The sequence below is a fragment of the Gigantopelta aegis genome, chromosome 10 (assembly GCF_016097555.1).
Source record: "Gigantopelta aegis isolate Gae_Host chromosome 10, Gae_host_genome, whole genome shotgun sequence".
NCBI classification, from domain to species: domain Eukaryota; kingdom Metazoa; phylum Mollusca; class Gastropoda; order Neomphalida; family Peltospiridae; genus Gigantopelta; species Gigantopelta aegis.
This window is the reverse complement of record NC_054708.1, coordinates 28514048-28582189: the sequence shown is the minus strand read 5'-3', so window position 1 is coordinate 28582189 and position 68142 is coordinate 28514048. Positions and strand designations below refer to the sequence as shown.

The window sequence follows — 68142 nt, the reverse complement described above, 5'->3', positions numbered from 1 at the left end:
ACTGTAGATAAATACTAAGATACTTAATATTGCATGATAAGGATTTTATAGATAAAGAATTTTTTTTTTTGAAAATGCGTGGGTTAATGCATCTATATCTCTCTTTCCACACAATGAACCAATTATTGGAAGTAAAGAATAATGGATTTTGACACGCCAACCCCCATCTCCCCCTCACCCCCAACCCCATAGAAAGGTCACACGCAACCGTCACTGCGTCATCCACTCTGTGGAATGAAATAAACAACAGGTTTCTGTGTATACAAATTAAAGATTGAAACCAAAGGCGTTTAGGAGACGGAGGGAATTCAAGCAACAACAGAGCGCTTTCACACCTGCAGGTGTTCGGACCACTTTGGTCTCCTGGAGACTATGTTGATGTTGAACTGTTGGCCTTAATGGGACGAAATTCTTTGGAATGAAAATAAAGCGAGCCATTAACGAGGCGATTCTTGGTGTTTAATTTGATGTTTCCCCAAATATCTCTCTTACAGCGATACTCTCGTTTATTGGTTTTTATCCGAAACGAAACATTGAAACTTGCGTCTCCCAACAGATGAAAGATATCCACGGTTAGAGAAGGGGGACATTTTTTTTTTCGATGGGAAACGCTTCCTGAAAGTGCACCGAAACTGATACGAGTTTGACAAGCATCGGTGTTTCAGAAGAAAAGAAAAGAGAAAAAAATCTTAAAGAGAACATGACGAGTACACAATGTATTGCAGATGGTCTCCTTTAGTAATAGAGGTGGAACATAGCCCAGTGGTAAAGCGTTCGCTTGATGAGCGGTCGGTTTGGGATCAATCCCCGTCAGTGGGCCCATTGGGCTGTTTCTCGCTCCAGCCAGTGCACCACGACTGGTATATCAAAGACCGTGGTATGTGTTATCCTGTCTGTGGGATGGTGCATATAAAAGATCCCTTTCTGCTAATCGAAAAGAGTAGCTCATGAAGTGGCAACAGCGGGTTCACGTTCTCTATATCTGTGAGGTCCTTAACCATATGTCCGACGCCATATAACCGTAATTAAAATGTGTTGAGTGCGTCGTTAATGACACATGTTAATTTCTTTTTAAATTTTAAACATTTGTCATCCATTTAGGCCTACGATAAAATGCTGTGCAGGGTTGAGGGTGAGGTCCGGGGAGGGAGTAGTGCCTTTTTCTTTTGTCTAGCTGTAAAATACTATATTACTGTGCCTTAATTATGTCTTTCTTATTGCCCTCAAGTTACTTTACGTTAGATACGGCCTTACAATGTAGCTTACTGTATTTAAAGGCATACTGTCACAGATTTAAGGACCTTATTTCTCGAAAAATTAATAATAAATCAAAATTACATTAATTTTTACAGACCAAACCTAGCTATTGCATCACTTTAACTACACCATGATGCAGTGAAATCTAAGTCAACTCTCTCAGCAATGGTAGTTTTTGAATTATGGACCATTGCCATAATTCAATTATTTTTTACAAAATATCATTAATAAGTGGAGTATGGTGGTTACGTAGATGGTTGAATAAAGTACATTTAGGGACAAATCAAATATATATATATATATATATATATATATTTAAGTAATACTTTATTAGGCCATGTAATAGGTCAGTGGTCCGTGACAATATGCCTTTAAATGGTGATATTGGTATGTTTAGGGGTAGGGTGAGGAATAAGTTAAAACAATTGTTTTGTATTAAAATACTTTGTTATTAGTAAAATACTACTACATTGTTCGACATAGCATATAGCAATATGTAACCATGGAGTAAAATAGAGAACTGTTTTATATTGTCTCTATGAAAAGGATATACATGTATATACATATTAAACAATTAGCATTTTAGAAGCTACATTATTACTACATATGTAATTATTACTATTTGTTTTATGTATAAGAAAAATGTGTAATAAATATACGATTTTCAGTTGATCATTGAAAATTAAAATAGTAATTTTATTTCTAATAATGGATATAAATATTAAATTTCTTAAAGTTTATTTACAATCTCCCTGTTGTCCCCCCAAAATAAACCTAAACAAAACAAAACAATCTTATAAATAATTATAAAATCTTATAACGAAGCAAGTGAACAAGTACGAAATAGTTATACGAAAATGTTATATATTTTACTATTAAATGAAACTTTATGTTTCATTTAGTAGTAAACCTGATTTTTAAAAATAATTTAACACAAGCAAAAAAAAAATTAAAAAAAATAACAACGGCGAAGTTAATCTTATTCTTAATAGTATGTTATTAACTTAGTATCGATTTATTTTGGATTTGTAAAAATATGCATGTTAAAATAACATATGTTAACGTATTTTTTTTTAAAGTAGTGTTATATAATATTACTCCTTTTCTCTCGACGATGTCAACATTTAGTTGACGAAACACTGAGATTTTAAACTTGTGGTTTTAAACAGAGACATTACTTTTATTTTATATTACTAAATAATACATATGTTTTGAATTGGATATAATAGATCTACACTGAAATATTAATATTAATAATAATAATAATAATAATAATAATAATAAAAAATAACCGTCATCATCATCATCATCATCATCATCATGTATCATCCTAGCATCTTTTAAATAGCTTTTATAAAAAGTATAATAAACACATTTACATACAGGTAAATAGTGTTGTGTTTTATAATTCTTATCAACATTATTTTTCCAATAAATCTGTTTACAATTCCTATTGATCTTCTTTTTATAAATGTCTTGCCCTTTTATTTCTTTTGTTTTTCTTTGTGTAATCATTTATTCATGAGCCTTCGTTAAAACATTCTATTATGACAAACCACTAGCGATGATTCGGTTTTGAGTCACTGTTGTTCTTCCACTGCACAACAAATTCCAACAGGTCATTATCATTGATTTTATATAAGTCAGGCTGCCCCGTCCTTTGGCCCATTGGGCTATTTCTCGCTCCAGCCAGTGCACCACGACTGGTAAATCAAAATCCGTGGTATGTATTATCTTGTATGTGGGATGGTGCATTTAAAAGATCCCTTGCTGCTAATCGAAAAGAGTAGCCCATGAAGTGGCGACAGCGGGTTTCCTCTCTTAATATATGTGTGGTCCTTAACCATATGTCTGAAGCCATATAACCGTAAATAAAATGTGTTGAGTGCGTCGTTAAATAAAACATGTCCTTCCTTCCTTATATAAGTCACCGACAATACACACAAAAAATATCTGTTAAACCCCCCCCAAAAAAACCCCAAAACAAAGCCCCCCCCCCAAAAAAAAAAAAAAAAAAAAACCCCAACAGAAATTATAATAACAGTTTTATAGTGAGCGACGAAGCAGAAAATATAGCTGTTAAAATTACTGATACAATATTTTCCGACTGTCCATTGAACCAGGGGATAAAATATTGATGCACACTCTCCGTAGTATAAACACTGCTCCATTCTAGCAGTTTACGAAAAACACTAGGCGGTGGTGGTGGCTTCGAAGAAAAAGCCAATTCCAGGAATTGACCCGTTCCAAGAGAACTGAATGAAAGTCGACAGAATTACTTTGAACGCCGTGGATGGTTGGCGGATGGCACGTTGTATCTTCCAGAGAGACAATCGTGACAGAACTGCCAATCGCACACGTGGTGTGGTTTCTTTAGAACAAAAACTAGCACCCAAGTCCCCGTTACTATGACAACAACACTCACCTGTTTTGTGACCGAGTCAATAAGCCGAACGAAAATATCTTGTTCTTGCCTGACCCCTGAAAACAAAAAGTTAATTATATTATACTAGAATTTTCAGTAATTCAATCATTATTGTTTTATGTTGTTGTTATTGTGGGGGTGTTTTGGTGTTTCTTAAAATATGATTATTACATATTGCTGTAATATTACAAATTTACATATTACTGTAATATTACATATCGCTGAACTATTACAATTTATTTTCATTTATTTTGCATATATCATGATCATTTAGGCCTACAGGCAAGATAATCACACGAATCACAAAAAATAATTATCAAAGAGAGAATACATTTGAGGTAATGATCTTAAAAGAAAGATTAAACAATGAATTGTTAATATAGAAGAAGAACACATATATTAAACTGAATGAAACATGAATAAATAATGTATTATATGTAGACCTGTAATTTAAAACATGAATGCGGTAATTCTGTCTTGTACACAGATATGATTTTGGATATGCTAATTTCATTATCTTTTTATTCTCATGGGTATACATGTATTATACCATATAACATACGTTGATATTATAGCCATCCCAAATACACGCCCAAAAACACGGATATAACAGTTGATTATGTATTTCATTAAGAAATATGGTCATTCAAATGTGACACATTCTAAATACTCGAATATGACACGGATGAATAATACATGTTTCATCGAACAAGCGTTGTTTAAAACTACGTTTACAGACAAGCATACTACGTTATGAATTAATTATGATATACAGTTCACCATTTCTTTTGTAGTTATTTTAGTTTCATATTACCTTCCTGCCTTTTTTCCCTCATTCATTCATTCGGTTGTCCATCCGTCCTTCGGCCCGTTCATTCGTTCTTTTGTTATTTACCTCATTGATTGATTGATTCATTTGTTCGTTCATTCATTCGCTTTGTCGTCAGTCCGCCCGTCTGTTTATTCGCTCGTTCATTAATTTATAAACTCATTTATTCATTCATTCATCCATCCATCCATCCATCCATCCATCCATCCATCCATCCATTCATTCATTCATTCATCCATCCATTCATTCATTTATAAAAACAAAATAAAAAAGCCTCCTGATTTTTCAAGCACATGCAGATATACATTATATTTTAAAAAACATTTATAACCGTCACTACAGTTTAACATGTTTATTATCATATATGATCGAGTTTGTCACAGGAAAATCGCAAAACATTCCTGTGCAAACATTCGTGTTTGTTTAGCGGTAATTTGCGCGTGTTCCGCACACAAACCAGTGGTTTGGAGACTTCGTCAGGAGAGATCGAAATACTGACAGCTTAAATAACGCTAGTTTTTACACAGGGGCGGTCTAGAGTTGTATATTATTTTTTTTACATTTATATATCATTTCTCTTTTTTTTTTTTTTTTTTTCTTTTTTTTTTAGCTTTGACTTCTGTTGTGGAATATGCATTATATGCCATGTGAATAAACACTTTACTGTAAAAACATTCATGGGAAATTTGACAAAGCAAACAAATAACTAAATCAGAAAACATAAGTTTGGAGGGATTTTCTCGGAACATCACTTTTGTTAAGAATATTAAATACTAGTAAATAAATGATCGAAGATTAGTATTAAGTTTAACTTTGATAAAAGGATTAAGAAAATTAAGATACGGTAAAATTAAGATTAAACACATTTGCGACTTGATAGTCCTCTCGGTTTTAAAAAATATATCGATAAGTGAAAGGGCAGTTAGCTACTAGTAATATACTAGTCATATAAGATATTTATATGAATATCAATTATCACATTAACATATTACTCTTGAAACACATATCAATATAAAATTCATATAATCTTTGATTGTTTTGTTTTTTTAATGAAGATTATAAATAACTACATTTCAGAATTATCATTTACCACAGTTTGACACCCAATAGTCGATTTATTTTTCGTGCTGGTTTGTCGTTAAACACCTACTAGTATTCTATTCTATTCTATTCTATTCTATTCTATTCTATTCAGAATTATATACTGGTAGTTCAAAGTAGATACTAGTAGTTTACGTTAAATAATTATATGTTACTGACAAACACATTTTACACTGTTTACCTGTATAAACAAAACTATCACAGGTGTAGTTGTATACTAGTAAACAACACGATCCCTAATACAATTCACACACAGAGATTTGAAAGACAGAGGTAAGAAAATCAATGAATATGAATAGATGTACGTACCAATGAAGACAAAATAAAACAAATGTATATAAAGGAGTGTACGTATTAAAATAGAAGAATAAAAAAACACCTAAAGAGTATTAATGGAAACAAAATAAAATCAATATCTATAAAGAAATTCACGTATTAAAAGAGAAGAATAAAAAAACACCTAAAGAGTATTAATGGAAACAAAATATATTCAATATCTATAAAGAAATTCACGTATTAAAAGAGAAGAATAAAAAAAAGTGTATCAAAGAATTAAGTTTTAATAGGAAAGAAAAATAATGTATATCAAACAATATTGGTATTAACAGAAAAGGGGTGGGGGGGGGGGGAGAGAGAAAACCAATGCATATGAAAGAATGACCCATAAGGTCATTTCTCGCTCCAACCAGTGCATCATGACTGGTATATCAAATGCCGTGGTATGTGCTATCTTGTCTATATGGTGCATTTAAAGATTCTTGCTACTAATGGGAAAAAATGTAGCGGGTTTCCTCTGTAACAATATATCAGAATGACCAAATGTTTGACATCCTAATAGCCGATGATAAATAAATCAATGTGCTCTAGTGGTGTCGTTAAACAAAAAAGTATTAAAAGAGAAGAATTACCCCCCCCCCCCCCCCACACACACACCTAAACGTGTATCAAAGAATGCAAATTTTATAGAAAAGAAAAATAATGCATATCAAACAATATTGGTATTAACAGATGAATACAAAAAAAGAAAGTAAAAAAAAAAAGAAAGAGAGAAAAACAATGCATAGAAAGAATGAATGTATTAATAAAACAGACTTACCATTTGCAAACAGAAGCTGAATCCTGTAATGTATTCCATTATTAGTTTTCTGTGAATCCGACTCCTGGGAGAAAAACAAACGCGATTAGACAAAAGCCATGTAAAGAAAGAAAAACAACAGGAGACGGGAGCTTTTCACTGGTCATGAATATTACATGAAAACGGTAAAGACAACACAAAAAGACCACGGGGAATGAAAGTGATCGTGTCCACAAGACCACCACAGGTATTTTACGTCTGTCCCAGACTTGGTGTCACTTTGCGTTTTAGTGTCACAGAGACAGTGTCACTTTGCGTTTTAGTGTCCCAGAGACAGTGTCACTTTGCGTTTTTAGTGTCCCAGAGACAGTGTCACTTTGCGTTTTAGTGTCCCAGAGACAGTGTCACTTTGCGTTTTTAGTGTCCCAGAGACAGTGTCACTTTGCGTTTTTAGTGTCCCAGAGACAGTGTCACTTTGCGTTTTAGTGTCCCAGAGACAGCACTTTACGTTTTTGCTGCCCCAGAGAATGGTGTGATTTTGCGTTTTTGCTGCCCCAGAGATGGTGTGATTTTGCGTTTTTGCTGCCCCAGAGATGGTGTGATTTTGCGTTTTTGCTGCCCCAGAGATGGTGTGATTTTGCGTTTTGAGCGTCCAGGGAGTTGAAAAACCCCCAAGAAGACAAAGCCAGCGATTCCCTTAAGTTACTCTATCGGATTACGTTAACACACATTGTAAATTAAAATCTTTCTTTTTCACAATCACCTTGTGCTATGTTAAGCTTTCGAGAATTAACTCTGGGAATATAATGTTACAGTGCCGTGTCACATGAAACTTAACAAGCCTAAGTTAGTCATTGTGTTTATTAAAACATTGTTACGATCAGGTAAACGTTGATATATATATATATATTTTTTTATATATAGTCTTTAACCATTTTGTCTGTTTTCGTTTTTATTTAATATTTTGTTAATACAAAACTCGAAGAATAATATGAACAATATTATATTGTTATTTAAAACCCCCCAACTGAAACTGGATTATTTAACCAGTATTAACTGGGTGAGATTCAAAATAGGTTTAACAATTAAACACACATAACTACATATTTTAATTTACACAAATTTCAGGACCGTACCTAGCTTACAAAAACTATGAGGGATATAAAAATAAAACAAAAGAAAATTGTGGCATAGCAATAAGGGTCTTTTTTTCCAATAGACAAAAAGCGATTTTTTTAAATCTAAAAAGGACTCTTATTCATGTTTCCAATTTCCACCCGCACCCCCCTTCCGCTAGGCACGGCCCTGGATTCCAACAATAAAATATACTCAGTGCTTACCGTATCTTTTTCTATAAAATCTATAAATGCAGTTCTCTCCACTTCCACGGGCTGTCCTTGCCTGTCATACAAAGCTAGCACGAAATGGAAGAAGTTGCTTTTCCTTAGGTTGCTGGGGGGCTGTTTTTCGAAGTGAGCTCTCCCGAGTCCAACACTGTAAAAGAAATGCACAAAAATATTATATCATTAGCATGCTCCGACTGCCATAGCACCGGACAGGGAATTGAGAGAGGTTTCAAACATCACGAAATCCAAATTAGAGACAACAGATCTAGCCGCGGTTAGGGACAGCATTAAAAGGATTCCACCAGCGAGAGCTGATTAAACAAGTACCGTTAGGCATGCGATACATTTTCGGGAATCATCGTCGATGCGTGTGTGCGTGTGTCCCCCGAGGGAGGCGGCGACAAGACTCCAGGGAGGGAGAGGAGAGGAAGGAGAGGGAGAGAAGGGGCGGTGTGTGTATATAGATATATTTGTAAATACTGACCTTCCCCCAACACCTTGTTCCACGACTGTCGGCTGCATCCAGTTTCGTACGGGGGTTAGTTGTGTGGTCAGTCCTTCGTCTTTCATGAGGAATTCCGGATTGCGGATCGTCACACCCTCCTGATAGCCGAACATGAACGATTACCTACGAATGTCATTCGTGTCTTGATATCTTCTCAACCAAGCAAAAAAAAAATTTACAAATTATATTTCTTCAAAATTACAATTTTTTTTTTTTTAACAAAAAAAATCAACTCGATTATGATGGTTGATTTTTTTTTTTTTAGATGAGATATATCCCCAGCAGATATGAAAAGCTCTTATAAGATAGATGACACGCACATCGATGATCGAGAGAGACACACAAAAAATTGCCACACAGATAAAAATGTAATACTGGCTAATCAGCTCCTCAGAGAAAATGTATCTATTGCCGTACATACACTATCCTCTTCCGTGTATCACTAAAACTCCAGCATTGACCACCTAGTACGCTAGTGTCCTTCGAGTGCCACACCAATTCTGGCTAAAACTCTCCCGAGGACGCCTTTTGTTGCTTTCTTCAGCTCCTTGTAACATTGTCATCCCGTGAGAGCCGCGGAATCCCGAGGGACGTAACAGTGGCAAGCGACGGGGCCGATTAACCAATCGCGTGAGGCGATTCCATGATGAGAAGGGAATTACCGCCCCTAAGCCTTGTGGGAGTGGACACACTGCAGTTTTGGGCCAATCAGATAACACCAAAGGTCATAGTTAATTTCATAGTAGCTGCGGTGTTTTCTCTTTCCGTGGCGACGGTACAGGCAAAGAGGCTGTAATTGAAAGCGAAATATACCTAACCTCGCTGTATCCTATTGCTATTTGACGCCACCAACAAGAACGGAGCCGCGATTCGCCCCGCCAGTGCCAACAAAGAGCATCAGCAACCTATTTCAGCGGTTTGTTTACGTTTTGTTCGCGACCACGTGGTCGCTAGAAATTGACAGGCCTCCAGTTTCTCGATCGCTGAACTACGCTGCTATTCTTCTCGGTAGTGGAAATCACTTGAAGACTCGCTTTATGCAGAAAAAGTCATGGTTTAAAACAGCTACATAAAACCGAGTGTCATATTTATATAGCGGCAGATTAAAAAATTTTTAAAAAAATAATTAAACAACTGATATTTATTTTCTTCAGGTATATGCGTTCACATTTTGTCAATGCGTAACATTGGGAAATGTGATATATTCTGTTTCATTCATTCTTTCTTCTTTTTTTTTTTACTTTTTCTTTTTGTTGTTTCTTTTTGTTTTGTTTTTCTTGTTGTTTTTTAATTAATTTTTTTTAAATATCTACTTTGATAACCCGTCATTCCGTGAAACACATTCTTAATGGATTTGGCATGAAGAATTAATAAGAATTTCCATGAAATATGCTAATAATCTACGCAGTAATATAATTCCCGAATGAAAATTCCGATCAGGAAAGTTATTCCGATCAGCATATGCCCAATATTTACGTTCGCGATATTTTACAAATTCAAAGTGCAATATCTCTGACCAAGACATGCGAATTAATTTCTGGAGAGCAAACGAAGATCGCATTAATGAAGCCCGAATGTTTGCCAGTCGACGCACCGACAACACAAAAGATAACTCGCTGCATTTCTGGTCTCATCAAGGCAGATGGTACGTGGCCAATGGCCTTTGTTGCTAGTTTTACACCTCTGTTTGCAAATAGCTGGGCCTCGATTGTTGTGTCCCATTCACAACTGTCACAGGCACGCGCCTTTCGTTATTTATTACTCTAAACAACAACTATTACACGGCCTCAATAGGCTCTAAAGTTGTGTGCATGAATTCTAGGCGACAAATCTAATTGTTCAAGAGTAGTCACTCTTTGTTCTCACTACGTGTTCACCGCCGTGTCCGCAGTCGCCGATTGACTCCGGTTCGGTTTACATTTAACGGACAAGTTTGTCTATCTATCATTCTTTTTCCTTTTTCTTGTCTCTGCATCTCCCCCATCTCTCTCTCTCTCTCCTCTCTCTCTCTCTCGCTCTCTCTCTCTCGCCTCTCTCTCTCTCTCTCTCTCTCTCTCTCTCTCTCTCTCTCTCTCTCTCTCTCTCTCTCTCTCTCTCTCTCTCTCTCTCTCTCTCTCTCTCTCTCTCTCTCTCAGCCTTTCTCCCCCCTCTCTCTCTCTCAGCCTCTTTGCCTTCCCTCTTTCTGTCACTCAGCCACTCTTACTATCTCTGTCTGTCTGTATGTCTCACTCTTTGCCTTCCCTTGATCTGTCACTCAGCCACTCTTACTATGTCTGTCTGTCTGTCTGTCTGTCTGTCTGTCTGTCTGTCTCTCTTTCTAATTTTATTTCTTTATTTTCCTTCCGGTTCATTTTACATTTAACTGACAAGTTTCTATCATATATCTTTGACTGTCTATCCGTTTGTCTGTCTATCTCTGTCTCTGTCTGTCTGTCTGTTTCTCTCTCTCTCTCTCTCTCTCTCCAATCTCTCTCTCTCTCTCTCTCTCTCTCTCTCTCTCTCTCTCTCTCTCTCTCTCTCTCTCTGTGTGTGTGTGTGTGTGTGTCTCGCTTGCTCGTTATATCCCTTCGCCCTATATCTTTCTCGCTCATTATCTCCCCCTCTCTATCCTTCCTCCCCTAGCTCTCTCCCTTTCTCTCTATTTTTTTTATTTAAACCTCATAAAATTTTACACAAATGTCTTGCTGATATTGTCTTTTGTAATTTGCCTCACAATTTATGTAACAGAAAAACGATTAAAAAAAATGTTCCAAACACGTTGCAAATGTTGAGAATTAATTTCTACAGTGTGTATATCGACTGACACCGGATATTATGAAGCAGTAAATCTCGGAATAACCTGAACGTCAACGATTGACATTTGAGATGCAAGGATTGTAAATGGAGTATTAATGGATGTACGAACCTCTGACGATACTTTGAAGGAAAGAGTTGTCGTTTCGGTCTTTTTCATACAGCGATAATGGGGATATTTTTTTTATGAGTAATTGCGCGCAAGAACTGATTTTGTCTTTATAAGATTTTTTGTTTGATCAAAACACAAAATGTTGTATAAAGTTCATATTTCGCTGGGATGTTTTTTTTTTTTTTCCAGCACATCTAAATATTTTTATTTATTTATTAGCATGATTTCCAATCCAATCAGCATCTGCTATAAAATAAAAAGGAAATTCGGAATCTTATGATAAAGCTCAAAGTAAATAATATCTATTCACAAATAAATAAATAAATAAATAAATACATGTGTGTGTGTGTGTGTGTATATATATATTAATAAATAGACGAAAAGAAAGGAAATGGAAGGAAATGTTTTATTTAACGACGCACTCAACACATTTTATTTAAGGTTAAATGGCGTCGGACATATGGTTAAGGACTACTCAAATATTAAGGGAGGAAACCCGCTGTCGCCACTTCATGGGCTATTCTTTTCGATTAGCAGCGAGGGATCTTTTATATGCACCATCCTATAGACAGGATAGCGCATACCACGGCTTTTGATATACCAGTCGTGGTGCACTGGCTAGAACGAGAAATAGCCCAATGGGACGAAAAAAAGAAGAAAAAAGAAAGAAGAAAGATAAGTAGAAACGTAGTGGTAGTAGTAGTGGTAGTAGTAGTAGCAGTAGTAGTAGTAGTAGTAGTAATACAGTAGTAGTATATTTAATTTGTAATACACTAACAGTAACTAGATTTCGTCATTTTATAACTATTAATAACTTATAATTACATTAATGAAACAGATATGCTTGTATCTGTTCTCAAAATCAATGTTCTGGGTCTGTTTCACAAAGAGCACCTATGCATTATTGATAGCGCTTTAATGAACTATAATAATCAATAAATATTATTAATTACCTTGCACTTAGTGTCCACAAAATCACCCACACGCTTAGAGAAAACTGATACCAAACATACCTGCCTTCTGACAAGCACCAACACTCAGCGTAGCAAATAAACTGACGAAGTTACTTCATGGATGTCCAATACCAATGAATATATCCGAGATGTTCCGAAAAGTCGGTAACCAATTTATTATTTAACTAATTCGCACTTCTTCGCAAATAATATTTTAAACATTAAAGAGGCACTTACGACTACCGTAAGGTTGCTTTGTGGAACGGCTGTAAAGTTTACGATGCCAGATGTAAAACTCACCTTAAGTCAGTACAATTAACCGTAGCTACAGTTCTTTCGTGGAACGGGGAACAGGGCCATACATATAAGAGGTAGGGTAGGGGTGCTGGTAGGGGTGTTAATAGTGGCGGCTGCAAGTACTGAATTCAATCCAAGGACGAATAAACAAGCCAGGAAGGTAGACAATCAATTCGATCGATTGATCGATGAATCATTAATTTATTCAGTTAATCAGTCAGTTAATAGTCAATATATATCATTGTAATATAATCATTTGTATAAACCCTTTTTACCTAACCTTTCCAAATAAACCTTTTTTAAAAACCTTTCTCACGTTGAATACACTTTCTGGCCCTGGTCAGAGTTTGTGCTCACAACGGGCGTGCTTGAACATTAAATTGATATAAGCAGGTTAATTCCCGATATCTGACTTGAGTCATTTGTGGGCATACATACAAATAACAAATTTGAATTTTCTTTTTCAAATAAAACTTTATAGGTAGTACTAAACCAAATAATTTCCGGCTGGGTCAAAGTTCGAGGTGCACCGAACTTTTGACAGAGAAGTGAACACCACAAGTCCTGTGATTGGTGATAAATGTGAGTGTGTTGGTTGTAAAAAAAATAGTTTCACCTGGACCAAAAAATTTATGCAATTTTATTTCATCTAGTACCACTGTATCAAGTAGCCGTGTACTTGAAACATGTATGGGGTACCTGTAAAAAATACATGTACTCGAATTTTGTGTGTAACTAGGGTAGTCATATACGCTACCCGTTATCTCAGAAATAAGGAGCATTTTTTTTTTTTTACTTTAAGGGTGAGGGGTGGTAGTGTTTATATCCGTGGCGTTTATGTCGATTGATACGCTGCAGGTAGGAGTTTTAACAACATATGTTACTATTGTCGTCTATTGGATTTGCTTTGGTAGTATATGTGCTTTCCTGTATGTGGGAAAGTATATATAAAAGATCCCTTGCTGCATTAGGAAAACTGTAGCGGGTTTCCTCTGATGATGACTACGTGTCAGAATTACCAAATATTTGACATCAAATAGCCAATGTTTAATTAACCAATGTGATCCAGTGGTGTCGTTAAACAAAACAAAACTTCTTTTATATAATGGGGTGTGGCTGTATATAATGGGGTGTGGTTGTATATAATGTTCAGCCAATGATAAAATATATGTGATTACATTTTGAAAAACAACAAACAGAAAAAACTAAATTTCCCACATTAGAACACAATGTCATAACAATTGGAAATCAATAACCCGGGGTTATCAGTGTTCTAAAGCTAGCGTTTTGTAATTATATCAGAATAAATAACAAACCCAAAGCAATTTTATTTAACGCGAAAGAACATTACAAAATATTAGGTGTTTTCTTTTTCATTTATTATAACAAAAAAAAAACCCAACACCCTCAGCTATAGTTCAGTTTGCATAACAGAACTGGAATGTACTTAAAATTATGTTTCTTCTTATCTTTTTAATTTTAAAAACATTTTCAAATATTTTTTTAGAGTATATTAACATAGCCTAAAATCTAATTGGACTTGATTTTTTTTCATTTTATTATTGTTTACTACTGGTAATACAAGTAGCAGTATTTTAAATGAATTTATTAATGTATATCAGGCACGGCGGAGCAGGTGAGGATGCGGGGATCTAGACACACACCCCAATAATTCTGAATCAAAAAAATTATTGGTAGTAAATCTTAAGGCAGAGATGAATTTTACTTGTAGAATGCAGGAAATTGCAAATCAGGACATCTAGTTTTCAAAATTTTACAGGGGAGCTCACTAGAAACTTTGCTTTGCGCCCTTGATCTCAGTCAGCCCCCCCCCCCCCCCCCCTGCCAATGTCCACTTGCTTCCGCCGTGTTTGCTGCATACAACTCATAACACCGACGGTGTATCTCATCAGATGAAACGTATTAATTAACATCTTGTTCATGTCATACGTCATTTTGACAAGTGTTGTCTATATTATCTAAGAATAATAAAACTTAAACAATTGTAGACAAGGAACAAACAAAACAAAATTCTACAAAATCCACCACCAGCTTAAACGATAATACATTACTGTTGTCCGAGACCAGTGTACACTAAATTTAAATGATCACCAAAACTTCTGGTTTTTTATTATCATACAAGTGTTGGCAATTCCTGCGTTGGGCGATTAAACTAATAAAACAACAAGGAAGTGAGAAAGGAGACAATGATTTCATCCTCCTGTTATGTGGCTCTCACTAAAAGCTCGAATAGGACATCAATATTTTCTTGCCTCAGACACGCGGTAGGATTAGGGTTGTTGTCCTATCGTTTACGACTCTGATTAACTGTTGATAGAGCCTCGATCCGGGGCGTCTAACACGTGCACACAGCGAGCACGCGTCAACAGACTATTTGCCATTGGTGTCTCGTCTGCTGAGTGACGTCACAATATTATTATTATTATTATTATTATTTCTAATCCATTAAAAACAATTAAAAGAAAATCGTTATTGCTTTAAAAAGACGGTTCTGAGTGTGTAGCATTTATAACATGTTCCCGATTAGCTGAGTCTTTTTAAACAACTAAAGTTACATATTAACTCAGACCCGTAGAAAACAGAGGGGGTGGGTCGGGTGGGGTAGAGCCTGTGCTCATCACTTGAGGACGAAAATGTACAGTTTGTTTTGTGCTACTCAATACAATTAATAATTAGAATGTGGCTTGTTCACCCACCAATAGAGAATTTGCCCTACCACTCCCCCTAGAGACTTTGCTCCCCCACCAGAGACTCCCCCTCTGTTAGACGTTGCCCCCCCCTCCATTAGAGGTTGTCCCCCCTCCATTAGAGGCTGTCCCCCCACAAACGCAAGATATCGTTCCTATGGGCCTCTAACTCTCATTTTCCTGTTTAGAATACCAGTGTCTGTATACATGTGTGTATATCCATTGTGCTTCTTGACATCCTAATGTGTGTAAGTAGCCAAAAACTGGATTATACCTCCCAGTAATTTCGTGCGTAAGAAGCATAATATATATTAGGATATACAAATACATATACATATACATATATACATTTTGAACGGCCAAAAAGTATTTAAAAATACAATATGCAGACACTGAAATTATAAACAAGAAAATGTATTTAACATTTAATTTTAATCATTAAACTGTCTCTTTTGGTCGAAAACATTTTAACTTTGTCAGCAAAATATTCAGAGATAAGAAATCCTAGTTTCTTGTTTTAAAAAAAAATCTTATTTCTTCTTTTATTGCTAATTCTGAAAATGAAGATGTAACTTTTACTTAAATTACAGTTTAAAAACTAGGATTATCACATGTATGCACGTCAGATGAATTCAGGCGTTGGCTAAAGGGTTAATTAGTTCTGATGTTAACTATCTTGATTCAGTTAATTAGCCGGAGATAAAGTAATTACATCGTGCGGGATGACACCTGAAAGTCTGTTTATTTATTTTGTAAATATTTTACTGTCGCTTTAACAGGATTATCGAGTGACAGGCACATCGTAAAGTCTGTATCTCTAGAAGGATTAGCGCTTTACTGCAGATCTTTCTAAAGTTTACAACTGGTTTTTATTGCCTTCAGTTTTGAAACTGTCAGTATACATGCATATACAAGGAAGGAAGGAAATGTTTTATTTAACGCACTCTACGCATTTTATTTACGGTTATATGGCGTCAGACATATGGTTAAGGACCACACAGGTATTGAGAGAGGAAACCCGCTGTCGCCACTTCATGGGCTACTCTTTTCGATTAGCAGCTAGGGATTTTTATATGCACCATCCCACAGACGGGATAGTACATACCACGGCCTTTGTTACACCATGTGTGGAGCACTGGCAGGAACGAGAAATAGCCCAATGAGTCCACCAACGGGGATCGATCCTAAGCCGACCGCGCATCAAGCGAGCGCTTTACCACTGGGCTACGCCCCGCCCCTACATGCATATACAAATACAATATTATTATGTACTGTGTAGTTGTGGGAATTTTTTTCTGTCATAAAATTAATGATGATGATGATGATGATGATGATGATGATGATAATGATGATTAATATGATGATGATGATGATGATAATAATAATATTATTATTATTAATTTTAAAAATCATAATCATAATCATATAATTAATAATAATAATAATGGATGTTTAATGGCGAAAAAATATACAGGCTAAAACAATAATGACTGAGGTATGTAAAATAAATATGCAATAACAATAATCTAAATTGAACCAGATTATTTCTTAAATTACGAGTATTTGCTCGAATTAAAAATATTCTAATTGTAGAATTTTCCAGGAATAACTGGAGTGTCACATAACGCACATAATTCCCCGAGTTTGTTTGGTTGGGTGTGTGTGGGGTGGAGGGGGGGGGGGGGGGGGGTATAAGGTACGATGAGACGAGAAAATTACCAGCTGAGTATAGACAATTTTTTCCCGATTGTCGCCCATCTGTTTATGAAGTAGTCGATAGATGGCGTAACCATACGGCCGCCATTAAGGGAGTGAAATTCATGCAACAATGACATGTGACCGCATTGCATCTGGGTGCAATTTCAGTATTTATGACTTTTATGGAAACATTTTGTAAAAGCAAAACCAGTCTCTCCGATAATTCAACCTCATTTAAAGATTGTATATTCATATCAATGTCGGTGGAAATCTGTGAATGATTAAAAACATAAATAATAAAGCACCTATACACGCCAATACAAAAGTATAGCGAATAAATCGTTACACGCATGCAGGCCACACCAAAAATCGCACCCCCACCCAAATTGTATTTTTTAATTATTATTATTATTTTATTTATATTTATATTTATATTTATATTTATATTTATATTTATATTTATATTTATATTTATAATTAATTAATTAGTTATTTTATTATCATAAATATTTTTAAAATTATAAATTTTTTTGTTTCTAGAAAAAGAAATTAAATTAAATTAACCATCCACAATATACACCATTAAATTACCCTGAAAACGCGCCTTTGATTAGTTATAAAATGTTCTATATACTAGTTAATTGCAAATCGAACCCCTTTGATGCTTACAAACAAAACAGGAGCATAGGCGTGGGGGGGGGGGGGGGGGGGGGGGGGCTATACAGGTGTCCAGGGAAATTATATTTGCTCGCATAAGTTTAAATTATTCGTTATGCTTTTGTATTCACGTGTATATGCATATGCTTTATTATTTACGTTTTTAGTGATTAACACGCTTCCACCAATTTTGATATGAATCTGCAATCTTTAAATGAGGTTGAATTATCCAATATACTGGTTTTGCTTTCAGAAAATGTACTAAAAAGGTAATAAATACTGAAAATGCAACCAGATGTAATGCCTTCACATGTTATTATTGTGCGAGTTTCTCTCCCTTAATGGCGAACGAGATCACGTGATTCTAAACATGGCCGCGCACAGTACTTTGACGTCACTGGCCAATAAACCCGTGTATATATTGCTGTCATAAATTTTTAGAAAGACAAACAAAAAACCAGAAAGGAAATAAATTGGGGAATAGATGCAAAATCGGGCTCTGGAGCTAGTCAAATAATTTGAGAGAGAGAGAGAGAGAGAGAGAGAGAGAGAGAGAGAGAGAGAGAGAGAGAGAGAGAGAGAGAGAGAGAGAGAGAGAGAGAGAGAGGAGAGGAGGGAGATAGATAGATAGATAGAGAGAGAGAGAGAGAGAGAGAGAGAGAGAGAGAGAGAGAGAGGGAAATAGAGCGAGAGAGAGGGAGAGAGAGAGAGAGAGAGAGAGAGAGAGAGAGAGAGAGAGAGAGAGAGAGAGAGAGAGTTAAAAGGTTCGGTGTCTCAGTAACCTCACCCCCTTGACACCTTTACTTGTCCCTTAGCTTGAATGTTATTGAGGTGAGCTGCTGCATTTTTAAAGCTATATACCTAAAAACAATTGTTTCAATGTAATTTCTATTTCTATATGTTGATTACTTTATATAATCTCTCATAACGCCATATATGGAGTGGCTTAGTGCTACTTTAAATTTTAACTGAGGTGATACTATTAAACAGATTATCCGTCTGTCAAGTATGACTGTTCTGGACAACATAATTATATCTATCTTGTTCCTCTATTGCCTTATTTGAATCTGTGCAGCTTTTTTCTCTTCATATTTTACTCCTCTAGAGCACGTAGATTAATTAATCATCGGCTACTGGATGTCAAACATTTGGTAATTCCAACATATATTAAATTTTCCTTCAGCAGCAAGGCATCTTTTATATGCATGGTCCCACAAACAGGACCACACATACATTTTGATATACCAGTCGTGTGTATTATGTCAGTGAAATCTACCGATACATGACACCTATCATCGTCTTCATTATTGTCATCTCTGTGATCGTGGTACTCTTCATCATAGTTGTAATCTTCATCAATGTTATGATCATCACATAATCATAATTATTATCATAGTTGTTTTCGTCATTAACTTCATCATTACCACCTCCTCCTCCACCACCATCACTACCACCTTCACCATCATCATCATGATCGTCATCATCATCATTGTAATTGACAATATCATCATTGTCATCATCATCATCATCTTTGTCGTGTTATTATCATCATTATCACCGTAGCTATCATAATTCTTTTCATCGCTCTCAGTATCATCATCATCATCATCATCATCGTCATCACCATCATCATCATCATAACCACCACCACCATCATCATCATCATCATCATCAACAACATCATCATCATCATTATCATCATTAGCATCATCATCATTATTAGAATCATCATGCTATCGTTGTCCTTTTTATCAATATTCATTGCTAATGGTGGAAACACACTTACTAATGATGTCGTGCTATTTTTGTAATGCCTTGCATGTTATAGATTATTTTCCTGTAGGCTATAGCGTCAGCAGTATATACCTGCAGTCTCAGGTGCGCTGTTATACCTGCGGCAGTTTACATGACAGCTGCATGTGTCTATGTAAACAATGATCACAACTTGTACCACTACAAAGACACAATTAGTGAAATGAGATAGCAAACCCATTGATGACGCCCCAGCGTATTGCTTAATCAACGTATCTTAGCTGACTAATATACGATAATTAATATTAGTAATTAATATTACCACACCTGATGTAGAGAATGACCCCCCCCACCCCCACCCCACCCACCACCAAACACCCTGCCACTTTATGGTTAGACTTAACATCGATAAAAATTAAATAATCTTTTGTATGTACGTTCCTACAAACAGGATTGCACTTCCGCCCGGCCTCGGTGGAGTCGTGGTTAAGCCATCGGACACAAGGCTGGTATGTACGGGGTTCGCAGCCCGGTACCGGCTCTCACCCAGAGCGAGTTTTAACGACTCGATGAGTAGGTGTAAGGCCACTACACCCTCTTCTCTCAATAGCCACTAACAATTAACAACTAACCCACTGTCCTGGACAGACAGCCCATATAGCTGATGCGTGTGTGCCCAGGACAGCGTGCTAGAACCGTAACTGGATATAAGCACAAAAATAAGTTGAAATGAAAATGCACTTTCTGCTGGTTGGAACGGAATAATAAAGAGAAGCAGAAAAACGTACGCGTTATTGTATAACATTAAATGTAATGTCTGGATATATCAGTGAAACAATAATACACGTCACCAGTCATTGGTGAGTTACTTGTGTTATCAGCACTCGAAAAAAGGGTTTTCGCCATTGTAGATGATATTCCGTACCAACAGGACGTAATTGGTTAGGTACACAGTTTACACCACTAATAATTACTCAGTTGTGACAATAGATATGTCGAAGATGACGGGTTTTCTTTGTTTCAAAATAAACATAAAATTTAATGGCCGTCTTCCTATAAAATAGGAAGAATGTAAAGTGGCAGTCTTCCTATAGACGAAAAATCTGATAGTGATTCATGGGAGCAAGTCATGATCTTGTCAAAACATCTCTTTGACTATCTGGAGCAGAGATATGATTTGAATGCTAAATTGTCGTTCAGATTTAGTTAATTATATTATTATTGATACTTCGTCGCGTGAAGTTTCTTTTAGATGAAAGCAAGGCAATGTTTGACAGCGCTAATTTAATCAGCAGTGACGTGATAATTGTGAGAAAAGAAACCCAGTGGTCTGTTATACTCTGGATAGCACATACCATGGCCTTTGATGACCTGTTGTAAGCACTTGGGTTTACAGGGTATAAAGTGCGTGCGTCTGTGTGTTCATGCCTCCGCTTCGATCGTACCTCTGGGCGATCACCCGCCCCCTCCCCCCTCCCCCACACACACACGCATACACGCACACAAACACATACACATACACACACACACACACACAAAATGAATGAATGTTTAACGACACCCCAGCACAAAAAATACATCGGCTATTGGGTGTCAAACTATGATAATGCAAACAAATAAAGTGATGATCAACATCAATATAAAAATTCAAGATTTAAATAAAAACAGTGTAAAGAACTGTGCAAAAATACAAATATCACAGATAGATACTGACTTTTACTCAAAATTTCAATTTTGTGCTGTATTGGCCATTCTCAAAGAGAATGATACACCCCTGCACCACGGCGAGGTTACAGCACGCGCAGGGGCACACACACACATACACACACAGTTCAGCAGGGAGGGGTCTGACTAGGGAGCGCAGTTTTTAGGGGAGGTTCGAGACATGCTCTTCTGGGAAAGGGGGAGCGGAAGTTCGACCCCAAAAACCCACCCATGCACTCGCGCCTGCACGTACACAATCAAATAATACCCCCCCCCCCCGAAACCCAACAAAACAAAACAGCACACACACACACATACACACACACACACACACACACACACATACACAGAGAGAGAGAGAGAGAGAGAGAGAGAGCGAGAGAGAGAGAGAGAGAGAGAGAGAGAGAGAATCCAAACAACACATACCGTATCTTTCCCTCTATAAACCGTCAGAATAAAACAATTACCTGATTGTTTACAACATAAACACTAGTTAATGAGATATTTAAAGATCACAGTGCCAGTCCGTACAACTGGACGATCAGTGTTTATACTGACGGCAGATTCACATTTAATTTCCCTGAGAGGGGAGTCGCCGAAGTAAAGGGGGGTTGCACAGCATGTCCGTTTGTCGCTGGTGAATCCATTTGCCAGATGGGGAGGTGTTACTCACAAGTTTGTTAGTAAACTATTACAGAGTTATCGCTACTCTGTATCCTAGTGACAGTTGAGCTATCCCAGTATATTTGATATTTAATTAAACAGAGATAACTGAAACCAAATAAGCAAAGTAAAAGTAAAAGTGAAGTAAAATGAAGTAAAGTAAAGTAAAGTAAAGTAAAAGTAAAGTAAAAGTAAAGTAAAGTAAAGTAAAAGTAAAGTAAAGTAAAAGTAAAGTAAAAGTAAAGTAAAGTAAAAGTAAAGTAAAGTAAAGTAAAGTAAAGTAAAGTAAAAGTAAAGTAAAGTAAAGTAAAGTAAAGTAAAGTAAAGTAAAGTAAAGTAAAGTAAAAGTAAAGTAAAGCATAGCACAGCACAGCACAGCACAGCACAGCACAGCACAGCACAGCACAGCACAGCACAGCAAAGCAAAATTAAAAAGTTAAAGTAAAAAGTTAAGGTAAAGTAAACTAAAAATAAAACAGCAAAAATAAAATATAGTGAAGTAAAGTAAAAGTGAAGTAAAAGTGAAGAAGAGTGACACGAAGTGAAGTAAAAGTGAATTTAAGTGGAAGGAAGTGAAGTGAAATAATGTAATGTAATTAAATGTAACAATTCTTTCATGGGATTTAAAACATGTAAATATTATTTTGAATACATAGGCAAAATTATTTTTAAATCAAAAGGCCTTTGTTATTTAATATATATATATATATATATATATATATATATATATATATATATATATATATATATATATATCTCTCTCTCTCTCTCTCTCTCTCTCTCTCTCTCTCTCTCTCTCTCTCTCTCTCTCTCTCTCTCTCTCTCTCTCTCTCTCTCTCTCTCTCTCTCTCTCTCTCTCTCTCTCTCTCTCTCTCTCTCTCCAAATAAATTGGTAGTTAATACGAAACCTATGGAATATACGTGTGCTTAAAACTAGTAAATTATTTGAAATAAGGGCAGGAGACACACAAACTTGTAAAAACTGTTCTGTGTAATAACAATTAAAAAAGATATACCTCACCCAAAGGCTTTCTTCTCCAGTCATTTTACAATAATACTAATATTTTATAACAGAATATGAGCAAATATTTCCGACAATAAAATACCGTTATCTGTGTTTTACTCTCTCTCTTTCCCATTTCGTATCCTAACAAATAAACATGACCATACATCATTGGCAACGCTTACAACTGTAAATTATTTAAACTCATCAAATTTAATAACTGTAATGATGCGCATCTATCAGCGAAATTACGGTCTCCGCGAAAACCCCAAGATAGCGCGTATACGCGTTTTGATGCATCTGCTGCCTAAGGGACAGTCTCGCGCGCTCGTGCACCCAGGGGGCGCTCCGGGTCACTGTGCCGGTAGCAGTCGGACGTAAAAGCAAAAGGTTCGTCGTCGGGGGATGGATGGGGAATAACATCAGCAATTTGCCAAACCAGCCTCGACATTATTACATTTCATGCGTCTTTGTTCGACGCTTTAGGCTAAAGGTCATAACGGAATTGTAAAAACAACATTACAAATATTCATCTAGATTAGCCTAATGAACAAACACGTTTGATCGTTGTTGTTGCAAAGTAATGCTCCCGACTCCGGGATGGCTAATTTGCCAATGGAAAATAAAACTCGACTAATCAAACAGGTTGATTTTGCACCAAAACTCCTCCGTTAGAAATGCCAACTATAAAATATGCAACAACTTCTAAACGTTAAGGGGACCTTTGCTTCCACCCGTGCTTACAAAACTTTCAGAGCCCAGACTCAATCTCTAATGACGTCACACTCATACAATTGATATGGCGTTGCCATGACATTGGCGTATCGGACTCTATTAGAGTCTCGAGTCTAGACTAGCTTTATAAGCATCAGGCCTGGCCTCCGCCCGTGCTTATACAACTTTCAGAGTCTAGACTCAAGACTAATAGAGTCTGAGACTCTAACGCCATATCAATGCCATACAAATTGTATTCAGGTGACGTCACTAAAGATTGAGTCTAGATTCTAAAAGTTTTATAAGCACGGGCCCTGAAGGTTAAACGAAATCGGTACAAATATGTGATAAAGCTATATACAAAATTTCATCTCAATATCTTCAGGCATATATAGAATAGATGTTTAACGACATCCCAGCACGAAAAATACATCGGCTATTGGGTGTCAAACTACGGTAAATTATCTTCCGGCAGTGAAAGCAAACTTGATCTGTAACAGAACATGGTAAAGCTATACACAAACGTTCAGCTGAATTATCTTGAGGTCTAGGAAAACAAATTTTCATATCTCCTAAATTCAAGAGCAATAACTCTGTGAAAAAATAATAAATTGCCATGAAAGCAAACTTGATCTTGATAAAGCTAAGCATAAAAATTCAGCTAATTATCTTGAGGTCCGGAAAACAAATTTTCATATCTCTTAAGTTCAAGAACCATAACTCTGTGAAAAATTAGTAAATTGCCATGAAAGCAAACTTGATCTGTAACAGAACATGATAAAGCTAAGCATAAAAATTCAGCTAATTATCTTGAGGTCCGGAAAACAAATTTTCATATCTCCTAAGTTCAAGAACCATAACTCTGTGAAAAATTTGTAAATTGCCATGAAAGCAAACTTGATCTGTAACAGAACATGATAAAGCTATGCATAGAAGTTCAGCTAATTGCATGTCCGGAAGTTCAGAACCATAACTCTGAATATGCATAGAAGTTCAGCTGAATATCTTGAGGTATTGCAGAAAAAAAGCCTGGAAAACAATCTGTCGTAGCTCCGAAATTCAAGGGCCATAGCTCTGTCAAAAATGTTTGACATCCAATAGCCGATAATTAATTAATCAATGTGATCTAGTGGTGTCGTTAAACAAAACAAACTTTTAACTGTCAAAAATAGGTGACAGTACATGATAAAATTCGAACTCAATATCTCAAGGCACTGTGAAAAAACCTGTAAATGATAGTTAACCACAATATTAGCACAACGTTATGATAAAATAATATCATTACAGGAAACTGTTCCCACCAAATTCCTCTTTCGCATGTAAATGATAGTTAACCACAATATTAGCACAACGTTATGATAAAATAATATCATTACAGGAAACTGTTCCCACCAAATTCCTCTTTCGCATGTAAATGATAGTTAACCACAATATTAGCACAACGTTATGATAAAATAATATCATTACAGGAAACTGTTCCCACCAAATTCCTCTTTCGCATGCAAATGATAGTTAACCACAATATTAGCACAACGTTATGATAAAATGATATCATTACAGGAAACTGTTCCCACCAAATTCCTTTTTTCGCCAATAGGTAGATTCTTTTATAAAATCATGAAAGTAATACTCAAGAAAAAGAAAACATGGCAGTAATTCTTCTTTTCCGTTCTTCCATTTGTTACCCTCCGTGGATGGAATTCCAGCTTGTGTAGTGTACATTGTTTCGTTCGTGAACAATGGAGGACACATCTTTGAGTCATAGCGTGGAATGATAACATCAAAGTTCTGACTCGATCATCAAAGTATACGAAGAGAGGCTGTAGAGTTTCAACTTGGTGGTCCACCATCCTATGTTTTATCAGTTTTCACTCACATGTTCATTAAGTACGTGGAACAGTGGACGGACGGATGGACTGTCGGATGGACTGACGGAGTAGCGGACGAATGGACTGGCGAACGGATGGACGGATGGACTGAAGGAAGGACGGACGGAGTAGCAGACGAATGGATTGGCATGGACTGGCGGACGGATGGACGGACGGACTGGCGGAAGGATTGACGGACGGAGTAGTGGACTAATGGATTGACGGGCGGGCGGACGGATGGACGGAACAGTGAGTGGACGGGTCGACAAAACCGTGTTGCATGGCCAGGGTCGTATCTCTGCACAATGCAGAGTTGAATGGGCGTAATAGTGGTTGATTATATGGATCTCTATCTAGTGCCTCGGCTATAGGAGGACAGCCACTCCCGAGGAGATCCTTTACTGAAGGGCGGACAGGTTTGTTCGCACTTACTGATTCCAATACAATCGAATTTGACGGACACCGGCAACGTGCGTGGAAGCGAAAGTAAAAAAACAAAACCCCGGATAAATCAGATCGCGGCCTAATTTATTATAATGATGTTAAACTGACAGACCATGTGTTTCGTGTTGGCCAATATATGAAACCAGCAATAAAACCATTTTTATTTTCCTAGTAAACCAACTTCTGTCTAAAAAGCACAATTATATCTAAATATTTTTCTGATTTACTTTTAATTAATAGATTCAACAGTTATATCAGGTATACCAGTTACGCCCCTTTGTTACTTTTACAGAAGAAAACAACAATTTAATGCTCTGTTTCTTAAAGGCACTCAGTCACGGATTTAGTGGGCCTTATTTCTCTAAATATGGATATGGATTATAAATGGTAATTATATTCACTTGCAATACCAAACCTCGTTATTGTATCATCCAAAACATTTTCATTGAATCACGATCGAGGGAATTCCATGACACTCTTTATTTTTTAAATTTGGAACTCTTCTTGTGAAAAGTCATAAAACGTACGGCAAATCAGACTCGTAGTAATGAGGCTATTTATACGACAGCCGTATAATGTAGTCTTGAATTTTATATAAACGACCGCCGTGTATAGAGATTTGGCAAATGAGAGCCGGCTATATGTATGACAAATAATTAAAAATATATTATTTCATGAGAAAATAACGTCGAATACGCTGAAATAAAATAATAAACAGTCGGAACATGAACTTATATATTATTATTATTATTATTATTATCATACCAAGAGGAATAAATTTAATTTTACTTATTAATTTGCAATTAAAAAGCAAATGTTTTAACCCGTCACTGGTATTTGAATCATATTTAAAATACACAGACAGACACAGACAGACACGGACACACACACACACACACACACACACAAAACACACACGCGCGCGCGCGCACACGCACACACGTTTAAAATTATAACACCCCCGCAAAAAAACCCCAAACCCCCCCCAAAAAAAACAACAACAAAACAACAACAACCAAACATGAATGATCATATTAAGACACTATTCGAAGTTCTACGCACATTATTAGGACAAACAACAACGGATGTACAGAAATTCATAAATCTAAGCAAGACATTGTAGGTAGCACACCACCAATCCCCGTGTCGTTACTTTGTGCAACTTAATATACGTGTAATTCGGTTTTACAATAACAATATAAAATTCTGAAATACTTTTTTTATATACTTCTTTGATGATCACAATTAGGTCCTCTGGAGTAGATACAAAACCCAATGGTTTCAAATTCCTTCTTATTTTTATTATTAAATGACAACCACAAAATTAAGTGGTGCTCTGGCTAAAGGGTGGATAACTCAAACAATTTGAGATCAATATAATATTGAAAAAAGGATAAAGCAGATATTCGACGTTATTAACTAATTATTATCTTTATCCCGTAAGACCATAAATATTAAGGGGAAAAGCTATTATTTCTATTATTTCAGCCACATTGTACAATAATCTAGAGGCCAAATGAGCGATTTTGTAATGTAGCTATGCGTATGACGTCACATGATTGACGTCAAAAGTCATAGCCTGCTTTTATACGTATATGACTTTGCTTTATCCGTCATCATATTCTGTTAATAGAAACAGTGGGTGCAGGATAAATACATACATACCTACCTACCTACATACATACATACATACATACATACATACATACATATATAATTTATATTGATTGAAAACATATTTTATTTCATATAATTGTGTATATGTGTGTATATATATAGACACATACAACACACACACACCACACACACACACACACACACACACACACACACACACGCACACATACGCACGCACACACACACACACAGACACACACACACAAGGATTAGACATAAGTTATCCAACTTTCGAGGCCCTCTCCCAAAACATTTTTTTTATACATATTGTTTTCCCCTCTATGCTCTGATGAGGTTTAGTACGGTGTCCCAGGTATGAGCGTTCGCATGTTTCCTAAGTCAAACCAGCGGGCTGGTTCCCATTACCGGACCAACGTACAAGAACTTCGCCGTCTTACAAGCGCCCGTTTCAGACTGACTGGCGCAGTGTCTGAACAGCCCGACTTGTACACCTCTCGCTGAACATTACAAGATGTCTCCCGCGTAGTCTATTGTATTTACTCTTTTCCTCCACCATCAAAAGGCACGTGTTGATTTGTGATCCCAGTCCGTTTGATGGGGGTCGCCAGGGAGTTGGGAGGAATGTACGGATCAAGAAGCGGAGCGCCAGAGTTAAGATGCCTCTCGCTGCTGGGAGTTGGTGATGCCCCATGATGGTGCTTTTCGGGTCTTTTATGTGATTTGTGTGGCCACTGAGAACATTTACCCACCCCTCATAGACACATTATCTGTAAGCACACTTCATATGTATATGAAGAGCGACCGTGTTGTGGTTTTTGCCCAGTATAAACTATCACAGATTATTATTAGCTGGGGATTGTGTTGTTTTCTCCAGATTCCATAAAACACATTGGAAACCGGTTCTTGAAGGTTTTATTTAGAATATCGTGTCTACGTAGAACCTTGATGTACAGGTTTTTGCAAAATACGTGGATAAAATATGTCACTGGATCAACAATAATTGTGGTTGACCATTTTAAAATAAACAAATTGAACCGTGGTATTGGAAATGGAAATGATAATTGAATTTTTAGGAGACTTTTCTTCAAAGGCTAAACAAATTGCTTCACCAAAATATGGTTGCTTTTGCAAATTCTCATTCACACATTCATTCATTAATTCATTGATTGATTAATTTATTGATTGATTGATTCATTCGTTCATTCGTTCATGCTTGCTTTTTAGAAATTTATTTTTATAATAAATATGTAGATTTAAACTGAACAGATGAATCAATATTATTTATTCATAATAATTTATTTTCGTACTTAGCCTACATCAGATTAAGACTTAAGCATGCTATCCTGGGCACGCATATCACCCATCTGAACTCTCTGAAGTTTGTAGTTTGTATGAAGGGGGCAGTCATTAATGGTTATTAGTATTAAGACCGACACTGAAGTCTTACACGCTACCACTGAGCCATTAAAACCCACTCTCTTTCAGGGCCGGTACCAAAATGCGAGCTCTGCATCTACCTACCAACACAAATACATTTCCCCCAGGTGCTTGAGTCATAGGATGGAACCTACTGGGTGGACTCATCATTTGGATTTGTTCCCGTCCCAACCAGTGTCCCACGACTGAATTATTAGCGGTCGTGGTATGTGCTGATCTGTATGTGGGGAAAACTATTTAAAATACCCCTTACTGCTGAATGAAAAAAATGTAGTGGGTTTTCTTCTGAAAACTAGTGGTCAGTCAAATGTTTGACATCCAATAGCTGATGATTATTAAATCAAAATACTCTAGTGGTGTCGTTCAACAAAACACATTTTAACTTGATACATCTAACTAATCCAGCTGTATATGTAGTGCGTTGGCTGGAATGGGGGGGGGGGGCGCTAAAGGGTTCCATAACAGAGGATCGATGCTAAGACTTGTTCGACAAAACATTTGAAAAGGAATATTAACCAGTGATTAATTAGTTAATGTGCTCTGGTAGCGTCGGTGACCAAGCACTTGTGTTTAGGACCATTGAGATACGCGAGTGTATGCATGTGTGCGTGTGTGTGTGTGTGTGTGTGTGCGTGCGTGCGTCTGTGTGTGTGTGTGTGTGTGTGTGTCTGTCAATCAGATAATATATACATATTCACATACTGATATTAATATACATAGGTGGATTCAGAGGGGCACCCTCCCCTCTATTTACAGACACTGAGCCTATATTATACCACAAATCCGACTTATAGTCCATGGGCCAGACCAGAATTTGGTATCACCCAGAGGGACAAAGGCTCATAGGTTTTTTTTTGGTAGGTCTATGCATGTAGATAATAAAATGAGGTGATAGCCTTCCGTATCGAGTAGCTTTCTATCATTTTCACCTTGAAAACTGAATAATATGCGGAAAAAAATCTGAAGCAAATTTTTGGGGTAGGGGAAACTTAATGTGGAATAACTTTCCTTAGAATCATCCTGTCATAGGAATTCATCACTCAAAATGTGTGTTTTGAAGCCCTCTAACGATTACATATCATAATATGCAAATGAATCACAAAAGTAGGTTATCAGAGGTCAAAAGGTTAAGCTAAAAATTTACGGATTTCAACTTTGCCTCGTCATCTATTGGGACATTTGCCATAAGCAGGCCCGTCAGAAGGAATTTCCAACAATTTAAAGGCATCCATGTTCAGCCATGTAGAAAAATATTGAAACGGAAACAAACGAGCCAAGGTAAGTTTTTGCAGAAATTGATACTTTTATGATATATCAGTACTAACACCAACATCAACCTTAAATCACACTATAATGACAATAAGTCTGACAAAATGTTTATTACAAAGCAGTTGTGTATTTTTTTTGAGTAACTGAAGCATGAAGCAGGCCTAAAGAGGTCAAAATGTCACATATATATGGTCATGCTGGACATTTTCAATGTTCAGCACGCTAGCATCATGTTTTTGGCCAGCCTTTAAGATAATAACTCAAAATAGCTTGGGACACATCTACGGAAACCATACTTAATAATTACACTTTAACAAACACTTTACCTATTTTACTATTATTACTAACAGAACCAAACGAATAGAAGCTTGGTCGTGTAATTTTAAGCAAATCCATTTATTAAGCACCCAAGTAAAGATTGTACCGACTTGTCCATTATTATGTAGGTAATGCTACAATCTTATCTTTAAGACCTATTGCAATTGAGACAGCCGTAATGGGATGACACCCACTTAACTTACTGCAGGTCTTATAGGCTACAAATAAAAAGGCTGTCTTTATCAAACGTCCATCCCCACCCCTCCTCCGAGTGGGTGCATGAGCCATAATTCATCTTGGTAGGCAACCTGTTTTGGGTGCTCACAGTCGGGCATCCTGGTGTAAATGAAATGGTTTTTATCATCTTCCCCTTGCTTCATTGACAATGTTCAAGTTGCTGAATTTATCATACAAGATAACTGTAATGTGTTTAAGTAGCTGAAGATATGGACCATCTGTGTCTGCTTTGGTGTAAGAGCTGAGTGTCATATTGGTAACGACAGGGTAGCAGTTCCATGCATATCAGACTGACTATCTATTTTTTTTCCGAAAAAAAGCAAAGTAGTGTTAACATCCTCTGAAGATGTTTGATGAGCAGCAAGGCCGGGGATTTTTCTTTAGCCAGGATGCCCGCTTCCTTGAATACCTTTTCTTTGCTTTTCTCCCGTGGATGTTTTTATTACTGTTCATGATGTATGTGTCCTATACCAACGCAAGGAGGTCGGTATTGGATGCAAATACGGTTTTCCCCGAATGGTTGACCCAACATGGGAATGATTACTCGACAAACACTATAAGATTTGTATATCCCGGGCTTGGGTGATACTGAGATCATCTGACAGAGAACACGGGACACGGCTCTGTTAATAGTCCCATACCGAAATGGAAGTACTGTTGTTTCACCATTCATCTTATTATCATCCATATAATTATGTTTATGTCAAAAGAAAAAAAAGGACGTTGCTAGCATACTCATGAAATATCAGGTTACTTATAAAAACAAGGTTCTATGAAACTGGACTGACATTTTACGTGATCCAGCCAACAAAGAGGAACTAAATAATACTTCACACTACCAATATTGCCACCGTAGACTGCCACGAAGAGAAATAACCATTACGTTTGGTGCCACAGTTATTCTTCAAGCAAATGTTCGTTCAATGCCACCATGTGACTATAAGGAATCAGACATCACATTTTTAATTCATGTACAGAACATTATTATGAACGACTGTACCAGCCATTATGTGCGCACTGTTAACACAAATATATATATGTCGTCCCAATTAGCAAGTTCCATCATTTGTTTACCCTGGGTGAAACAAATGTGAGAATATGGTTTGCCTGTGGTACAGGTAAATTCTTTACATATCATCACATCAATAGTATATATGACGTCCTTGAAAGAGATACATACTTGTCCCTGTTGGGATGGAACAACAATGAAAACCATTTCATCATCTTAGGATACACCCACTATTGCTCAACCTGCTATTCATCAGTGGACAGAATGAATAAATTGCATCTACTCCAGATGGGTGGGGTGGTCTTTTGATAACGCCAGTCCTGCTTTCCTATATGCAGTACCAAACCTGTGACCCTCAAAAACTGCAGTGTTGTTACAATAGTCTAAGTGGATGTGGCACTAGATGTATACGATAAAATAAGATACATTTTATTACTGCAGATCACAGTTTATGAATAATGTATATATGACCTATGTATTATAGGGCTGCAAACTTACCAAGTATATGTGGCCAAAGCTGTAAAGATACTTAGAAATTAAACTAAATGCAAAGGATTGCATTCTACCTCCATTTGGTGAAAGTGAAACAGACAGCTAGTGCCATCTATTGACAATAGTTTGAAAGATAATATAAATGAAACTTTGAAGGAATTTCAAAATGTCCACTAGCCTGTACCTGTTCAATCTGAAAACAAAAGCATTCTCATTGACGTTTCCATCCTTATTGTTCAAAATGAGTTTAGCTGGTACCATCAGACCGGCCTCGGTGGCGTCGTGGTTAGGCCATCGGTCTACAGGCTGGTAGGTATTGGGTTCGGATCCCAGTCGAGGCATGGGATTTTTAATCCAGATACCGACTCCAAACCCTGCAGGTGTGTGCTCCGCAAGGCTCAATGGGTAGGTGTAAACCACTTGCACCGACCAGTGATCCATAACTGGTTCAACAAAGGCCATGGTTTGTGCTATCCTGCCTGTGGGAAGTGCAAATTAAAGATCCCTTGCTGCCTGTCGTAAAAGAGTAGCTTATGTGGCGACAGCGGGTTTCCTCTAAAAACAGTGTCAGAATGACCATATGTTTGACGTCCAATAGCCGATGATAAGATAAAAAATCAATGTGCTCTAGTGGCGTCGTTAAATAAAACAAACTTTCTTTCTTTCTTTCTGGTACCATCAAATCATAGAAAACTGAATAGTTTTTTTTTTTTTTTACCTCTGATGATCTACTTTTATACATGCCAATAATAATTTTCTTAAAAAGACATCAGATGCCAAGAGCACTTCATAATAAACGTGTTGAGTGTTTATTTGTTCAAATAGGGTGTTCGTTGTGTTAGTTAATGTTGGTGTTAGTACTGATATATCATAAAAGTATAAATTTCTGCAAAAACCTGACCTTGGCTCGTTTGTTTCCGTTTCAATATTTTTCTAGATGGCTGAACATGGGTGCCTTTAAATTGTTGGAAATTCCTTCTGACACAGCCTGATTTTGGCAAATGCCTAAGTAGGTGACCAGGGGTGGGGGCGGTCTTTTGATAAAGCCAGTCCTGCGTTCCTACATGCAGTACCAAACCTGTGACCCTCAAATACTACAGTGTTGTTCAATAGTCTAAGCTGACGTGGCACTAGATGTATACGATAAAATAAGATAAGATACGTTTTATTATTGCAGATCACAGTTTATGAATAATGTATATATTGCCTATGTACTACAGGGCTACAAACTTACCAAGTATATGTGGCCAAAGCTGCAAAGATACTTAGAAATTGAACTAAATGCAAAGGATTACATTCTACCTCCATTTGGTGAAAGTGAAACAGACAGCTAGTGCCATCTATTCACAATAGTTTGAATGGGGAGTGATAATGTTTTAAAGATCAGTTCAGTGAAACGTTGATGGAATTTCAAGATTTCCACTAGCTTGTACCTGTTCAATCTGAAAACAAAAACTGAATTAGGGTGCTCAGACACAACCACGGGTGTTTATTATGATTTTCTCATTGCCGTTTCCATCTTTATTTTTCAGAATGAGCTTGGTTGGTACCATCAAATCATAGAAAACTGAATAGTGACCTTTTGACCTCTGATGACCTACTTTTATACATGCCAATAATAATTTTCTTTAAAAGACATCAGATACCAAGAACTCTTCGTAATAAACATTTTGAGTGCTTATTTGTTCTAATAGGGTGTGGTGTTAGTTAATATTGATGGTTAATTTGATATATCATAAAAGTATCAATTTCTTCAAAGACTGACCTTGGCTCGTTTGTTTCCGTTTCAACATTTTTCTAGATAGCTGAACATGGGTACCTTTAAATGGTTGGAAATTCCTTCTGACACAGTTTCCAGCCATTTCTAGGCCTGATTTTGGCAAATGTGCTAATAGATGACGAGGCAAAGCTGAAATCCGGAACTTTTGAGCCCGACTCAAAATCGGTGACCTTTTGACCTCTGATGACCTACTTTTGTGGTTCATTTGCATATTATGATATGTAATCGTTAGTGGGCTTCAAAACACACATTTTGAGTGGTGAATTGTTATGATAGAGTGATTCTAAGGAAAGTTATTCCAAATTAAGTTTCCCCTACCCCCAAAATTTGCTTCGGTGAAAATGACAGAAAGCTACTCGATACGGAAGGCTATCACCTCATGTTATTATCTACATGCATAGACCTATCAGAAAAAACCCTATGAGCCTGTGTCCCTCTGGGTGGTACCAAATCATGAAAAATTGGCCTCTGGCCCATGGACTATTATCACACTTCATACACTTGTTAAAGTCACACGCAGTTTAAAGGGACAGTCCTGAGTTTACAACCATTGTAAAATGTTTCCGACCAATTCAGCCTTTTCAGTGACGTAGTATACAAATTAAATACATTTTCTTATTTAGAATATCAGTGGCTGCATTTACAAGGTGTTTGTCATTGTCCTAATGTTTGTAGTAGCCCAAACCGGATTTTACCTCCCAATAATTTTGTACGTATGAAAAAATATATATCACGAACTAAAGTAAAAACTGGGTGCTACAAACATTAGTATATGACCGCAAACGCATTCGATATACAAACACTGGTATTCTAAACAAAAAAATAGTAGTCGCCAACAAGGCTCTGTTATCGCAAACATCTTACAATGGCTGCAAACTCAGGACAGTCCCTTTAAGATATATCCATGTATTTTTTTTGCCTTTTTATGGATCTTTTTTAAAGATATATATTGTACAAATTAAGAGTCTACAAAAATTTCCAAATAATGATTATCAATATACTACTAATGTCATGTTGATTGTTGATTCACGGTACTTAATAATTGTATTGTTAGATTTTAATACATTTTACAATTGATTTATAATTATTAGTTGAACAAACTTTTAACCGTTTCTTGAACTTACAAAGCAAAATAAATCTACAGAATTGATACAATTATACATGTTTAGAATCGGCAGACCCTCGTTCACAGAATATAGTTCTAAATGCAACTCTATTGATTCAGGTTCTGTGGCATGTTCGAGCACTGAATCACAATATGTCATAACAACAGTGTATATATCTGAAATATGCATGGTTAAATGTATTTCACGGTGCAATCAATAAAAAGGAACCGTTTCAACAATTATGTTTATATAGATTTAGCAGTCAGCAGATTGCTGCATGGTGTTTAAAATGTTGCCTGCAAGATAAGGTGGTACAAACGTGTTTTGTGCTTTTTAACTAGTTTTTGGTGACTTTTTAAAAATCCAAATATTTATTGAAATGTAATATTGACTATATATATTGTAGTAATAGCCATATTTTAATGTAAAACTCAATACTGATCTGCATACTATTTTACGTTTAAAATTTTAGAAAAGCAATTGACATGTGACCTCAAACTTTTACTGACGTCACTCATAAGTACATTTCATTACATTTCAAGTTATTTTCGCGCTTATATCCAATTAAGGTTCAAGCACCCTGTACCTATTAGTATAACTATGCACAATATCATGCAGACGGCACTTTGCCGTATGATTTTGGGCTTGAACGCCATATATTCGGACAACTTCAAGTGTTTTTATATACATGCAGGTCATGTGTTTTTGTCCCATTTTGCTTCGTGTGTAGACAAATGCATTTTGAAGGTAAAATGTAACAAAACATTATATACTTAAAGTTTCTTGATTGTTCGATTGTCTGCCCTTTTAATTGTGAGACATGGAAAGTAAACAAACAGTGGTTTTTTAAACATGGGGAAATCCCAAATGCCTTCAATCAATAGAGATTGCGAATCAACAAGGTGCGAGAATGTATTGAGTATTACTGGCGTCCAAAAGAAACCATACCAAGAAACATTGGTTTAAATTCCTTTATAATTTGGATAAAGGAAATGAAATGGTAGTTAGATATGATTGTGCTTTTATGGAATGAAACATGCCAAAAAGACCATTCTCATAAATATATTGTATACTTTTTTAAACAAGCAATATATTTAGGGTTTTCTTCAATATATATATATATACTGATGTATATATATATATATATATATATATATATATATACTGATGTCCAAAAGAAACTATACCAAGACTCTGGGAGACTATATACACATACATATACATATACATATACATATATATATATATATATATATATATATATATAGATATATATAGATATATATATATATATATATGTTGCTAAACATATCTCTTGCCATATGAAATTGTGTTTTTTTATGTATGCTTTTAGGAGTGGAGGTTACCAAAATTAATACGGTTTGTACGCTTGTGAAAAAGTTAATAATAATTATAAATACTCGACACAATATAAATTGGCAACATATATTTTTATCAACAATTTTATTAGTTTTCAAAGCGTTCACTGCCATTATTCCTCACCACACCCACATCAAGCATATGATTTATAAATTTGTGAAAATATAGATTTGTTTTTATTGTGGAAGATTGGAAACCCTTTTCACCCATTTGTTTAGACCTACCTAAGTACATACTACCATCTTTTTAGGAGATAACAAAAGGCCGATGTCTGTAAATATATAAACCTACATTTTGCCGTGTGTCATTATCGCTAGCAAGTCTTGCATGTGAATGTTTATAAAACTAATAATATAGATAAGTGACAAAATATATAATGTGAAAATAAAGAATGTGCGCGGAATACCTCTCTGTTGCTGTTGCTGGTGTTGTTGTTGTTGTTGTTATTGTTATTGTTAAAGATCATGATAATTATGACGATGTTGACTGTAGTATGATGTGGTATTGGAGCATATTTTAAAGCATAACGCAATGTCTTTTTACTTATCTTTTATGTTTTTCTTTTTAACATCAACATCTAAATTCCCGGACTGCAAAAACCGAATTACAAATGTTAATACAAAAATGCTCAAGTTCAATATTATTCATAAGGGGGGCGTGTCGTTACATTGACTGATAAAAACAATCTATATGATTAACGTTTCAGCACGCCTGCAGAATTGCAGGTCAAGTCAACATTTAGGAATAAACGTCCAATTTCAACATGGAAATATTATCGCATTCCCAACATTTAGTTAAGTCGCCTTCAGAGAAAATCCTTAGTCCCTTGCAAGACTCAAATTCATCCGCGTCCCCTTGGCGAATTACATCCAATTTGGCCATTAAAAGCGTCCATTTCTCTTTCCATGACAAATTGTCTTTCCTACCCTGGGAGTAGGAAGCGCTGGGTAATATGTATCATGTTGAATTTTCATAAATGAGTGTCTCACAATTGAATTTTCCATTCTTCTACCGCGCACTAGTTCGACATATGGCACGTGCGACGCGTGGGTGACATATGGAGATATCAAAAAAAAAAGAAAAAAAAAAAAATGTCCTGTCTATGAGGACCGGTCTCTGATTACCTCAAACACAGAATCGGAGCCTTCCTCTGTGTCTTCTCGTTTTTATTTTCTAATCTCGTCATGTCTATTCTCAGGAGTTTCTCGTTGTCGTACACCGCATGTAAAGTCGCCATATTGGAGTGGAGACTACGTGCGCGTGCTGCACCGCGGGACCGAAACGCACGCGGGAAAATGACACCGCCGGGATGAAAAGCGATACAACACAGTTAGCTTTGAGATGATTATTTTCCATAAGGGTTTTCCCTTTTCTACATAATGCATATAAGCGCTAGTAATGCGTGATAAAAATTACAATACTATACTTTAACGCAAGTAGAGAGTCCCCGACGACAAATGGCTTTCTGATATGTTTCTGAATAAGACGGTAAAATGTCATTTTCCGCGAGGTTTGTCGATAGGTACACATGCAGACGTATGTTTTTTTTTTTTTACCTGGAAATAATCCATGTTGCTTGGACTGTACATTCTTTATCCGGTAATCGATGTAACGGTTAAATGTGCATTCAAGCGCTACAGTGTCTTTTAAAGGTAAGCTGTTACTAGCACTATCAAAAAACATACCTTAAAAAACAAATACAAATAGTAATTCCAGTAACATTATATCTCGTAAGTTTTAATTTTCATGTATATGTATTGTATAAATAATATAGTTATAAGCAAGATTTGGGGCGGTTAGTTTTTATATACTGTATTTAAATAAAAAGTTATTCATAGCTTAATGAAAATGTTCGAATATGTTAATAGATTGGTAGCTTTATTTTTGTTTTCATTTGTTTTGTTAATAATATGTCTTTTATGTACAGATAATACGAGGTAGGTTTATTTTTGCTGTTGTTTTTATTAGTGATAAATCAATGTGCAACTAATGTTAGTGCCGAGAGGTTAGTAAAACAAAAATATTATTTATTTAAAGAATTGTAAGTATTATATACATAAATAAGTATTTTCACTATTGCACCTGTTTTATTTCTTACTTCTTCTATCCCGTCTCCAGGATTAAAAAACAACTTAGTAGCATTCATAATGGTATACAAATGTATGAACGTATAAACCAACTAGTAAAAAAATAATTTCCATTTAATAAATGTGTATATATATTTCATTTTCTAATTATTAAACTATACTAGTGTGTTAAATATATCAACTTCCATTCAATATTTATAATTATTATAGAATATTATGAATTTTACTGAATAATTATTTGGACAAAATAAAACCATTAATACTGCATTCAGTTTTGTTAAGGCACATGTATAAAGCGGTTAAGAATAAAAATTATTAAATTAATTCCTGTTACAACTCTACGATTATGTTTTCTGCAATAAGGGACTCTGTAAAAAAAAAAAAAAATCATTTATTATAAAACATTTTTTAAACCTGAACATTTAGCGTAAAATTAATAGTATACGCTCTTGGGTACGAATAAAAGTACGCTTCCCCATCCCCTCGTCCCACATAACCTTGAAACTTTGAAACGTGAAACTTTATTTTGGTACACTCAGGCCGTGAAACGACAGCATATGAGGAATTATTGTACAATAGTTATTTACAGAAAGAAAGAAATGTTTTATTTAACGACGCGCTCAACACATTTTATTTATGGTTATATGGCGTCAGACATATGGCTAAGATACCCGCAGTCTTCACTTCATGGGCTACTCTTTTCGATTAGCAGCAAGGGATCTTTTATATAGTTATTTACAGATAGGTAATGTTTTTAACATGCACATATACCACTAAGGTTTCGAGCATTTATTTACAGAGATAAAATAACAACAGTTCTTCTTGGAATATATACAAACATAATTCAAAATAACTATATACACATTTTAAAAATAAATACACACTGTGACAAGACAATCAAATATAGTAGAAAGACTTTTACAAGTCAGTATTTTTAAAAGTATCAAATTATATTAAAGATGTCTGTCCATGGTTTACTGAATTTATTTATAATTTCAGAAATGAATTTTGGCATTTTACGGAGGGTACTTATGCTGTTACAATTAAACAGTTGTTTGAATGTAAGTGTGTTAGGTTTTTTGTTGGTTTAATTAATAATAATATGGCTTTATAAGCCTTTTGCGTGTATTCATGAAATAATTACATGTACATTTAAATAAGTAGTGGTATTCATTTCCAATATCATTTTCTTCGCACAATGTACATAATCTGTTTTTGACTGAGGTGCAATTCCAGCGTCCTGTTTCTATGCCTGGTTTATTTACCGACATTCCTGTACATTTTAATCAGCGGCTGTCTAAACCTTTAGTAATTGCGACAAGGCAGATCTTAATATACTCTCGAGTTCCATTAAAAATACAAAGGTACAAGAGCTCATTCGAATGTTAAATATCAAGATAAAAATTCTAATATGAAAGTCAGAAGATATTGAATTGTTTATTAATAACTGATATAAAGTTTCTAAAAATACTTAAGATAAGTTTACGGTCAAACAGTTACTGGAATCTGAATAAATTTGATCTATTTACATAGAATTTATGCAGACATTTGCGTCTTTATTCCGTAAAATTTGTTCAAATAATTAAATAGTTAAATTCGTCTTTAATACTATTAGTATTACAAACATTAGATGTTAAAATAATATTCTAAATTCAAGTTTTATTTGAAATATTTTATGTCGTTTGCTTTTAATTACTTTTTTTCCCACAAGTTCATTGCTTTATATAGTTGCTGGTTCCAAACATTATTCTATCCGAGCTAATCAAATACATATCTAATATTTATAATCCATATGTCTTTTGTATTAGACTGAATAAAACCATAACAAAATAGTTGGTACACTCTTACTGGTGGTTTTATACCTAAATCGGTTAATAGTGGAGCCCAACAACAAACAATTCGTAGAGATATTATTAAAGATAACGTCATTCCGAACCCACCATTTATTTTACCACTTAAAATTTCTTGAAGTTACAAAAATTTGCATATATGTAGCAATATAAGAACATTTATTAACAATTCACGAATCAGTCTGCAATGACCAGTTTGTAATATTGTCTAAAATTGAAGTTGAGGGATTATGTGCGATGGGCTCAATATACGGCACAACATCAAAATTGAAACCAAGCGGTTTTATTTTATTTTATTTTACCAATTTGTAATATCCGTTAAACTAAATATCCAGCGTATCATATTGTTTTTGGTTCCTCCTAATTTTATATTATTACTTCCCAAGTAGTTATTGAACGTGAATCTGATAATGGTAAAAAATCTAATTTGATTTGAAGACAATTTAAGCTTGAGAAATATAATTATTTTGTCAGTATAAAACAATAATCTTAAATCGTGAATGTGAAATTGTGGACTAGTCAAGACAGCAATCACCAAGAAACATTATTTACACGTGTTGTTTTCAATCAATATGAAAACTGTCAGAATGTGAGTAATTATTGTCACATTTTTCAACTTTAGTTATACTCTGAAATAAAACTACCTATAAAAATATAACTGACTATAACTAACAAGCAAGAATGTTGAATTTTGCTTATTTAAATCAAAACATAAATATTTTATTTAAAATGCGTTTCGGTTTGATGAGCGTTCTAAATACTAGTATGTGTTATCAAATATAAATACTTTGTGAAATAGTCTAGAAAAATAATACGTTGACAGGCTAATTTCTTTTAAAAAATTTATTTATTTTAGAGTAAGATCAAACACATCATAATTATTATATACGCACGGAAACTCATCCATAATCAGCCGCTAAAACCGCCAGCTTTACGTAAAGGAGATCCTAAATAAATATTAAACGGTTACATTTTAATATCGAAATAAAACAAAACATAAACTAACGATGATGATGATGATGACGATGATAGTGATGATGGTAATAACCATATTAATAAGCTAAGTTGGAAGAATTTATTTAACCGCTTCTCTTTAGGATATGAAATGAAAAACTGATTCTTTTTACTAAAAAAATTGTATTATTTGGTTAATTCTAGTTCTGAAAAAAAGAAGTAAATAATGTCATTTTAAATAAATTACCAAATAAAATGTCAATCGAGTGAAAGTTCTGTTAGCTTGATTGCACTGAAAACATTTACCGTTGTATCATTAATAATAAAACCCCTTAACACAAATGTTCTTTTTAAATATATTGACGCCATCTTTTTTTCTACACTGTTATACGCAACCTTTCGCAACACAAAACGTGTACGTTGGCGTTTGTTTTACAAAGTAAACAACGGGTGGAAACTCCCTGGGGCTTTCACACGAAGGAAAATCCGCATCGATCTTTTTCCACCTTCCGAGTTAAACAACAACAAAACAAAGAAAAAGTGTCTGAATTTTTTTGGTGAGAAACGCTATTCTTTGTTTATTATCACTAGTCCCATCATCGTGAATGTGAGGTAAATAATACATAGCAGGCATACGTTCTGGTATATCGCTGGGTTTTTACACCGCAAAGCAATATTTCCCTTGACTATTTAAATATTTCCATCGCCCGTGGAGCGCGTACGGATCTTTTTACAGTTAATTAATAAATAACGGTAAAACTTCTTTGTCAGACAATTGATAGACACTTGCCAGTTAAGGATGTGATTAGGGTAGAACGGCATTTGTTATTCATGCGTGAACGCGATGCGTTTGGGCGCCATCTATAAAAAGCAGTGCGGCGGGAAAGTGGGCCGCGCGTGACGGGATGTTGAAGTAGCTGTTGTTGAGAGGTCGTGAATAGTTGATGAACGTTGAATCATCCGCGCGCGTTAACCGTTTCCTTTTTTATCTTTCGTGTTCAAAATGTCATCCCAGGACACGCGTTTTGGTTCCATCCGTCAACTCGGTTTATCTATGGCTTTTCTTTCTTTGTTTGTTTTTTAATTTGTTTTTACTATACTATGTCAGACACAAATGTCAAATGTTCGACATCCATATGTATATTTTATTTACCCCCCAAAACATATAGTTTATAGGCATAACATAATATTCACAGACTATAAACAGAATTTTTTTTCATAGACTGGGGATGATAAACATACACAACAGTATATTACATTGTACGCCAATAGTAAATGTGAAGTTTACTACTTACAAACATATAGACTGAGTTTTCATATATGATGTTCTGTATTTGGCAACCATGTATCATGTATATGGTCTGAGCGAATACAGAATTAGAATTTGTAACAATAACAATTAAACATGGGCGTCGGAACATGCCGGTAACTGTTAACTGAGGAGGGGGGGGGGGGGGGCGCAAACTGGAGGGGCTAGTTATTAAATGTGAAGTCATGCATGTTAGGAACCAATTTAGAATGTTTATAATCAACCTTCTTATCCATATTTAGTTTGACTTTCAATTAAAAGGACATTACTGATTTTGCTGCAATTTTAAGATGTTATCGACTAACAGAGAGTTTTTAACAAATGTATTTACATATCAAATATATTTTTCTGCATAAAATATATAATTATTTCGTACGTACGAAATTATTTGAAGACAAAATCTAGTTTGGGCTTCTTACAAATATTAAGACGACCAGAAACACATTGAATGTACAGACACTGATATTCTAAACAAGAAAATATATTTAATATGTAAGTTTAATCGTAGAAATATTTTATTAGTCTGAAACATCTTACAATGCGGCAAACTCAGGAATGTCCTTTTAAGGAAACGCATATCTTGGCCTTTTCGAGCTTCAGAGTTGGTGTGTGTATGTGTTTGTTATTGTGTGTGTGTGGGGGGGGGGGGGGGGAGCGGCGGGCGGCGGGAGGTTGCCCTCTGGCCCCTCTGTTTCAAACGCCTACAATTAATCCGAAAAGGTACATAGTCTAATCAACAGTTTTGTATTATTGATGAATAGTCATGAATTAATTTAAATATTGATGGTTTATTGTAAAAGAAATATGCTTATTGTATCTGTAAAATGGGAAAATTAGGATAAAATGGTACTCATCATCTACAATATTCATATTACAAAGAGAGCAGATAAATGGTCTTTTCTGTCTATATTATATGATTTTTATTCGTGGCGGGAGTTAAATCCAACGGCTTTTCTCTGATTGAAAACATATTTATTGCATATATAAAGGATTGAGTACAAGTTATCCAACTTACGGAGCCCTCTCCTTATTACAAACATTAAATTGTACAACTTCAATTTTCAATAAATAAATAAATCAATCAATAAAAGTAAACGTTTGTGAAAAACGATTGAATAAACTAAAATGACAGAAAAGGAAAAGAAATAGAAAAGCCCTATTAAAGTAGTAATTTTATTTACACAGTGGACTATCAACAACTAGTCTCATAGTCGCAAACTAATGGTCGGAGAGTTGTACGTGAAAAATAATTTCGTGACAAATAATCAACCAAAACAAAAAGCGTTTCTTCTCATATACCTGTGTTAATCGTGATGACGTCATATTATCGATGGCAGTGACTTTAGTACTGTGATTTACTAAACAAATTAATTAAAATGTTATTTTAGAATTGTTTTAGGATAAATAGAATTCGCTACTCGTGTTTTATAATATGTAAAATATGAACCTCGTCTGTTAATCGGTATTTGTCTCGGCAGAGCCGCGACAAATACCGATTAACATAGACTCAGTAGATATTTTCCATCTTAAAAAATACTCGTGAGGAATCCCCCCTCTCTCTCTCACTCTCTCTCTCTCTCTCTCTCTCTCTCTCTCTCTCTCTCTCTCTCTCTCTCTCTCTCTCTCTCTCTCTCTCTCTCTCTCTCTCTCTCTCTCTCTCTCTCTCTCTCTCTATATATATATATATATATATATATATATATATATGTGTGTGTGTATGAGCGCGCGCGCGGACGCACACACATATAGTTATCACTTTAAATATATTATTTTTTTTAATATTCGTTTAATATTTATAGATACATATATTTTAAATTCTATTTATCAATATACGTTTTGTTTTAACGACCACTTTTTGTCGTTAAATACGTTTTCTTAATAATAAAATAAAAAGTTTTTAAACGCCTGTACCCTTTTAAATACGGATAAAAAAAAAATCATAAATGTGTATTCAAAATAAGCTTCTGGCTTACGGGTTGAAATTTCTTTTAAACACATTTGTTCATGATTGTGTTTATAACAATATAAGAAGGGCGGGACGTAGCCCAGTGGTAAAGCGCTCTAGGATCGATCCCCGTTGGGCTATTTCTCGTTCCAGCCAATACAGCACGACTGGTATATCAAATGCCGTGGTATGTGCTATCCTGTCTGTGGGATGATGCATATAAAAGACCCGTTGCTACTATTGGAAACATGTAGCGCTTTTCCTCTCTAAAACTACATGTCAAAATTACCAAATGTTTGACATCCAATAGCCGATGATTAATAAATTAACGTGCTCTAGTGGTATCGTTAAATAAAACAACCTTTGTAGCAATGTAGGTGTGGTTTAATTCAGGATTGTTCTACTAGAACTGACCAACAGGGAAAAACCTATAACATGGCATCTCTCTACAGGAGAGGCGGGACGTAGCCCAGTAGTAAAGCATTCGCTTGATGCGCTGTCGGTCTGGGATCGATCCTTGTCGGTGGGCCCATTAGACTATTTCTCGTTCCAGCCAGTGCACCGCGACTGGTATATCAAAGACCGTGATAAGTGTTATCCTGTCTGTGGGATGGTGCATGTAAAAGATCCCTTGTTGGTAATCGAAAAGAGTAGCCCATGAAATGGCGACATCTCTCAATATCTGTGTGGTCCTTAACCATACGTCCGACGCCATATAACCGTAAATAAAATATATTGAGTGTGTCGTTAAATAAAACAAATCACTGTGTATATTGGTATAGTGGGATATCAAATTCTCCAAATACATTGGTTACACCAATATGTGTTTAGTGGCAAGAACTCCTTGGAGATAGCGTGACATTTAAGAAAACGGTATGACACAGAGAGAGAGAAAGCGAGAGAGAGAGAGAGAGAGAGAGAGAGAGAGAGAGAGAGAGAGAGAGAGAGAGAGGAGAGAGAGAGAGAGAGAGAGAGAGAGAGAGAGAGAGAGAGAGAGAGAGAGAGAGAGAGAGAGAGAGAGAGAGAGAGAGATTACTGTATATGTAAATTAATCAAACAAATCAATGTTGTAACAGAAATTATTATGAGTTATGAGTACTAGTATTACAATAATTGTCTTCTATGTCCACTCTTTTTTTGGTGCGGTGATCATCCATTCTATATATATACAATTACCTTTGTTTAAAGGGATTATCTTGAGCTGGTGACTAAAATTACACACACACGCACGCGCGCACGCACGCACGCACGCACGCACGCACACACACACATACATACATACATATATTATTTTATTTATATATATATATATATATATATATATATATATATATATATATATATATATATATATATATATATATATATATATTTATTATTATTATTATTATATATATATTATTATATATATCTATGTATGTATGTATGTATGCATTTTCATTCGATATTTAGTAAATTACAGTACAAAAGTAGCCTCTATCGGTAATATACCTCATCACGATTAGCGCAGATTATTTTGACATTACGCATTTTAACTAAATCTTATGAAAAGGTTAGCCTGAGGTATACATGTCTTGTTGGCTGGTAAACAAATGACAGAGTTATTACCTAGAGATCTTGCATATTTGCATATATCTAATTATATTCGTACATACGAAATTATTTGGGCTATTACAACCATTAGGACAATAACAGACACCCGGATTATGCAGACACTATTATTATATTATAAACAACCAAAGCAAAACAATGAGTGAAAATATGGTTTTCACACATCACGAGTTGACATAAAAGTCGTATTCGAAAAAACAATATATTTCGTTTTTTGTTAATATCTTTTGCTTATCCTATCGAAAACACATAACGTCATGATATATTTCTTCCTATGGAACTTTCCGAGAAAATTTACTTGTCCATAGACTTTTTAAAAGAAATTTGAATAAAAACATTCTTTATTTAATTATGAAATTAACATTTATTTAATAATACTGCTGTGCAAACATAATTCACAAAGCGATCCTACCCCCCCCCCCCCCCCCCCCCCCCCCCCCCCCCCCCCCCCAACAACAAAACAAAACCCCCATACAAACAAAACGAATCGAACGCCGTTTAAATTTTAACTTATACTCAATGGCAGGACACTGTTTCATCATTATTTAGCTTCGTATTCAATTCGTGTTAGATATTGTATCTCAATTGCACTTCATATCCTTTCTTTTATAGATACAGTTGTTTAAATTATACTTTAATGTTTTTTAAAAATACGATCAGATGCATTGGTAATCATGAAACTTAAATACGAAGAAACGAGACAAAGGGAGATAAGATAATTTAATCTTGAACTTTACAAAAATAGTAAATACGATTTCTATATTTTTACTGTAGCTAAAATACAGTAAAAATATGACTTTACACCGAATATCACTTTTATGGTTTCTGTAGATCTATATATACTCTTCAAAAAAGGTAGGGGAACCTGAAATATCAATATCAACTATTAGACCACAGACATCCTAGTATAGAACGTTCAGGTCTGTTTATCAACACACTGAAACACATTCCATAGTTTGCACATGCATAACGCAGTTGCCCCGTACTCGTGCGTGGGGTGTCATGCTCGATTTTGACCATTTCCAGGAAGGTCCATTAATCACTGTGGAACATTATTTCTGTAAAAAAAAAATCATTCTGTTGATCATACAGATGTTATTGTTTTGTTTTTAGTCATTTTTATTGTTTGAATTTGCGATAAACTGATAAAAAACCCGTCAACTTTCAAATTTCACTTCTGACCCCAATCGTCCTTGAAGATCTTTAGTGGTCATAAAACCTACTGTAATGTTTGCCCAATTAATTCACTATTATCATATAACCATTCCCCACAGCTAATATACCTTACAATTTTGGCAATTGTAAATTCTTATTAGAGTTCCCCTACTTTTTTTGAAGAGTATATTTCATTGCTATGTATATAATAAGTAATGTTACTTCAAAAAGGATCTGTTAGTCGTAAACATGTTACTAGTGTCAGCAAACACAGAACGGCCCCTTTAACAGTCAATAGCAAATAAATTTTCCATGCTGGGATGTCGGTAAACATTAATCCATTCATTCGTTCGTTCGTTCTTTCATTCGTGCGCCCGTCCGTCCTTCCGTCCGTTCGTTCGTTAGTTCATTTCATTCATTCGTTCGTTCGTTCGTTAATCTTTCATCCATCTGTCCGTCCACACATTCATTAGTAATTGTGCAGAACATGTTAAAAGCCGCGTTAAGTACCAAATTTATCACAAATTCACACCAAAACTAGCGGTAAAATATAAATGTTTCTTCCCAGCCGTCAAGGGGGATTACTCCACTACAAAAGACAAATGGATAAAACTATTATTTAGCGTCTCAACTGGAAGTTAAAAGTAAAATAGCGAAAACGAAAAACGACAACTGGCCGACAACGGCAACAGAATGTGCACCGTTATTCGATACGCATGTCTTAGCATTGTCTTGAGCTCGTTCGCCATTATCGGGCCATTTTGCTGCGAATCAACTCCGGCGAGGATTAATTTTATTTTCCACCTCATTATATCCGAAAGCGCCTGACAATAGGTCACAGAGGCTATGTAAAAATTCTTAAACGATGAAGCCGCTTTTCCCGTTAATTAACTGCTTCCATAAAGATTATAGCTAATCGGAAATATAATACAAACAGCCTCGACCACTTGGCCCTATAATTTTCGCCATAGGTGGGCGTGTGCCCGAAAACAGGTACATTTCATGAAATAGATCAAAAGGGAATAACGGCGCGGGAGAGAAAAGTGATGGAATAATATTTCTCTATGAAGGTTCATTATAAATTGCATCATCGGGTTATTACGGCCGGTTTGATACGGAGGAATAGGTTGAAGCATTTGCCACTTTTTGTCTTTCATTTTAATGACAATTAATAGCGCCCATCTGTCGATTCTCCGGGTCCATTGTCCCCCCGCTAACGGAATACTGTTTTGTTTTACACGCACGGAACGGACTGCTGGTGTTTCGGTGGCACGCGATGGGCAGAGGCGATCATTATGATAAGATCAAGGCGGAGGCGTCCCTGGCGTTGCCGAATCTATTAGCGTACTAATTACTGTAAACACGAAATGGCCAAAAGCGGACACATATGGGCGATTTTGGTTCCACACTGACAAGGTATGATGACGACAGCATAGGCGTACGAGCTGCCATTTTTTTTTTTGGGGGGGGGGGGGGGGGGGGGGAGGCTGGTTTTTGCTACAATTAAACGAAAATGCCCGAATTCTCGATAACGTTTTTTTCATATTAGCATTACTACTAACGAATATTCTCTACGTATTTTTACATGAATTACAACTAAGAATGATGGAAATACTTGATAAAAAAGGCCTCAGGTTACTACATTTTGCCTGAATTTGAGGATTTGCCCCCCTCCCCCTGCCACATCCACCATCACCCCCGTCACACACCCTCATCCCCCGTCACACACCCCTCAAACCCCCCTCCCCGTTTCGTACGCTTATGGACAGCAGGGGCGGTTGCAGGATTATTCTTAGGATGGGTGCTACGTCAACGGCTTCCCCAGCTCCTGTTTCTTTCTCGCTTTTTTACTTTTAAAAAAACCTACATTTTCCGGGGGAAATGAACCTTCTAAAGACGTCGCTCGCATCAGTTTAGAACACCGGAACACCCCTGCATAACGTCCTGCACTCGCGCCCGACAGTATTCAAAAGTGCTTTAACATCGAGCTATATATCTGAATTTCCAGTTGTATGAGTCTTTAACATTCAATAGCCAAAGGTTAATTTAATCAATGTGTTTTAGAATGAATGAATGAATGGATGTTTAACGACACCCCTGCATGAAAAAATTGTGCTTTAGTGTCGTTAAACAAAACAATTATTTTAACTCATTTTTTTTTACCATTATGCCACTTTGAGACTGTCCCTTTAACCATGTGAAAACCATTTTGAGACTGTCCCTTTAACCCTTTAACGAACGAACATACGAAATAGTAGTAGTAGTAGTAGTACTGTAGTAGTAGTAGTACTATAATAATAGTAGTAGTAGTATTGTAGTAGTAGTAGTAGTACTGTAGTAATAGTACTGTAGTAGTCGTAGTATTGTAGTACTGTAGTAGTAATAGTAGTATTGTAGTACTGTAATAGTAGTCATTTTAGTAGTAGTAGTAGTAGTACTGTAGTAGTAGTAATAGTAGTAGTAGTAAATAGTAGTAGTAAATAGTAGTAGTAGTAAATAGTAGTAGTAGTAGTAGTAATAGTAGTAGTAGTAGTAGTAGTAGTAGTAGCAGTACTGTAGTAGTAGTACTATAATAGTAGTAGTAGTATTGTAGTAGTAGTAGTAGTACTGTAGTAATAGTACTGTAGTAGTAGTAGTACTGTAGTAATAGTACTGTATTAGTCGTAGTATTGTAGTAGTTTTGTAGTAGTAGTAGTAGTAGTAGTATTGTAGTACTGTAGTAGTAGTAGTATTGTAGTACTGTAATAGTAGTCATTTTAGTAGTAGTAATAGTACTGTAGTAGTAGTAGTAGTAATAGTAGTAGTAGTAAATAGTAGTAGTAAATAGTAGTAGTAGTAAATAGTAGTAGTAGTAGTAATAGCAGTAATAGTCTTAGTAGTAGTAGTAGTAGTAGTAGTAGTAGTAGTAATAGTAGTATTAGTAGTAGTAGTAGTAGTAGTAATGGTGGTGGTGGTGGTGGTGGTGGTGGTGATGATGGTGGTGATGGTGATGATGATGATGATGATGATGATGATGATGATGATAGAATAACAAGTGGTAATGTTTTAATGAATTTATCGCTGTATATATCAAATTAATAACTGATAAAATCAAAATGTAATATTATTTCTAATTTAAAATGTCGTGAAGTGAACAGTCTCAGATTCACATTAAAAATGTACGCAACACATCACAACACCGAAAATACCGCATTGCCGAACAACGAGTAGCCTATTCTGCCGTAATGTCTTGTAGTTATTTGTAATATAAAATTTATAAAACCCAGCTTTAGGGAGATTAATAATAGAAAATCGCGCTAGCACAAATGGGAAATGTGACTAACCATATAACACGGACGCACCTAAAAGTTGGTCGCTTATCTGCGATCTGGTGGCTGGTAATAAACAAATGCTTCATTTAGCAGATTTCAAAACGAAAATGACAGACATTAAAAATGCATGAAGGTTTTGTCTCCCGCTATTCCTCCGAGTGCCATGACCGCCAGTAAAGCCTTTCTGTTGATGAAAAGCTTTGACGAAATATATAAAGTAGGTTGACAGAGAGGCTTGTTGTTGGAATTAAATGGAAATATCATTGTACTCTAACGAAAGTAAAACTGACTTGGCTGATGGTATTTGGTTTTCAGGTTTTTAAGCAAAAAATTCAGAGTTTGTTTGTCTTAAAGATCGCAGTTCTCAGAGGTCCAACATCGAAAAGTGAACATAAGTGCGCGTTCATGAGCGTTCGTGCGTTTGCGGTTCCGTTTTCGTGCCTTTCATTGCAACCCCCTTCTCTAGAAAAAGACAGTAGTCGAGCAGGAAACGTTTGGTAAATCGTATGCACCTCAAAAACAATAAATTCTTTCATATATTTATCTATTTGGCACCCTATACCCGATGTATTTTTTTTGTACCGAGTGTCGATAAACATACATTCATTTATTAATTCCCTAACAAACAAACACATTATTTTCTTATATACATTCGGTTTTGAAAACGGAACAAAATCGCGACTTTAATAAAATTATATTTCACTTAGTGAAAGTTTTTTAAAAGACTACTTTGTTATATATTAAAGACAATCTGCTCAAAATGCTTAGTCTTAATCAGGCAGTCAAAATAGTCGAGATCGGTGCCAAGGACAGCGTGTTTGAACCTTAACTGGATATTTGCAAGAAAAACATGTTTTAAAAAAAAAAATATTAAGGTTTCAGCTACGAATTATTCAGGGTAAATTTAACAGCACAAAGTTCAAAGGAAAGGAATGACATATTTGAGTTTCCTGTAAAAGTCCCCTGCGTGTGCTGTAACCTCACCGTGGTGCAGTGGTGTAACATTCTCTTTGAGAATGGCCAATACAGCACAAAATTTAAGTTTTGAGTAAAATTCAGTATCCGTAAAATTCTGTGATATTTGTGTTTTTGGACAGTTCTTTACACTGTTTTTGTTTAAGTCTTGAATTTTTATATTGATGTTGATCATCACTTTATTTATTTGCATTACCATAGTTTGACACCCAATAGCCGATGTATTTTTCGTGCTGGGGTGTCGTTAAACATTAATTCATTCATTCATTCATTCCTGTAAAAGTCGGACTCACGTAAGTCATATAGAAAACACCACAGAAGTGACGTTAGATACCATTTATCTTACAACGAGTTATTTCAAAACGTATTTAACGAGCGAAAATTTGTACGATAAATGATATCTAACGGAAACGAGAGTAGTATTCTATTTCTTACATATCATATCCCCCCCCAACCCCCCCCCCCCCCCACAAAACAACAACAACAAACAAACAAACAAAAAACACGACAAAAAAACAAAACAAAAGAAAAAAAGAACCCCCCCCCCCCACCCCCCCACCCTCCGGTTAAAAAGAAATTTAAACGTCTTTTCCATCCAAAACATATTTACAGCGCTTATGCTTGCAGTAAAATTATGAGTCACAGAACAGTCAGTTTTAATTTAACTTATTCGTCACAGAGGAATCAATTTTGGCCGTGCTTATTTCATTGGATGGTATGGCTGTGGCAACCGGGGCATCACTGCAAAGCAGCCAATTAAATGTCATCAACTCGATATCACACTTGTGGGAGATCGCGATGTGATATTAAAAATCTCACACGATGTTCTCTCCAATGTATGTGTACGAAAATACATTTATTATCCATATAGTTCAACATAACCGAGCTAATAATCATACGACGCACACGTGTAATAACAAGTATGATGGCGTAATTTTGAGAAGCGACGTCATAACATGACGTTGCTTCTCTAGTCCTAGCTCAGTCCTAGCTCACCTTCTAGTTGTTGCTGAGACATTTTGAGTTCGGTCTTGTTATTTATAAACAAAACAACACTAATAATATGGATAATAGAGAAATTATTACACTCGCGTTTGAGTTATACTGATTTTACGAAACTCATGTCAGGATTCATGTATTACCCTCGCTCTCGCTCTCTATTTACTTCTTACTTTGCCTTAAATACATGACTGATTTAAACACCCGTCAATGAAAGGAGATAATGAAATTATCACTGGCCATTCTTTAAGAACAGTACATCCATTGAAGATTGTTTTTTTAATTATTGTTTACAGTTGAGTAATATAAAGATTCAACACACCACATTGTTCATCTCCCATCCCCCACCCCCACCCTCCCTGTCATGGACAGAACTATCTGGCGAAGTCAGAGGTTGTGCCCACGACAGGCGTGCTAGAACAGATCTCTGATGGAAGCATGTCAAAAATTACTCACACACACATCGTTCATCCCAGGCGCGGATCAACGAAAAGGGTGGTCCCTCAAACTCGGGATTGCTCCAAAAATCCAGTTTTTAAAATATATAGAATCAATTTCTTTTTCTCTTCATTTTTTTCTCTCTTTTTTGGGGGGTGGGTGGGGGGGGGGGGGGCGGGGGGGAGGGAGTAATATATTGGCTGGTTGGTATATACATATAGTAGCAGTTTTGGTGGGGTTGTTTTTAATAATTTGCACTCCTTCTAAGTTCTTAGAAAAAACAACAACCCGCATCACCTCTGCAGTACCATGAAGAAGCCTGCCACATCTACACATAGTGTTGCAATTACGCTCGCTTGATCCTCCGGCTGTTTTGTTTAACAAGGACGTTCGAGTGATTTCTATTTTATTAGCTTGTTCGTGCGAGGGTTAAGCATTCGCGACAGTGGATGAAGAATCAAAATTCGCGAAGAAATATCATAATTGAGAAGCGCATCTCAAAATGAAGTGCCTGCCCCCTGGAGACTAATTACATAGGCCTAACTCTGTCCGGCTCTTTAATATTTAATTTGTTTTATGTTCCCTTGTGCGTGAGCGAACATCTAATTAAAAGACTAGCGATCGGGTATTGTACAAAACACAAAAATGACATGTCGGCTTCTGAAACATTGGTTAAAAACAAGAGATACAGGCAAATATTGCGCAACATAGACTGAAACTTGGGGTTAGTTAAGCTGTTCTAAAGCATCATGGGTTGGCATAATATTTTGCATTTGAATTTTTGTTTGTTTGTATAAATAAATAAATTTTTAAAATCAGGATTAATTTATTAAGGATGGATGGATACCTGAGGTTCTTCTAAATTAAGTTTCAAAATATTTCTTCATTTGTTGTATGTACTGGTTTAACGTTTGATTTTCAACATTTATGGTTAAAGGGACATACCCTAGTTTTTAAACACCGAGACATAGTTTTGACTATTAGAGCCGTTTGTGATAACTAAACTCATACTTTACTTAGATTTTATGGTTTAGATTATCAATTTTCATATATTGGAAGTGTTTTTGGTCATCCTGGTGGTTTTAATATCACAAAAGGCATTTCTCATTATTTTTTTTTTTTAAACGCACGTGCGTCTGAGAAGTAACAGTTATAAAGTCGAGTTTCAGTCTATTTGTAGAGGGTATTTTACCATTTCAAAGTCACAGACTCATGTTTTACTCAATTGTAACTTTATCCAAATATGTTACAGGTTTGTAGATTAACTAAGCCTAGTGTTAATTTTCACGGGTTGAAACAAGAGTATGTCCCTTTAAGTTAATTAACATTTTAATTATGCTCCTCCACCCCCACCCCCCACCCCCCAAAGAAAAAAACCCATGAAAAAAAGGAAAATATAATTATATCCCCAGCACTTGATTCAGACAGAGAGTTAAATTTGGTCATGGGAATATGAAGGAAATCTCTACCACCACATGCGTTACTCCTTTCGAAAAACAGAACATAACCTTTAATAATATTATGCTTTCTCTACTGACTTTTGATATAACAGTCATTGAGGACCGGTTGGAATGGGAAATAACGCAATATGCCGATTGATGGGGATCGATCCTGCCGCATATCGCACCTCATGCGGAGGCTCTTAGTCACGTAACACTCTAACCAGACGTGTTTGTGGACCTCCACCATTAAAAAAAAAAAATGAAAGAAAAACCGAAAAAAAAAAAAAAAAAAAAAAAAAAAAAAAAAAAAAAATCAGAATTTTCCCGCTTGTTAGACTAAGTGTTACCAATTGAGATATGTGTTAGTGTTGCTGAATCCAGGTTTATAATCTTGCATAAGGAAAAGTAATTGTGAAATCTAAAACATTACAATCAAGAAAAAATATGTGTCAATGAGAAAGCACAGCTGTTTGGCCAAGTGGTGCACGCAGTGCGCATATCCGGGAGAGGTTGTTCTTCTTTTTTTTAGGATTTAAAAAAAAAACAAACCCAGGACAAGCTTCTAAAAAGTTTGCATGTGTGGGCAAATATAATTGTGTTAATTCCATTTCATTTTTATGCAAACATATTATGAATTCATATTAAAACAAATTTAGACTGTAGATAACGTATAACAACCACCTGTATGTCGTCAGGCCTTCTACAATTTTATAAAAATCCACTAGCCATGGGATCAGTGATTTAAAACATTTACTAGCCATGATTAAACATTCACTAGCCCAACTTTAAATAAATAAAATGTTACTAATAGTAATAATCAGATATGTCACCTAAAGAGGAAGATAGAGCTTAAAAACTCTTAGATTGGGGGTGAGAAGAGAGGGCAGGATATTCATATTTACAAAATAAAGACTTAAATGCAGCATTTGACAAGAGTTGTTTTTTTCACTAGCCGTTGGGCTAGTTATAGTAATTATTTACTAGCCCAACACTGAATATCACTAGCCGTGGGAGTGGGCCTACCATAATCTAGAAGCCTTGATGTCGTTAAAGTTTTGCTTTTGTTTAACACCACTAAAGCACATTGATTTATTCATCATCGGCTACTGCATGTCAAACATGTGGCAAGTTTGACGTAACGCTAGCAAAAACTCACCAAAAGGTTATATACTTTTTGCAATGAAACTCTTACCGATGACAGATTTCATTACCTATTCATTTACAAGTTTTATTTTCATAACGTCCGAGTAGTTTATATATCAATATTACTGTACAAGACAAAGTATTTGCAAATTCAAAGAAGTAGTTAAGATATTTAACTAAATTTTACACTAAATCGCCAGTTGACAACGAGAACTGATTACATGTATATGTATATGCAATGTTATATTGTTTTGTAAAAAAAAAACCCTCTAGTTTTAACGTTTAAATTTTTGTTAAACAAACACAATCTGAAAAGAAAGCAAATATATTTCATCACTGTTATGACATATACTCTTTGTATATCTCGGTCAAAAACTCTTTCGTTTGTGACAGATTATTTAACACAAAGAGAAGTTTCATTTCTTCTTCTTTTTGTTTTCTTTGAAAAAATATTCATTTCTGTTGATATTTTAAATTGTATAAATATTCAATCATCAATAAAAATCCCAGATTAAAAATATTTTACACACACACACGCACGCACACAAACATACACGCGCACACTTTCCTTGTGTTTAGATTACCGCTGGTGTTTTCCCCTACATTTAGTTTCATTTGACCTTATTTTCGTGCTTATATCCAATTAAGGTTCAAGCACGCTGTCTTAGGCACACACCTCAGCTATCTGGGTTGTCTGTCCAGGACAGTGAGTTAGTTGTTAGTGAGAGAGAAGAGGGTGTAGTGGTCTTACAACTACCCACCGAGTCGTTAAAACTCGCTCTAGGTGGGAGCCGGTACCGGGTTGCGAACCCTGTACCTACCAGCCTTATGTCCGATGGCTTAAAACCACGACGCCACCTCTGATGTTTCCCCCCTACATATATCGTTATTAAAATCTGCAATACATGAAAACGATTTCTCGTGTTTTCTCATGGTTTGCGCGTCTCGAACTGCGTGAACCCCACCGATACACGCCGAGTTGTCAATTAACATACAAGTTAAGTTTCCATGTGCAATTCAGCTCAAGCAGCCCCGCTTTGCCTCTACACCTCCAGGTTTCCCTGGCCCAGTACGCCACGGGTCAGGCTCGTAACAGGTGCACCTTACTGCCTATTAAGAAATATAATTTAACAAGTGCTGAAAAATCTATCTAAAGTTGCGAACGTTTCCCTCCAAATCCACATCTCGCATTGTCTCGTACGTTCCGCGAACCAGCGCGCGCTTTCGTTCACCCATGGCGGAAATTAGTCTACGGTTTTTGTTACCAGCAGCAGTGCTAATCAAACTCCTTTCACGTCTGCTCTGGAATTTCGATTTATTTCATAAATTCAGTTATATATCCACGAAAAAAAACAAAAACCCAACAAATATGCTGGATAACTTATTATTGCAAGCTATTGCAATTGCAGTGGTTCAAAATTTAAGATATATAGCTTGCGTAAGCTGTTAGTTCTTTTCGTTGATTCCTTTCCAAGTCCATTTTTCACCAAACTGTAAGAGATTCTTTTCTCCGGTTTTTTTGTTGTTGTATATGTGTGATTCTGATTGTGAGTGTGAAAATAAGCTTTCACCAATTCCCACCAGTCGTGGTTTTCGAAAACTGGTTAAATCATTGAACACTTGCCGCTTATTTCTATGTTATAACGAAGTGTTTATAACTTCATATATCGGGTTGATGCTAGAACGGTTGGGGGTTGGAGTGAAAATTAAATAAACACGTGAGGCCATTTGTGATTATTTTACTTGACATGCGTGCACCATGGGTATTTTAGCGAGCATTCAAAAATAAATTTTGAAATGAATACTGACATTTATCTTACGCATGATTAAGACAATAAATGCAGCAAAGGAATATGTTGAAAAATAAAACTAATTTAATTTAAATAATTAAATAATAAAATTATATATATTTTTTTTTTTTAAATAAATAGACTATAATTACGATATTGACATTCTTGTTGATGTATGTTTTACATTTTTTTTACATTTATTAATGGAAACATAATAGATTTAAATCATATTAGAAACTGTGCAAAATATGTCAAATATATTTTGTGTTGCATGTTTGGTTGTTAATACGTTCTAATACCCACGATAGTAAGAACATTTTAATGACCATAAATATTTTCAATTTAGTCATTTATATATATATATATATATATATATATATATATATATATATATATATATATATATATATATATATATATATATATATATATATATATTAAAGTCAGTAAGTTAATTGTTGTGGTTAAAAAGTAGATTTTAAAATTATAGATTTTGCCTTTTATTTACGCGAATATGGCAATGCCTACTATATGTAAACGCAGGTTAACATTTTGAAAATTTAAAGGATTTGTTTTAATTTCCAGTTTAGTAAAACTTGAAATTTTTAATTTATGTTTTAATTTTATACGTCAGTTTAAAAAAGTTTTGGCAATCTATTGTATATTTTAAGTATTAATAACTAAGTCTTACATTTATGTAAACTATATTTCATTTTTTTCATTCATATAAAAATGCGTTGAGATTCGTTTGCAAACCTATATTGCTCTTTGATAGTAGTACTAATATGAGTAAATGTTGTTATCCAGATTTGTGCATTTTCGTTTAATTCCGATAAAAAAAAACCCTACTGAAATGGGAGCCCGTACGCCTATGACAAAGAAAAATATTATATTATTATAATAACAAAATTAAGGGAAACAGCGCCACCTCACCCCCTCATTTTTAAAAAAATCTTAAAACGACCATTAATCATATTATAGTTTGGCTGTGTCGACAGAGCGTGCACGGGGTACCAAAGGTCCGGTCATCTGGGAGTCCGGTAGATAGGTATCGCAAAATGGCGTCTCGTCCATCACGGACAGTCGTGAATGATGACTAGACTGGTCGCTCGTTGGACGGTACGCGGGGTGCATGCTAGGACATTCGTGTCCAGACCCGATCTTGTCGCAGTGTCATCGCCGAAATCTGACAGCGACACGTCACGGGAACCAGTGCATCTGGGCCGTTCGTGATTGATAATGGTGGAAATCACTCGCTATACAACCACGCTTTAATATAGTAATAATAACATTTAATAACAATAGTATGGAATGAAACCGTATGACATTGTCATTTATGTAGAGAACATAACACTTTATTTGGTTCATATTTTATAAAGAAACATTTTTTTAGTTTGTTTTGTTTAACGACACCAGTAGAGCACATTGATTTATTCATCATCGGGTACTGGATGTCAAATATTTGGTAATTTTGACATATAGTCTTAGAGAGGAAACCCACTACATGTTTCCATTAGTAGCTAGCGGTCTTTTATATGCACCATCCCACAGACAGGATAGCACATACCAAAACCTTTGATATACCAGTCGTGGTGCACTGGCTGGAACGAAAAATATCCCAATGGACCCACCGACGGGGATCGATCCTAGACCGACCGCACATCAAGTGAGCGTTTTTCCAGTACAGTAGACCGAACAACAAAACAAAACAAACGCAAATATTTTAATTTATTACCCATATGGTTGAAAATATCTTGGTACATATCAAAGTGATACGTCCCACTAGAACGCCAAGTGGGACGTAACACTTCGTGACGTCATCGATTAGCGCACTACAACCGTACAGGTATGTCAACTAAACGAGTTGAGTAATAAATTAAGATCGATTATGGGTAATAAATAGGATATTAAACTCGTTACCATTTCGTATCACGTTTATGTCCCTCGTGAAATAATTTTCATTGTTACACGCTAAAACTCTAGGAAATTGAAAGCTATTTCACTCGGGACATAAACATGATACGAAAAGGAAGCTCCTTTAATATTATATATATATAAGTAAGTAGACTGTGTCAAAATGTTTGCAAGACATTGTCATGATAATTTAATTAAACACAAACACTAATCGCATTCAAATTGAATAATTTTAAATTAATTAAAGAAAACTAAATTAATATTCGCGTTTCTTTTGTTGTTCAGTGTACATAATTTAATTGTTTGTTGTTTTGTTTATTTGTCTGTTTGTTTGTTTGTTTGTTTTTGTTTGTTTTTAGTAAATGCAAATATCAAATTATCATTTTACTTAACGTATGTAATACAAAGGAACAATTCATTTGTATAGACATTAAACAGTTTTATGTTTTATATCCTATGGGATCAACTAAAAGCCGCATACCCTAGCGTCAGGGCTGTTGATTAATACATCTACATAGTTGACTGCATATAATATACACAGGATGGGCATAATTTATCACAATGCCCTCTCTTAATTCCAAATATCATAACAATAAACAAAAATATCGACAACTACAAGTATTATTAAGAATATAAATATTCATGACAAAGTAAATGCATATAAAAGCAAACAAAACCAATACACAATGCAAATGAAAGTGAAAGAGGAAATAAGTGAAATAAAATAAAAGTAATTTGTCTTCTGTTCAGACAACACGACTTCGTTTAACCTATCTAGATACATAACAGACAGGCTCCGCACAGCAGGTATTGATTTAATCAAACATTTAGTAAATTGTTTTGTTTCGCTAATGTATTTCTCAACATAATGGAATATGTGTTTGTGTCACCATTTAACATGGTTCTACCATTTAGTACTAACTGTAGATTAACTGGTACAAAGATAGGGCAAAATTTGAAGCAGTTTAACATATTTTTGTTTGTTAGTAATAATACAGCTATTTTACCGTTAACTTGCACATTACTTACAATTATTAAAAAAAACACACCCATATTACCGTATACTTTTTAGCAAATTTATTGTTTCTGGACGTCCTGGTCTTTGTAGTACTTCAAAATGCATTTATATATATATATATATATATATATATATATATATATATATATATATATATATATATATATATTAAAAAGATATGCACATCTAAAACTAGGCTAGTGGCTTTAATGCATAATACGAACTGAAACTTTACGTCATTTATGTGGATAACATAACGGTTTATTTCGACTGAAGTATTGTTGGGGTTTTGTTGCTTTTAAAGAAAACAAATGATATGCTAATGTTTTTGTTTTTTGTTAAGTTTTGTATATTTTTTTAGTAAATGCAAATATCGATTTTAAATTTTACTTAACTTATGTAATAAAAGAAAAACATGTGTTCTCATTCACTTGAATAGATAATAAAATGTTTTATCCTCTATGGGAATAACATTAAAGGGACATTCCTGTGTTTGCTGCATTGTAAGCTGATTCTGACTAATAAAATATTTCTATGGTTAAACTTACACATTATATATTTTTTCTTGTTTAGAATATCAGTGTTTGTATATTCAATGTGTTTCTGGTCGTGTTAATATTTGTAAGAAGCCCAAACTGGATTTTGTCTTCAAATAATTTCGTACGCACAAAAAATAATATTTTAGGAAATAAAATGAAATTTATCCTAGTAGGGGCCTACATATATTAGAATGTTCAGAAACACGTTTAATATACAGCTACTAATATTATATGCAGAAAAATATATTTGATATGTAATTACAATGGTTAACAACTCTCAGCAAAAACCCCAAACAATTGCAGCAAACTCAGGAATGTCCCGTTAAGGCAAATATTTAGGTAACCTATGCAACATTACATTCTGTTATTATTCTGATTTGTTTGAGTTTTTAAATTAAAATTAAAATATAAATAAAGACGAAATGTGTAAAATATTACCACTGCTGAAGTTCTAAATTATCTTACTATTGCTCTGCAATAATGAAAGTGTTTCTACGAATCTAAAATTGAAACTGCCAAAAAGATATTTGGAGTAAGTTAACAAGTAAAATTATTATAGTAGAATTACAATTTTAAAAATATTATTTATTGATATGAACCCCTTTATGTTTAAGTTATTTTATTTATTTATTTATTTATTTAATTAATTTATATCTACCGATTTGAACATTAGGTTTTTTATATTTCGACTAATGAAGCAGTATGTTCTTGTATTTATAAAATCGATCAAATATATCCCTCCCCCCAAAACCCCCCAATTTATGACACATATTTCAAATTGCTATTACAATGATATAGATGTCCATTCCTATTTAATTTACAGTACTAGTATTTTAGCTTGCTGAATGGCAATATATTTTCAATATTGTTAAAATACATCGTCATACAGTAGGAAAGATGATTTATGAAAAACAAAACCCATTAAGTTGTTTATATTTTTTGTGGGGATATATACTGTTTATTTAAAGTCACGGATCCTTGTTTTTGAGCTAGTACATACCTTTTGCTGTTTGACATGGAATTCATGCATGTTTAGCTACATCAGAAACCAGGACGACCAGAAACTAGATATGCTAAAATTGTTAATGTTAACTAATGTACAATTTTATGGTTAACAAAGCTGTAATACCCTAAAATATTTGACATTATCTAATGACCAAGGTCAGTGTCTTTAAATATTCCGATTTTCCAAACAAATAAAACCAGTCGTGTAAATTCCGTTTTGATGAACCACCCTTGACAATGTCTTCATTCTTTCACATTTTTTGCTTGATTTTCTGTGCATTTACTTCGTTATGGATGTTTATATTCTGATGATAGTTGTAGTTACCGATATTGTTATTGTTATTTGTAATTAGAAGTGGACCTCGTAAGTTGGATATATTTCATCCATAACGCTGCCATCATAAAACCTTCGTATTCATGTACAAGCAAAAGAAAAAAAAGAAGTAAAACACACACACATAGAGTCGTTGACAAGACATTTGGTTCGAATAAACCCCCAGCTTCTTACAACAAATATTGTATTACTACATGTGATGGCAGAAACACCATTGTTTTCCTGGGAAATCTTAGCCGCCCTGTGTTTAAATTTACGAACATTTCCTTCGCATGAGACGATACCGGAACCATTCCCACGTTTTTACCACAACGCGCCGACAAGCCGAGAAGCGAATGGGTGGTTTTGAATTGTCAATGTGCGTAACTTCAAAAGACATGCATCGGGACGAATATATTCGAGAGCTTGTGTGTGGCATTAAACTTCAAGAAGACTCGGCCTGCATTGGAAGAGATCTCATTTCTTTAATGTTTTCCGTCGCTCAATCTGAACAAACATGGAAGCAGAAGAAATTCATTCCAAGCATGCGGTATAAAGAAAATGTTTTCCATGCATGATACTGTAATATTCCCTGAGCTTGCAGCGCGCATTTTTGAATCATTGACCATTTCCTGGTATGGCAACCTACTACATCAAGACAATTTGACTAAAATAGTCTTCAAAACATCTGATAAATTGGAATTTTCGTTATGAAGAATAAATGCGGATATGTACATTTTATGTATTATTTGTGTAAACGTATCTCAATTAGGCATTTACCATAGTTTGACACCCAATAGCCGATGTAAATTTCGTGCTGGGGTGTCGTTAATCATTCATTCATTCATTCATTCATTCATTCTTTATTCATTCATTATTTACAACTTTCTGTGAGAGCATCATATGGTTTGCCTTAAGAGTTGTGACCACAGCAAACATATTCCAGGATATCGTAATATTTTTTAACACTAGTTCTATAGGTGTCTGTGAAAATGTTTTCAAATCTGTACATTTATCTTCTCGTTTTGTATTGATAGTTCTGTCCAATATTTGTTTAAATTTACCACAGCCCCATACACCATCTCTATGGCATGACCATGGCGTTTCTTTTTCTCTTTTTGAAGATTTTAATTTTAGTATGTATATATTTATATGCGCTATTGTGTCTTTCATGAATGTGACTCTTTAACAGTTTGTTTTACATCGTGTTTTATTGATAATTTGAGAATATTTGTATTGATTTACTCATAGTATTCATTTACCTTTGTTTGACACCAAATAGCCGATGTCTTTTTTGTGTAGGGTTATGGGTTAAATATTCATTCGTTCATTTTTACAGAAACGTTGTAAATCTATTAGCATTAAAATCCAAGATAACAAGATACTCATCTTTTATTTTTTAGTTCTAAAGTGGGGGAAAGATTACCCGAGTGACCTTATTGGACATAATATATTTTAGGTGTTTTGGTTTTTTGTTTTGTTTTGTTTTGATTTTGTTTTTGGTTTGGGGTGGGGAGGTACATTTTTTATTAGTGATTGTGGTTTTAATCAAATTTTAGCACTAAAGTGGAGGGTAGAAGGCACGGATATTATAACAATTTGCCACAAGGTAAGGGAGTAAATTCGTACACCGAAGTTTCCACGAAACATGTTTTATTGCATATAATATACAAAAGGATTGGGTACAAGTTATCCAACGTATAAGGCCCTCTCCAAATTACAAATAACAATAACAATTTCCGTTGGCCACATTTATAAAGAAAATAACGATAGGCATAAAAATAATTTTTAAAGAAAGGGACGAGAAAACGTACCCTGAATATATATATATATATATATATATATATATATATATATATATATATATATATATATATATAATTCAATGCCTACAATCACAGTTCAAGAAAATTCAAGGAAAACGAATCGTTCCGAAAAATGCGAAGATTTGCGAACGATGGGTACTTTGTTAAAATATATGTCTTGTGGTTTTGAGTATTTAAACAAAAGCGTATCATCCTTCTCCAAGTGGATTTTCTTGTTCAAGTTTGTAAACAATTAAAATGTTCAACTCTAAAGATTACACGCAGAATAATGCATTCATGCTGCGACAGGAGTCATCACAGAATATTTAACAACGCAGTGAAACAACTGTTCAAATACATTCGATTGTTCCAAGCGGAAATACGGCAACGCTTAAGAAACCATTACATTTCAAAGAAAACACGCGGCCCCCGAGTCTGCGAATTGCACCCAGTTGGGCTATCGGTTTATGACAAGGCGAACAGACGCCTCTAGCTAGTACAGACTTTGGCAAATCGTGTATCTGCGTTAAATGCCGCCATTTTTCCAAACAATGAAGCAAATGTCGTTGAATTTGATCCGGATAAAGGTCATATTGTGATATTCAAAGGCACAGTCGGAACATAAGAGGATATTGCCGCAAATGGGAGAATGTGTCTTCTTCATTAAAACAGAGATGGCGAAATCCTTCATAATGACTTGTTTCCCCTTGAGAGCTCTCTGGTTGGAGAGAACACAATTTCTTCCACATTTGCTTAATTACGATGATAAATACTGCATATGTTTGACAGACCATATTTCAGAAGTACCCTCGTCATCTACTCTTGTCATCTTGTTGGTATTGTGTTACAGATTCGCCACTAATGAATTCAGTGTAATCTGTACATCTATGCAGAACTGTTGAAACGGGGTGTAGTTCAGTGGCTAGAGCTCCCACCTTAAGTGCATTGTATGGTAGAGGGTCGCATATCCCATGACCACCTTTCCCGGAAATCCCAATAAGTTGCTTTTCAGTTTCAGGCAGTATCTTACGAATAGCATATTATTAACCAAAATATATATTATACAAATTATAGACAAAATCACTAAGATTACAAATAGTATCTCTAGTGTCTATGACTGAATGTATGTTCGTCTTGTAAACTGTGTGCAAAAGATATATATATATATATATATATATATATATATTAAATTGTTTATCTCTTTATAACCCAAAACAATTCTAAACTGCATGTAAACAATTAAGTAAAGTCCAGATGATGTAACTGCTGTCAGATGTTTTGTCGATAGAATGATTACCATATATCACTGTCAGATTACCATAAATATCCCTGTCAGGTGTTTCGTTTATAGAATGATTACCATATATCACTGTCAGGTGTTTTGTCTATAGAATGATTGCCATAAATCACAGTCAGATGTTTTATTTATAGAATTATGGCCATTAATCACTGTTATGTGTTTCGTCTATAGTTTGATTACCATATATCACTGCCAGGTGGTTTGTCTAAAGAATGATTACCATAAATCACTGTCAGATTACCATAAATTCCTGTCAGGTGTTTCGTCTATAGAATGATTACCATATATCACTGTCGGGTGTTTTGTCTATATAATGATTACCATAAATCACCGTTGGGTCTTTTGTCTATAGAATGATTACCATAAATCACTGCCAGGTGTTTCGTCTATAGAATGATTACCATAAATCACTGCCATGTGTTTTGTCTATAGAATGATTACTATAAATCACTTTCAAGTGTTTTGTCTATAGAATGATTATTATAAATCACTTTCAAGTGTTTTGTCTATAGAATGATTATTATAAATCAGTCCCTTGTGTTTTAACTATAGAATGATTGCCATAAATAATAATCAGCGTTTTGTCTACATAATGATTATAATAAACCATGGACAGGTGGTTTATACATAGGATGGTTACCATAAATCACTGTTGAGTGTTTTTGTCTATATAATGATTACCATAAATCAGACAGACGTTTGGTCTATATAATGATTATAGTAAACCACTGTCAGGTGTTTTGTCTATAAAATGTTTATCACTCTTCAAGACTATACAGCTCTCCAAAGTCTTTTCTTGAGAACTGTAAATATTATACCTTGAATTACACGTCCACAAAATACATCAAAATAATTTCATTTACTCATTTAATAAATTAATATTATAGCAACATTCAACATGGTTGACCGACAGATTAACGTGTGATGGCACAGTTTGAATTTTAATTGTATCATCCTACTGACAAAGAAGTTGTTTTCATGGATACGCGATGAATATATATTTTCTGTGTACTTCTTATTTTATGCCAATGATTCTCGAGGAAACCACTATTTACGCCGATTAACAACACATTAGAATGTTGGGAACCTCGAGTTAATATATCAGATATTATATGTGGGATTAATTAGGTTACAGAATACAAGTACAATTATCCAAATATGACATAATTTTCTGTTATTCGGTAGGAACAGCCTAGACAACAGCATACATGCATGGAACATATGTTGTATGGATAAAAAAAAAAATTATTAAATATAAACACGTACTAGATGTACACGAACGAAAGACCGATATCCATATAAACAAATACAGATGCATAGATCATAGAATAAAGAAAGTATTCAAATGGATCGCCAGTGAACTATATTACTCGTTTAACAGCCACAGCTTTTGGTGTTATTTTAAGTTTTGTTTTACGCCATGGAATACCAAGGTGATTAATTGACATTGTAATTTTCCTTTTGTCTCTCAGGAAACCACCAACAGTACGAACGAACGGACACGCTTGACATTATGGTCGTGATGATGATCACCAGAACTACAACCAGGCAAGAACCTGAATCTGACGCAAATCGTCAAAGGAAATGCGTCACGTCCATGACCAGCAAAAGAAATGGTCTTAGACGTAGCATGTTCGAAATCGTCTGTGATAGAAATACAAAAATAACACAGTTGTATGAAGATGTGCCAATGTAGCTGACCGTTCGTGGAATTAATCACTGGATACCATCATGATGTTTGATGCAACTGGAATGAAAACCAAGAATTACGGAATTCAATGTGAATGACAAGACCTTAATACGTAATCAGGGCCGTATCTCTGCACAATGCTGAGTCAAATGGGTATTTTGCAAAATAGTGGTTGACTCCATGTGTCTTAATCTAGTGCCTCGTCTATAGAACAACAGTCACTTGTATTTGTGCGAGCAAAAATTCAATGGGAATAAATGATTCTTGTGTCAAAGATGAAAATTTACGACATAAATAAGCTAACTTGTGAGGTGGAATATGAACAACGTAGACGACAATATAATACATCTAAATCAGCAAATTTTATTTCACGGTAACAAAGGAATGAATTAAATGAATACAAATGTACAACACAAAATTCAAGGAATATTTCAACATAGATCAACATATGATGTTGGCTGATTTCAAATGTGCTTTTGAGTTCCAGCAAACGGTTTTCCTAAGAGGACCTTGTTTCGATCTAAGTTGTTTAACAGATTGAAGATGGCAGAAATTAGCTGACGTCAAAAAGAGATGGGCGTGAGTGAGTTCTTCCTCTACCTTTTCGTTATCATCGTGTACAGTTTGTGATTCATATACTGATGCACTGATTCGTTATAAAATTATGAAGTATTTTCAGTTGTTTATTTTATTATTCACAGTCGTGACTATGGCTATGGATAGAGTCAAAAACTGTTTTCCGGGGACAGGAAAAAACAACTCGACCTTATTTATTAGTAACTGTGATGACGTTGTCATATACATTAGAAATTAAGATTACAGATTAATATTTCGGACCGTACCATGGCAAAACAACAACAACAAAACACAAAACAACAAAAAATAAATAATAATAAATAATAAAAACAAAAAACTCCAAACAAGCAGAATTAGAGCATATTAAAAAGTTAAAGTTTGTTTAACAACATCACTTGAGCTC

At 35.1% G+C, this 68142-nt stretch overlaps 1 protein-coding gene and 1 long non-coding RNA gene across 9 annotated transcripts in view; one reads left to right on the top strand and one right to left on the bottom strand.

Moving 5' to 3' along the window:
• LOC121384309 (transcription factor COE3-like) overlaps positions 1-9333 on the bottom strand; it is a 77235-nt gene extending 67902 nt beyond the window's left edge. For 3 of the 8 annotated variants that reach the window (XM_041514635.1, XM_041514636.1, XM_041514639.1), the window contains exons 1-4: positions 8518-9327; positions 8028-8181; positions 6709-6772; positions 3683-3738 (exon numbers count right to left, since the gene is read on the bottom strand). In XM_041514635.1, the coding sequence (XP_041370569.1) occupies positions 3683-3738; positions 6709-6772; positions 8028-8181; positions 8518-8651 (408 nt within the window). In that variant the 5' untranslated portion in view covers positions 8652-9327. Of the gene's footprint in view, positions 1-3682; positions 3739-6708; positions 6773-8027; positions 8182-8517 lie in introns of all 8 variants that reach the window. The other 5 variants (XM_041514632.1, XM_041514633.1, XM_041514638.1 and 2 more) reach the window with 3 other exon arrangements.
• A 28681-nt stretch (positions 9334-38014) lies between these two features.
• LOC121384140 lies at positions 38015-67837 on the top strand. Its single transcript, XR_005959348.1, has 2 exons — positions 38015-38222; positions 66946-67837. It is a non-coding gene; the product is annotated as an uncharacterized LOC121384140 (long non-coding RNA).
• The last annotated feature ends 305 nt before the right edge of the window (positions 67838-68142 follow it).